Source organism: Medicago truncatula, chromosome 1 (genome assembly GCF_003473485.1).
Source record: "Medicago truncatula cultivar Jemalong A17 chromosome 1, MtrunA17r5.0-ANR, whole genome shotgun sequence".
Taxonomy (NCBI): domain Eukaryota; kingdom Viridiplantae; phylum Streptophyta; class Magnoliopsida; order Fabales; family Fabaceae; genus Medicago; species Medicago truncatula.
This window is the reverse complement of record NC_053042.1, coordinates 36,734,726-36,806,814: the sequence shown is the minus strand read 5'-3', so window position 1 is coordinate 36,806,814 and position 72,089 is coordinate 36,734,726. Positions and strand designations below refer to the sequence as shown.

The following is a 72,089-nucleotide window of genomic DNA, read 5'->3' as shown; positions in this document are numbered from 1 at the left end:
GAAAGAGAAAAAAGTAGAAAGATGGTAAGAATATCACGTGAGTATGAAAGAAAGTTGTTTAAAATTGTCATAAAATGGTTGTACAAATATTATTACTCTTCTAGAACTACTCTTACATTTTGACACCATAAATTTCTTACACTCATTCAATATCATATTTTATATTTATCTCTTTTTCTATCACATCAATAACATATCGCATTATTCTCTGTCTCTATTTTTTTTAACAGCAAATTTTATTAAACAATCACATCCCTGCTCAAGACGAACAGACTGGAATCAGAAAATACAAACTAAAGGCGCCGTATATAGGCAGAACACCCGAAAATAAACACCCTAAAAGACACCCCCGAGGACAACACCCACCAAAATATACATCACCGCCTAAAACTGACTCCTTCACGAAAACGAGCACTGTAAACACGATATCCAACACCACCCATCGTCACTACTCACCCCCCAACGAACACCCCTCAAAACCCCAGTCCTCAACACCAAAGCTGAGCCACATTCGAAAAGCTCCTGACCGAAAGATCATTAAGCTTTCACCACCTGTCGATCTCCGATTCACCGAAAGAAAACCAAAAAAATAATGATTTGAAAAAGGAGAAAGAGAATATATTTTTTCATGAAATTTAGTTGAAGCCAAACTAAATCATACATCTATCGAAAATCAGTACACTATAGCGAGCTATAAACTTTTTTTGAACAATAGCGAGCTATAAACTGCGTTGCCATGCTACCTCATCTTCGGAATGTATTGCTCTACGGTACATTGGTTTGTTCCTTCGTTAGGAACGAGATCTTCATCCAAATTTGAATACCTAATAGTTGTGTTTCAAGTAATTACAAAGACATTGTACCTTTTATATGAGATGAATTATTCATTATACTAACCCAATATATTATGGACCACAAGTCAATGTTGAGTCCTATAATCCATGCTGAAGGGTTATTTTGTTCTACTATTACTGTGAAAATTGCTGATTGTGCTGCTCCCATAAAGCACATCCATGAAGTGAGTGATAATTGAGCTGGATATCTTTTTATGAGTGGATGCCTGAATTTCCAATTACAAAGATATTTGAGTTATAATAGTTTATTGAAACTATTAAGAGGAACTTTAATCACCACACATTCATAAAAAATCACACATAATTTTGAAAATATATAACTAGATAAGAAAAAAAAATTGTGTTTTAGTTTGACAAAACACATTGAAACAGCGAAAAGAGATTGTGTTATTATCGGATGTGTATATAAAATGTTCATATAAAACATATAAGAATGTATGCTGACAATTATTAATAGGACACGGTTAAAAGAACGGAAAAAAATGGAAAAATGCATCATTCAATATATATAATCAGGGTTTTCAAAATCGGGATTTTGCTTCAGATTGAAAGAGAAAAGCAAAATCGACAATCGTAAAATCGCAACTGAAATCGAAGGATTTTACTCAACTACGTTTGTAGAATCGATATAAGAAATTGTAAAATCGCAATCAAAATCAATGGCTTTTACAAAAAATACTAAATATATGTTATAAATGGTATATAGTCATGAATGACTTAATTTATAAGAAATCGTAAAATCGCAATCAAAATCGATGAATTTTGCCTATTTTAAGACCTAAAATATAAAACTTCTATCTCAACCCATTTAATGATCCCCTTACTACGAGAAATTGATATTTGAATTGTTATTTTAAATATTGGAAATATTTCTATATCTAAAATGTTTTTGCATCCTTGCTACGAGAAATAGGTGTTTTGGGTGACATGACTTATTGTTTCGTTATATGTGAATAAAATTTTACAGGCCTTTCATATAAACTTTGAATAACACGATGAGAATGAAGGTTGCACTGTACCTTTGGTTTTATCTGGATCGTGCTAACAGTCTTTAATTTTTTATTAGAAAACGACACAGACATAAACAAACAAAAACAAAAACAAGCTAGGTTTGTTGTTTTTGGCTTTACTATTGATAGATTTTGATTTTCTTGGAAAGCATCTATAACTATGGAATCCATAATGTATATATAACTATTGGCTATAGTTATAAGATGCGAAGTGTTGATTTCTCCATCCAATGAAGGCTAATCTTATCGTCGATACTGTATATTTGACATATTAAGAACATTTTATAGTTCAATTGGAGGGTTTGAATTGCTTCAAAAAAAAAATTGGAGGGTTTGAATCTTCTTTCCAGTTCTACATGAGTAGAAATTGACTTCATCCTTTAAGAGATTAATAAAGCCAACATTGGTACGTATAATATATAATGGTTGCATTGTTATCTTTTTATTTTGTATCAAATGAGCATGCAAATATCTAGAAGTCCTAACTCAACTGGCAAAATGCCGAAATTGTTAGGCCGGATGCCATGACTGGGGTTCGAACCCCGCTACCTCCACTTGTGTGTGTGAGTTTATAATGGCTTTGTCATTCCGTCTATCTACCAAAAAAAAAATGAGCATGCAAATTTTTTAGAGCAAATTATAATAAAAAATATATACTTATAAAATGACCAGTTCCACACTTACCCTTTTAAAGAACCTTAAAATTTTTTTAGGACCTGTCCAACTTTAATATGTAGTTCCTTCAAAAAAAAAAAAAAACTTTAATATGTAGTGGCATTGATTGCTTATCCAAAAAAAAATTATAATGAATTTTACAAAAAAAAAATATATATATATATATATAATGAAATTCTTCGTCACATTTGTTTATTCTTTTTTGGAAAACTTTTGTTTCCCAAAAGCATTTATTGCCAAATTCAACCCATCCATGGTAACATGGTGTGTTCTTTTCCTTTGAAAAATTTTATGGTTTATATCAAGCGAATCATTGGAGTTTTTGCTTTTCCAATAGCCCATGTTTTAAAAATTGAATCAAATTGGATTGTACGAGATTTCCATAATAGCCAATATGAATGGGATGCCTAACATATAAGAAAATTATATATATAAATACTAAAATTAAAAAAGGTAATACATAAAGAAACAAATAAAAATAGATTGATCAAGAACACTTGGATGAGATGATAAGATTTTTTTTCAGTTTAACATAAAAATGCAGCACTGCTAAATTCTCTTGTGAGAGTTTTATCATCTATTACGGTCATACTCGATTTGAAGAATTAATTTATGCGGTTACATGCAAAAAAATACTCAGTTCATTGAAAAAAAGGGATTGAACCAATTGCAATTCGGTTTTCGACTCAATTCAATTTATTTCAATCAAAATATCTACAAAGTAATGGACTTCTTTGAAAGCTCTCATTCGCTGTACAAATTGTTGATTAAGAAATATGGAATTGTCTATGAGGAATTTCGACCCTTGATTCCATTCTTTGTTCTTTTTTTATTTGCACTTCATGGCTTTTATATCTATAATCAATTATCAATACTTATGCAGTTTTTGTAGAATCATTAGTTTGGTAATTCAAATAATGATTTGAAAAAGGAGAAAGAGAATATATTTTTTCATGAAATTTAGTTGAAGCCAAACTAAATCATACATCTATCGAAAATCAGTACATTATAGAGAGCTCTACTGCCTTGCTCTACGGATACATTGGTTTTTCCCTCATTAGGAACAAGATCTTCATCCAAATTTGAATACCTAATAGTAGTTGTGTGTTTTAAGAAAAAAGATATTTTATGTTAGGTTATGTTAACAAGTGCTCTTAAGAATAATTTATATTTTGCAATCCTTAAAAAGTGCCTCAAGAGCACACGTTGACAAGAATCTTTTAAATTCTTCTTTATTTGTTTTGCCAATCAAGTTGACGTTGACATGTTTTGCTCCATGATTGACAATTGAATTTAAGTCATGTAAAATAATTTGAGTTTGTCTTTCTTTTTCTTTTTTTTACAAAAATAAACGATAATCATTCATTCAAATTGATTTAGTACATCGATACAATACAAATCCAAAGTCGCTAAAAATAAAAAGGATAAATCTGCGAACATACTCACATCACCCATGTTAATAGCATAAAACGACAAAGTACTTATGCCTACAAATATGACTATATTCAAGTTTTCGGAATACTCATGTCTCCGGATCTACAACGTTGACGACACCAAAGTCATTGATCGGATCTGCACTTGCTCAAAGCTAATCTTTCAACCTGAATCAAATAAACACCGTACTAAGACGGAAAATCAAAAACACACCGTACAAGAACGGGAAATCAAAACAAATAAAGTCGTGCAATGACGACGAAATCAAAAAAAAAACAAACGAAAGAAAATTGAAATATGTGAAACACTTATTTAATTAGGATAGAGGGAAAAACAACTCGGAAGGATGATTTTGGGTCAAAATTAACCCTAAATCACCCATCTTTGATAGATAAGAAGAAGAAAGGGGTGACGGTTAGAGTTTGAGAAGGAGAGAGGAGAGAGAAAAATAATAATATGACAATGTCTATTTTAATTTTGAGTTTGTCTTTATTTCTTCTTTATTTGAGTTTGGTGGTTTTGATGATTTTGTCTTTATTTTTCTTTTAGCTATTCATTTTCTATCATCAATATATATATGTCATATGTGTGTATGTATGTATGTATTCAATTGGTATATTTGTTTCAACCTTATTTGAATTGGATGCCTAACATTATAAGAAAATATTATATATAAAAATTATAAAAATTAAAAAAGGTAATACATAAAGAAACAAATAAAAATGGATTGATCAAGAACACTTAGATGAGATGGTAGAGATATTTTTTTAGTTTAACATGAAAATGCAGCAATATTTAATTATTTGATAGAGTTTTACCATATATTGAGATTCTACTCGACTCTAGAGATTAACCTCTACAATTACACACATATAGTTCACATACCAAAAGAAATGGATTGACCCAACACAATTTGATTTTCAACTCAGTTCAATTTAGTTCAATCAAAATATTTACATTAATAAAAAAAATAACAATGAAATTCTAACTCTTAAATTAGAGCAAATGAAAGGTATGTGCTTTACAATTAATTGCCTTCTTACAAAAAAATAGACTGAAGGTTCATTTTGATCCTTCATAATTTTTCTACGGATCAATTTAGTTATGACAAAAATAAAACACAAAATAATCCTTGATATTTTCATACCGAAGACTAATTAGTCATGAATCAGTTAACAAGGGGGCTAATTTATCCCTGATATAAAAATTTCATCGACTACTTTGAGTTTTATTTTTGTCCGTAATTAAAATAATTGTCATCTTGGCTCTTACCCTCTATATACTCTTCAAAACCTTCAACTCTCACTAACCTAGACAACAAATTATCAGTAAAAATCCCAATCGATGAAATGAAACGAGCCTTAATCGAGTTCTTTCAACCCCCTCATTTGCCATACAAATTGTTGATTAAGAAAAATGGAATGTCGATGGGGAATGTTGACCCCTAATTAATTTCTTTGTTCTTTTTTTTTATTTGCTTTTAATTCCTTTTATATCTATTATCAATACTTATTCTTTTTTTTAAAAATAAATAATCTAGTAGTTACAAATTCACCTTTTTAAAGCAAATAAATGGATATCCGTGATTCGAACCACAACTCTTATATATATTACAGTATACAATGTCTCTATCAACTCTACAAAATTCGCGTGTAGATTATCTATTCTGCTTTTGTATAATCATTGGTTTTTGTAATTCAAGTGATTTGAAAAAGAAAGAGAAAGTCATTTTTCATGAGTTGAAGCCAAACTAATCACACATCTATCGAAAATAAGTGCACTAGGAGTGATCTATATAGAATATAGACCATACAAAAAAATGAAAATCAGACATCCATCACTGAATGCCTTGCCGGCTCATGTCTTGCTCTACAAATACATCGGTCTAAAAAAAAAAAATCCATTAAAGAGTCCGTAAAACGAGATCGGGAGTTAATCTCTAATTTTTTTCATGTTTGTAAAAACAAATTAATTACGATAGATGAGTTGTTCAGTAAAATGTTTTAGGTGAAATTTCAAGATCACTCTAAATAAGACTTAAATGAAAAATACCTTGTTTAAGATCCAAAATCCCCCTTTTATAATCCTCAATGTGTTGAATTAATGGGCCTTTCTTTGATCATTCAAAACCTATTAAGTTATGATCCAGAACATCCTATTGGTTGTCTGGTTTGAGTACGGCTGCGTGTAGACTAGGGTTGCGTGAGAACGAGCTGAGCTGGCCTGACTTGAACAATCAAACCAGTGTTGAGTGAGATCTTGCTAGTCGGTCAAGTAAGGTATTACAAGTCACATGGTATGGTCGACCTATACTAGTCCAAGTTCCAAGTAGTAGTCCGGGATTGAGGGGTGCCTTAGTGATTTGTTTATGGAGTATGGTGGGTCGACGACTTTTGATTCGAGATCGGGAGTCACTTTCTTGACCTAAATTTTTGGGCTTGTAAGGGTGTCTTCTTTGGCGGATCAGAGAACGAGCGGTGGTGGAATCTGAAAGCGTGTTGGAATAAGTCATTGGTCTAGTGTTTAATTGGGCTTAGTTGTGGTGATGCGAAGTTAAGCTTCTGTTTTCAAGGGTTTTATTTTATTGGAGGGGTTATGGTAGCATTCGATAGGTGATTGAATTTTGTTTCTATAGCCACTCATGAGGAAGTGTGGGAGTTTGGGTTTGTTTTTAGGTATTGCCTTTGATTTTGGTAGTTAGGTTTCTTATTGGTATTGGTGGTAATTCTCAATTTAAGTGATGTTTGTATTAGTGTTGTTATGATTTCATTTTGGATGTTCCACCTATATAATACGATTCCTTTAACTTGTGGTTTTTGTTTGTCGGTCCATGTTCGTCTTGTACATGGACTTGATTGTTAATATCTTTTTCTTTATAAGAAAAGGCTCTATAAAACCTAGCTCAACTGAAATAGTTAGGTTGGATGTCTTCATCCAAATTTGAATACATGACAATCCTGTGTGCGCACGATTAAACGGTGTTTATCACTTTGTTTAAGCATAATATTAAAGAAAAAAATATATTTTATCTTAAACGGAGTATTTCCCTTCACAAGTTGTGCATATAAATTCATTTTTCATTTGATGCATGACCGACGACCATGAAATAATTAATTGTGCACAGCTCATGTGTTTGCGTTTTAAAATTCTTCTTTGTTTGAATTGCCAATCACGTTCACGTTTACATGTTTTGCTCTATGATTGGCAATTGAAGTCATGTAAATAATCACAAATTCAACTCATGCTCTTGATATGATTGAAATTCCAATTATGGTTTGACATTTAGTTGGTGGAGCCAGTTATTTGTCTTAATGTCTCATAATTCATCCAAACGCATTTTGGCTTCTAATTTATATCGAGTTTTTATTTGTGAATTTTTACTTCTTTTTTTGCGTTAACCCTTGTGTTTTGAGAGGAGATCCTAATATTTCGAGCTCAATCACATGAGTGAATGTTCCAACACGGTAGCGGTGGAGTCTTCATGGCGGAGTGAATGGTACATGCTAGCACGTTAGCACTTCAACGTTCAAGTCAGTATGAGAAATGAAGTTGTTTATGTTTGAATAGGTGTGAAAATGAATTGTACCTTGAGGGTGACGTTGAGTCACCCTTATATAGGCGGAGATGGCTTTAACGGCTTCTACAAAATGTATGAGATGGAGGTGTATTTCGGCGTGTTGACCCACACCATAATTAATGTGTCCCCTCAAGTGATATGCCCTGTTTCGTGGGCTCTATCCATGTGGTTTGGTGTGATTCGACGTCTAGCTGGTTCAGAACAGTGGTAAATTTATTTGAAGTTTGACTACGCTATGAGTATCTACTACTCTTATTAATTTATGTTGATCAATTTTTTTTTCTTTTTTTGACTTTCGTGAGCCTAATTCACACATCAAGAAAATAGGTTGTTTTGATTTTGGTTAGAAACATTTCAACCGTAGAATATCTCTGATGAAAAACACTTTCTTGAATTATGTAGACTGTAGTTCGATTTACGCACGGTGTGCATGGTGTTGGTATTATTAAGACAAGACCAAAAAAAAATATAGAACAATAATTTCCATTAATTAATTTTAAAACTTGTTACTTTAGGGTTAATTACTTTTTCACACTTTATGTTTCTTTACACTATGCCTCTTATATTAAATTAGAATTGGTAAATGGACAAAAACATGTGATGGGAGAGTTTTTTATCTTGAGCCACCTGAGTCAGTACAAAATATTCAGAAAAATGAATGATCTAAACAAAACCAAAATAGTGTAAGGATATATAAGAATATTGGGTGTGAAAATCTAAGAATTGTTGCTCAATAATTTTGATAATGGATATGTTAATTTCAAAGAAGCATCAAGATAATGTTTGAACTCATTATATTTCAACCTACTCCAAATTTTAAGAAATTGTGTACAAATTGCTAAAAAGAAAAAAGAAATTTTGTACAAAATAAACTTCATACATAAAATTAATTGAAATGAGTAAAACGTGATTGTGGTTATTTATATAATGTATTATTTGTCCTCGTGAGCTTAACTCACCCTTTTATGACATGTCATAAAACTATATGAAACTTGTTTTGTTTTTAATTTTTGGTTTTAAAGACCAACACTCTATGTTCCCGTAAGTTTAGCTCAGTTGGTAAGGGCAATGCATAATATATGTAAAGTTCGGGGTTCGAATTCCGACCACCATAAAAAAATAAAAATAAAACACCATGTTCTGAGTGCTTTTTTGTTTTCAAAATTTTAAAAGATCAAAACCAATTTATGATTTGAGTTTTAAAGATATTAAAAATCATGGTATAAAAGCATTTTGAGTTATTAAAAATCATGGTATTAAAAATCAAAATTAAACAGTTTTGAGTTATGAAATTTTTAAAATCTAAAAGCATTTTCAAAACCAAGTTTAGGTTTTTTAAAGAAAGAAACTTCGTCTTTCCTATGTTTTTTCCCTCCTTTATTCACGGGAAAAGAGTGATTTTGGATCATTTTTTTTACCTATAATCAACAATCTACATATGTTTTTCCTTCTTTTAATCTAAGTTAGTGGTTTCCATATATATCAAGTTTTTTTTATTGTGTTTTTTCGTCGTCAAAATGTGATGTTGTGTTATTTATCGTCTAGTGAACGTTGTTTGATTTTTCATCTTGTAGTGTTCGTTTAGTTCCTATTGAATGACCGACTTCAGTCAATTACACATTTAATCAATGATTTAAGCGTCAATGTTGCAGATCCAGAAACATGGGTATTTCGATCACTTTGATTTTATCATATTATTTGTAGACATATTGTCATTGTATGCTATTAATTTTGGCATTGTGAATTTGTTCGCAGATTCACTTTTGTGTTTTTAGTGATGTTCAATATGTCGTTGTACTTGATATACTTTGTCAATTTAAAAGAATTAATATTGTTTTGTTGTGGTTAAAAAAAACGTATACATAGATATTCAAGCATATCTTAATCCATAAAATTCATACCATTAGGTTTGAAAATAATTAAAATATTACAAATATATAATATATTTAGTTGTACTTATAATAATGAGTAATGATATTTGAACAATCTTTTAGTGACAATTTTTTGGGACAACTTACCTTTTCTCTCTTCTTATTGGTAAAAAACAATAGAGAGAGACAAAGGAAGAGAGAGAATAAGAAGATAATGTGAGTATGAGATAAAAGATTGTACAAAAGTTATCATAAAATGGATGTACAAATATCATTTCTCTATAATAATAATAGTGGTTGAAAATAGTGGTTTATTGGTAGATAATTGTCTTAGTGGTGAAAGTTAGTAGTTGTAGTGGTAGTAGGAATAGTGGTCAACAATGGTCATAATGGTAGTCAATGGTGGTCAGCGGTAAGCTAAGTGGTGGTCGGAATGGGGGTTGGCGATGGTCAAAGTTTAGGTCGTCAGTGGTCGACATGGTTAAAGTAGTGGTCAACGGTGGTCATAATCGGCGTCGGCGTTGGTCAAAGTAGTGGTCGGAACGGTGGTTGAGGGTAGTGGGCGACAACGTTAAAATAAAAATTAAAAAAAAAATAAGATCTATGTTTTTGGTTTTGAGTTTGAAGAGTGCTAGAAATATGCTATCTAACACACACTTCCTGACACACTTTATTAAATTAATTAAAATTCACATGGATCACCCTAATTCTTTTGAATCCCATATAAATTTCGTGGAACCTATAAAATTGAATGTTAAAAGTGTTTTGCTAGCATTATTTTTTGAGCTATAGTGAACAACTATTTGCTCGAACATGTTTTGGTTTTAAAAATGAATTTCAAAACCAAAAACTCTAAGAGAGGAAATTTCAATTTATGTTTTTTTATTGTTCTTTCCGATTTCAATGGATCATTATTATAGACTCATAGTTAGAGACAGCTTCCAAATTCAACGAACGCTAACAAAGATATAATGAGTAAACTATTAAATTGATCTCTGTCTACTAAGAGGATAATGAATATCACAAAAGGATTCTAGAAACATACGAACACAAGCTATTGAAGTGCTTTCAAATGAAATGAAAGGAAATAAAATGTGCTTAATAATGTTTCTTTTGTGTTCGAACAAATGTGCTGAATATAATCAATTATGCTATTGAAGTGCTCATCATTCGTCTATATCAACAGTTCGGCCACTTTCATTGTTCCACTATGTGGGAACCGTATCCACTGGTGTGACCCTATCATGCAGTTATACGTCTTAACTCGGAAAAAAAAATAAAACATTGTACTTACTCCATCCGTTTCTAATTACAAGTAAAATTTACTTTTTAGATTCATTCAATTAATTGACCATATATATCATTAATTGAATAAATATAAAAAGTCAATTTTGTTTGTAATTAGAAACGGAATAAGTAACTTGATATTGAATGATTATATATTCTTCAAATTAACTTTAAATAATCTCGATCGTTGATTTAAGGCAGATGATCAACATAGGTAACAAAAGAAAATTGGATCTCTACTCCGTGAGGCCATTCTATCACTATGCCTTAACTATTTAAGTGGAATTTAAGGTGAATATTGTGCATGTCGCTATGTGTGCAGGTATACAATCGTTCATGGCCGTCTCAATTAACATTGAGGCATGAAAAGAACTTTAAGAATGAGATATTTTTTAAATTGACAAGATTTTTTTTGTAAATTTTATTTTTCGGACTTTTTATATGCAAAATTATTTATTAAATTATTGATTTTAATTTTAAAAAATTATGTTACGCACGAGTAACGAATGAATTATCAACATTGTTCTATAAATTCTATAAACAATGTATGCATTTGAAGAAAAAAAATCTAATTCATTTTACACAATTAAGTATGTCAACTGAGATATCATTTTCTACCTTTATATAAGGTGAATCACGAAATTAATGCATTTTCAAGGAAACATGAAATGTTAAAAAAAATGTTGATATCCATAACTAGTAATAATATATACATTTTTTTCGAAGGTAGTAATAATACATGAATATTAGGGCCTAAAAAATAAGGGTTTCATTGGGTTAATACTTCATCCGACTTAAATTGTATGTTATTTTTTAAAAAAAATATAGTTGTCCTAAATTGTATATTATTATGCAATACCAATTAAACATTAATGTTATTTTTCCTATTATATCCTTAACTATTTATTACTCTTTCTTCTTTTAATTCTTTCATTTATCTTTCCTGTATCATTTATTAAGGACAATTTTGTAAAACAACTCATAAAATCTCTCACACACAATATTAATTACATTTCTTAATATGTATGAAATGTTCAAAACGTCGTACAATTTGGGACGGAGGGAGTAGTTAAGGCGACCAGACCAAAATTTTAAATAAAAGATCTTGTTAAGGAGTATCTCTATGATACTCTTTAATTATTCTAAAATAAGCAATTAAATGCACATATTTTATAAATAGTTACTATTTATGATGTCTAAATTAAATAAGTAATTTAAAGGTGAATAACGTGTGATTTGGCAATTTAGATTCCCACTAGCTAAAATCTTCACAACCAATGGATGGCTTAAATGATTCTTGCGGAGCCCTAAACCGGACTCCACCTAGCCTTGATAATTTCAATGGATGGTTTGAACTCCACCTAGCTTTTATAATTTTGATTTGATGAATATTGTTTACAATATTTCTATATTTTCGTTTATTTTGTACCGACTTCCACCTAAAAAGATAATGGTCCAGATTTTATATACTAAATAAATTATGATCAATTTTATATTTTTGTGTTAATTCTTCGTATTTAGATAAAGAGGGTATGATAATGTAAAGTTTGATTTTGAGCTAAATACAACTTGATTAATTCGTCTTTTCGTAAAGTTGGTTAATAATTAAGCTCAATTGTTTGATTAATGAGGATATATGTCTGATATAACAGTGTTTCTTTAAGCATTGACCAAAATTAAAGATGTCACCAAGTATATCGTGATTTCGAGAGCCACAAGTTTTGGTAAAATGAGATAAAATTGACAAACTTCTTGATCTTAAATCAAAACAGTTATTTAGGGAGTTTATTGATCTGTCATGAACAAAACACGTATAATTTCCCTCCATGTGTGTGAAATCCGGATGTTTGTTTTGACGAAACATTACTCTTTTTTTGTTCTTTTTTTTTTGTAAAAGGAGATCAATGCAAAAGCCTGGAATGGACAAATGACTCCATACTGTAAATCACAAGCATGGTAAATTAATGCTATCTATCAGCAATTTGGAGTCCATATCAAAAGGAACATTGGTGAAGCTTTTTTTTGTGAGGGTTTGAACCACGGACCTTACATATATTATATATCATTTCTACCAACCGAATTAAGCTCACAAGGACGGTGAAACTCTTTTTACCCGTATAGGAAAAACTGTGTTGTTGTCCAAAAATACAAATTAAGATATGGGATTTTTTTATGTGTACTTTTGACGTGTTTGCATGTGTTGGGAAGTTTAGGGGAGTATCAGGAGAAGCAACAGGTCAATATTAAAGTTCATGTCATTGATGGTGCAGAATATATTATCAAAATCGAGATGAGAAATATTACGATCGAGATGAGTTGATTAATTGAGTCCATTGTGAAGCAACAAAGGTAAGCTTTATTATAGAAATAAACAAATACGATAGTGGTTTTGGTCGTAGAAAGCAATTTTTGTTATTAGGTTGTGGAAGAGATGGTGAGTACAAAGGAACGAAGAAGTTGAAACCAGAAGACATCGGTTCAAGGAAAAATTTGGATGTCCATTTAGGTTGTGTGGTTATTTGAAGGCATCAAATGAATAGTCTTAGTGTTTTTCTATAATTGTGCACACAACAATTAGATGGAGTCAAATTTAGAATGTCATATTTTAGTCGGTCGTATAAATGCGGAAGAGAAGAAGCTTGTTAGTGAAATGACAAAAAAAATATGGTGCAACCGATAAATATTTTGTCGACTTTGAAAGATAGAAGGAAAATCAATGTAACAATAATCAAGCAAGTTTAGAATACATGTGAAAGATACAAAAAATTATAATCATGCAGGTCTCCTAAAACATAATTGTTCGGACGACCACAACTATGTTTACAAATATAGAACGATTGGTAAGTTAAAAATTGTTCAATGCGTTTTCCACGCACTATCTATGGATGAAACTATGCAAGGTTTTCCGTCCATTTCTCGTCTTACCAACATCGAACTGCAAACAAAAAAACACAAACTTATCTTCGAACAATTATAGCACAAAAACTTCATTCACATTCCTAAAAAATATTTGAATACCACATTTCATTAATTGCAAACAATCACTCCCATTAAACATAAACGATACTTAAATCATTCCTATTACAAATATTTTGTTAATCAGACCCTACACAATTTTTATTTCATCAACAACATAAAAACCCTAAACTACAACAAAAACAAACAGAGATGTTCACACTTACTTGCTGGGTTTTAGAAGAAATGTGCCAACATATACGATTTCTTTGATGTTGGTTTGTTGAAAGTTAAGGATTGAATGAAGAAATTAGTTTTTGTGCCCAAAGTTTAAGTTTCTCAACTTTCAAATCATAAACAACGAATATGAAGCTCTACCATTTCTTAACTTTCAAATGACAAGCAAGACTTTTTGAAAAGAAAATTCCAATATCAAATCAATAACCTCTTTGATATTACATCTTAATTAATAACTATTGTAATTTGTAACAACTTTTGGTGTAGACTAGTTTCTTTGCATGGCAAAATCAAATACATTTTTCTCTGTCTCTTTACTATCTGATGCTATCACAATTCCAGTTGAAATGAAGGAATCAATTTGAATGAGTGTAAACCTAATCTATTTCCTTTCCTATTGACACTTTCAAAGAAATTTATGAACAAGATGAACACATTTTCGATGAGACAATACTTGTGGAATCAATATATTGTCTTTACTACCCTGCAGCTAATAGCCAAAGCATAATTAAGGACGATATTGAAATCGGTATCCAGCTCAAGAAGGCACACACAACTGAAAGCTGGTAGTTTCGGCATTCCTCTCCAAAATAGCAATGTCTTAGATCATTAAAGAACAAAACTGTGATGCCGGCTGAGGAACACGCTGCAGCTAGAGATAGTGTGGATGTTGCCTGTGGACAGTGTCAAGAAAATTGTAAATGAAAATTCATGATTTTAGAACTCTTAATATATGTCAATGTTGTCAATTGTGGATCGTGGAAAGTTGCTATTTGTTCAAATTCCGCTATGCTAGAGTGTTAGAGCGCCGCCATTTGACAACAATTTGCACTAAATAGTATATTGCAGAACAATAGCGATTTGTTCAAAATCCGCGACACAATAGCACTATAGCGCTGCTATAGCCACACTTTGACAACACAGCTGTATGTAACAAATTAATCGTAGTAAAAGATTTGGCTCAGACTAACCCAATCTCCAACCAGATAGAGGCAAACCAGTACAGGGTTGTGAAGAACTTTCCTTCTCACCACAGCGTATGCATCCATTAAAGCAAGCACAAAACTCCAAATGGCTTGTAAACCCATTGCAGCTATCAAGTAACTGCAATACAAATGGAACAGTCAGCATTAAGTAATTCCGTATGAATCCAAGCATATATTGAAAAAACTGTTCATCGTATACACGCTATAAGAGTAAATCTCCCGACCACGATATTGATAGTAAAACAGCCCGTCGTATACATGGGAAAAACAACAACATATGCATGAAACAAAACACAAAAATGATGTTGTGCAGTTATCTCGCATTTCAGGGATGTTTGGCCAACACATTTCTCTTTCTTGTCTCCATCTCCAAGCTGTCTACAGCTACATTCTCAGTTAATTCAGAATTCCACAGCCAGCTAAGTCCCCATTTGCATGGAGAGCGAAAACATACCATTTTCAGTGTAAGACAAAGCATATATTTAAGCATAGTAGGAAGATCACAAACGGTGAAAGCCCAAAAAATCATAAACAGAACAAATTCTAGCTCAATTGGTGAGGATAAGTCATAACTTAAATCGATATGTGATCTCAACGACCCCCTCACCCCCAGCACGAGACATCTAGTGTAGACAAACGTGAGTGGCCGAATAACATAAAATATATCTAGAATAATTCGGACTACGGCTAACATAACAAACCAAAAGCTAGCGCAAGCGGTAATGATCATTGTCCTAGTCCTTGTAATAAGGTCTATCCTCAAACTTTGAATGGGTTATGGAACAATTGAGAGTACAATTGAAATGGAAATAATTCAATGTTAGACAACTAGGTTCATTTTAATCATCCTTCAATATCTTTTCACAAACATCCTTCTCTTACAGACAACTAGGTTCATAAATTGATTTTGCTAATCTAACAAATAAGACATTCTTCATTCAATTTCTATTCTTATGGAAACCTGTGTCATAAGATAAACAATTCACTAGTGGATTTTTAATTCATATACACTTGATTTGATTCAGTCATGTGTCAATATATATTATGATTATTCAATATATTTTAGCATCCAAAAATAAGCTTCATATACAACTAAAACAATTTATCATAAATATGTATTTACAGAATTTAACAGCATGCAACAAAATCACATCAAAATAAATAAATAATCTTGAATTACCAAAAGGCAGTAAAATTAAAGAAACTTGATGATGAAACCATGAAAGCAATTGAGCCTGCTGCAAAAATGAACTGTGACAACCTCAGAATCAAACCAAGGACAGTACCTGGTGTCCCAGGAAAATCCTTCATCTTTCTCTCCCAAATGGTACAAACTTTAACATCCACTTTCCACTCTAACAAAAACAAATTTTGGTGATGATATGGGAAAATTGGAATCTGGGGTGAGCATAATTTACATAAATGATAAAATCAACCAAAAGAGAATGAAAAAGGTTAGGTGTCAAATGATGTTATATTAAGGTTAAAGTCAAAAGTGTGACCAAACCAAAATGTACTACTTTGGTTGGTTGCTTGCAATTGCACATCATACGATCCTTGTATTGTTCTTGACAAAATGAAAATGACTCACCAACATGGGTCCCTCACAATGGCATGGAAATTATTATTATTAATGAAAAAATTTCACTATTGTTTTGTTTTAACACAAAGTACACGCAATTATAAGGTTATGAATTCGATTTTGGATTATAATGTACAATTAGCAATATCGATATTCTCAGTTGAATTGAATTTTATGTCACTATTGTTTGACAAACTGAAAGTGACTCATCAAACATGGGTTCCTCACAATGGCAAGGAAATTATTATTAATGAAAGTTTTTCACTATTTTTTTAACACAAAGTATACATAATTGTAAGGTTATAAATTCGATCTCAGATAAAAGTGTACAACTAACAATATCGATATTCTTGTTTGAATTGAGTTTTATGTCACTATTGTTTTAGAAATTCTAGAAACTGATTATGCACAATAGAAGTATTGTCAGCTTCAATCCATCTACGGCAACCGGAGTCTATTTTTCTTAATTTTGACTTTTGCAATTTTATGTTATATTTTCCAAATAAAAGTTAAGTACATTTTTTTTCTAAGGAGAAAGTTAGGTACATGATGCATGTTTCTCTTGTCGACTTTTGATTCAACGAAAAAAAAAATTGAGGGATTAACCTGAGTTTTTTTTTGGTTACAAAGGCTAAAAGACTTGTAAGAATTGGTGTTAAATTAAAAACACGAAACTATTAAAATATTATCAATTTATTTTTTGGAATTCCAATTCAAGAAATAGTTTTTGCTAGATATTTTGACTTTTTTTAATTTTAAATGTCATGATTTACCCATTTTTAATGCATAAAACTTGACTACAATTTTTTTTTTTTTGTTAACCAATGTCCTCCACGCGCAACTAGTGGAGACTACTCTCTCGAGCCTTATGGAACACAAATAGACGGGGCAAGTTCTCCTACAAGTTTTAACGCTGTTCCCAAAGTTCGATTCGAACATGACCTTGATTAAATCAGAAGAGACATGTATCATCTTATCTAAACTCTCTTGGATACTTGAATACAAAATTACTTAATGTAGTTTTTATTTTATTTTTCAATCACAATTTTCCACGAAAACTGTATATCTTTTTGGTTAATCTGAGTTTAGCGAATTTATTTAAACCGAGCGAATTTCAAGTTTATCCATCCAAATTTATCATATCCGAAAAAGAAAAAAAACTAACAAAGATAGATGAAATCATAAAAACTAAGAACCAACTTCATCTACGTGGAGTATTTACAACAACTAGCATTTTGGGGTAAAATCACACTAAAGTTCAAAAGGTATAAATACATAAGGGCCATATTAACACTCATAATTTCAAGTAAAATTGACACTTATTATACAATTGAAAAATGATTATTAGTGCAAATGTTACTAATATTAATTTCCCCATTCCCCAAATTTTTGGAAAAATTGCATATAAACAAATTTATTTATAAAAGTTTTGATCTCACTTATAGTTGTATAAAAATATGGAGTATTTGAAATCATTCATACTAAGGATGTTGAATAAACATAGGAATTGATACCTTAGTTTATAACGGAATCTAGCACTATCATCCCACTCCATTCCATTCCACCACTTTCGATCAATTTAAACATAGTTTTAAGATTTTGTTTGGATTAATGGAAGGTAGTGAAATAAATTAAAATGGAGTGACAAGCAATTAAAGTTCATTTTTTAGATTTATAAAAAAATGAATGGAATGAGATAAAATGAAATGAAACATCATGAAGGGAGCGGTTCCCATTGAGTTAAACCTTATCCTTTTGATTGTTGTTTGCACCTCTGCTTATCATGTCTTTTGTCATACGTTTTGTGTGCTAGTTTTCCGGTGGGCCGGTTACTTTTGCTTCGAAATCAGGAGTCGGTGTCTAGCTACAATCTTGTTTTGGCTTTATTTGGTGTTTATCTGATCTACTGAGGGTGAGGGGTGCCCTTCCGATTTGGTCCTAAAGGCTGGTGGGCCAATCACTTTTAATTCGAGATCGGAAGTCGGTTCTTTGACTCAAGTTTGGTTTTGGGCTTTTTATGGTTTCTTTTTGTGGATCAGAGGTCGGGAGGTGGTGGATGATGTTTGATCTTTTCGGATGTGGCTTAACTATGTGTTGAGGTCTGGGAGTTTATTTTTTAGGGGTGTTTCGTTGGGGATGAGCAGTGGCGTTGCCAGGACCCTGGACCAGGGGGTTCAAGCGACGAATCTAAATTATTTTTTTTTTGTATTGTGGTGGTCGGAGCTCGAACCCCGGACTTTGCATATATTATGCATTGTCTCTACCAACTGATTTAAAATTGTAATCCTTCTCAAAAAAAAATTGTAATCAAAATTAAAAACATATTATACAATTTCTCATTATGTGGTTTATCGATTTTTTTTTTGGTCCCAAATGCGGTTTATCAACCTATTATTCATGTTATCAAACACATCTCTCAATATAAGTTATAAGATAATAATCGGTCATCCATTGCCTCCATATTTTTTTTGGTGGTATAATACATCCCATTGCCTCCATTTGATTACGCAACATAGTCTTCACAATCTTCATAACATAAAAATGATCATGGCTAACTTCAAAAGTTGTTATATTAACATATAAATTTTGTAAATTTCTTACACTACCCGTAAATTCTAATATTTACCATTTGACATTAGAAAAGTAATATCATCAATCACCAATCATATAGAGAAGTAATATCATCAATAATTTAGAAAAGAAAAAGTTTTTTAACAAGGTAATAAAAATAAGATTGGTATAAGATTTTTTTTTTTATGAAATATGAGTTATAAATAACACTTGCGCGCATCAACCAATATGATTCGTATGGGCTTAGTGGTATATCTTGTTAAATTCGATAGCAGGAGATTCATTCTTGGTATTTTAGTAAATAATTATTATAATATAATAATAAGAAGAAGGTATATATAGTTAACAAGAAAAGTTGAATTGCATCGGTAATAACTAATGATGGGCTCCGGCAGGCCAGCACATAAATAAATCCAATAGAAAAAAGATGTGTGCCTAAATCTACGAACATATTTCAAAGTCAGATGCAAAGGAGGTGCAAAATAGAAAACTGAGGGGATTCAACATAAAAATATAATAGCATAGAAGTGCAAAATTATAAATGTGAGGAGGTGCATGTGCATCCCCTGAGGTGAACGTGGCTCCACCACTGGGGATGAGTTGTGACGATGAGTGGTGCGAGATATCGTGTTTACAATGGTCGTTTTCGTGGAGGATTCTGTTTTAGGCGGTGACGTGTATGTTGGTGGGTGTTGTCCTCTTGGGTGTTTTTCTTGGTGTTTATTTTCAGGTGTTCCGCCTATATACGACACATTTAGTTTGTATTCTCATTTTCACCAATTCCTATTCGTCTTGAGCAGGAACCTGGTGATTAATAAAATTTGTTGTTTCAAAAAAAAAATCATGAAGCCATTTCACTTTCATCGCATACCATTCAATATTCCAATTTTCTTTTCCCTTTAATTTGAGGTGTGTGCATTGAAATGAGGCTTTATAATTTAAATATTATTACCATTTTACGCCTATGGTCATAGATTCCTTCCTTGCCATGTATCTTTCTTATTTTGGACGATCAACAATAATTTACAATGTTTTCTCCTATTTGGTTTTTCAATTCAAAATGTTTAAAGAAGGTAAAATTACACATTTAACCATTTAACTTAATTTCAAGTAAGAGAAGACACTATAACCTAGCCAAGACACATGCCTCATTGATGCTAATAGGAAGAAGTGAACCATTAAAGATACAGTAGGGGTAGTTGAACCCACTAAGAAAAACGAATTCAAAAGAATTAAAAGAAAGAGTATGACAGAAAAAGGTGAAAAGTGAAGATAAGTTTGTTGTAGAAACTAGCAAGTTGGTTTAACAATCTTCTCTTACATAATAAGTCCGTAAGAGAAAAAGAAATGAAAATGACATATAACTGGAAAGTATTGTTTTGAAATCTTATTTATAAGTTACTCTGCACCAATCAGCTTAGAATACTTATATCTTGAGCTAGAAAACTCGTTTTTTAGTAGAACTAGTTTAGACTGAAAGAAGAAATGTAGTAGTTTCCTTCGTATTATATCTCATAATTTTATCATATACCTACATGTAGTAGTTCCTTCACATATCTTCTATCACAAAAATTTAAGGTAAAGTTGCTAACTGTAGAAAACTATAACTTGACTCAGTTTGGAGTGAAATTAATTTGGTTGGAGAGCTAAATTATAATATTGTTTATTATAATATTAAGTTCTAGTATATGATATATAATATTTATAGTTATACTTATAAATATGAATAGGTATAAATGTATATTGGTAAGTGATAATATTAGGGCATTGTTTACATGAGTTAGTTAGTTAATCTTCAAATATTACCAAAAGAGGTTAACCTTATGAAATGCATCTTAAACAATGAGGATAAGTTTAAGAATATATAAATATCTATGATTTTTTGAGATATAATAAGAATAAAAGATGGTTCTTGGTGAAAGTCAAACTTGATTGAGAGGAATTTTCCACTCTTAGCACCGACATGGCTGAAAACATTAAAACAATTTTATATAAATTCTATATTATTGAGTTTTATATTCACTATCTTTGGGGAGATGTTTTCAGGTATTAGTACACATTGAAAGATTGATGAGTAAAAAAGTAACTTGTCAATTGTTCAATGCTTTAAGACTGTTGAGTCGAGACCGGATCAATAAGTTTAAATTTTAAGAAATTATGGTTTAACGTCTGTAAATTTAAAGTTCTCTTTAATTGTAGTTATTTGTTAAAGTTGATTTCAAAATTGTAAAACAACATTCTTTTTAAGTTTTTAGTTAAGATTTTTAAGTTGTATTCATTTGTTCTGCACTCTTTAAAGTTTTTTTTTTAATTTTTTTTTAATAGCATAAGTTTGAACATTGCAATTTGATTATACTCACTTCTCATAGGTTTGCATTGATTCTTACGACTTTTCACATCAATTTCTTTTGCAATTTGATATTGTGCCTGTGTTGGGTTCACTGTGTTGTATGATGTGTATTAGTTCATTAAAATTTAATGAACCAATCTAGTTGTAAGCAAACACTTTTTGGAGAAATTGTAAAAGAAAACTTAAAAAATCGAATTGAAATAAATATAAAATTTAATGAACTAAAAGATAATTTTTTTAAAAATCTCTTAAAAATATTTTTTGAGAGGATTTAAAAATTATATATTCCAAACATAAAACTATAACATAATTTTTTTTAGGGAGACTATAACATAATATTTATTCAATTGCCTTAAAATTTAAAATATTCAATTAAGTGATTGGACTCGAATGACCTCCTGAGATAGATCGTTCAAAAAAATCGAGTTTAATTTATGATAGAGTTTATTCTTGATCGTAATTTACATACATTTGATTTAAACTTTCAATCATTAGAGTCTTTTCCCATTAGGAATCGGAAGGTTAATAAAATAATTAAAAGATTTAATAAAAAATTAAAAAAAATCAAATAAAATTACAAATTCCCTTAAAAAAATTATATATATTCCAAACGTAAAACTATAGCATAAATTTTATTCAATTCCCTTAAAAATTAAAAAATTCCAATAAAATTAAAAAATCTCCTTAATAAGGATTGAAAAAATTGGTCTAAAGTTGACCCCCCAATATCAAATAAAATACCACATCTATTTTTTTCTTTTTTTGAAAAAACTCTTTACAATTTTACTAAAATAGTTGGATACCAGTTTAGAAAAAAAAAATCATATCCATATATTACCCTAAAATATAAAAATTACTATTACTATCTCATCTAATTCTTTTAATAAAAAAACACATAATTTGATTCTCAAGAAAAAAACAAACATAATTTGGTTCCTTCCCATTGGTCAGATTAAGGAGAGTGTCGTGCAACACAACACTGCGACTCTTCATATTTTCTTCTCTCTCTCTCTCTCTGACTCTCACACTCTCTCTCTCTCCAGCAACACAGTGACCGAGAGCTTGAGAGAGAAAACAAAAATGGGGTTCTTCTCCTTCATGGGTCGTGTTCTCTTTGCTTCCCTCTTCATCCTCTCCGCATGGCAGATGTCAGTTCTCTCTCTCTCTCTAGATCCAATCTTTTCAAAATTGCTCCTTTTATCTTTTTTCCGTTATATTTTAGTTTTTCTGCATCTGGGTTTTCACCAGATTTGGGTTTTGGATCCCACAAATCTTACTTGTTTATTAGTGATGATTTAGGAAAAGGAGAGTTCTTGTTTATGCTTTGTGGTTTTTATGTGAATTATTGATTCATTATGTTTTAAATTATGCTTTACTTGTTGGGATTGCAATGTTGTGTTATCATTAGCATAGATATTGGTATGCAATAGCAATTTAAAATTATTAACCAATGAAATCTTGAAATTTTAAGTTGCTTGTTAGTTCATAATGGGTTTCATTGTTGTTCCTTTTAAGTTGTTTTCTTCAATTCATTGAGGATTTTCAAGTTTGCATTTAATAGAAGTTTAGCTGTGTTTTGAAATCTGGCGGAATAGAAGACCGTCGAGTTTGTTTTCCAATGGTAGTTGTTACATAGATTTGTTAGGGTTAAAGTAATACCCTGGAGAGCTTATGGAAACAAGCTGAAAACAATTTATGAACATGTTATAAATTGTTTCCATGAACTCTCCCTAAAGTCTCACAAGTACTTATGCTAGTAGATAAGCTCAAGTAAGTCAATTCAAATAGATCCGTATGCATTTGTGCAGAGATTGTGTGTCTAGTACTAAATTTTATTGCTATGATATAATGTCTTGGAGACTTGTTACTTGGAATGTATTTTTGTTGTAAGCTGCAGCTTTTTCTGCAGTTAAGGTTATTACTTTACTTCATATCTTGCTTAGAAGTGAATTGCAGGGTTGATGTTTATGAATGTGCTTTGCCTGTATATCGTATACATTTTTTATTTTCTAATAATATTATTGAAGACACATTTGGTACTTTCTTATTTATATGTAATTTACGGTATTGCTAGGTTTAATGAATTTGATGCCACTGGTGGACCCTTTTCAAAGGAGTTGATTCCCAAGCTCACGGTTGTAAGGAAAAATTTATCCTCCAAATTGGGGGTAGCGATACCAGATTTTAACGCAACTTATGTAAGATTATTGTTTCTTCTCCTATATGTTATGGTTTTTTCAGAATGAACTCAATTTTTTCTTGATTGTCTTTCTGATTGAAATGTTTCATACAGGTTCGTCAATTCGTTGCCACTATCATATTTCTCAAGGGAGTTGGAGGAATTCTGTTTGTGTTTGGCAGCACATTTGGATCCTTTCTCTTGGTAAATGCTTCCTCTGTTAGCTTAAGAATGAATAGACATAGATATTGGCATTTTTCAAATACACTTTTCATATTTTGATATTCTTCTAGTCCTAAAATGTTGTATTATAAACTGAGTTTTTCCTCTTTATTTTTGTAGCTTTCACATTTGGCGCTTACTACCCCTATTCTGTATGATTTCTACAACTATAGACCTACTAAGCCCGAATACGGTTTGTTGCTAAATGAGTTCATTCAGGTATGCAAACTCTTGCTATTTCCTGTGTTTCTGGCTGATGGTTTATCTCTAATACAATTTAATAATGCGTTAACTTTTGGTTGCAGAACGCAGCACTTTTTGGTGCACTGCTATTTTTCATAGGGATGAAGAACTCAATTCCCAGAAAACAGTTGAGGAAGAAAACCCCAAAAGCAAAAGCAGTCTAGAAATTAGAAAGATGTGTCTGTTTACTAAGAACAGGTTGTCAAATTGTTGTGTTGCTATGTTTTGGAATAGTTGTTTTTGTTAATTGGCACAATTTGATTATGGATTGGTTGTGCTTGAGCTTTCGTTTACAATTCTGTTGTACTTGCGGCTAAGAATAGTTATCAACAAAAGATTTGATTAGATTTGTTTGCTAACCGTGCAATGTTAAATCCAGTTCGATTTGTTTTATATTAGCTATTCCAGTTAAATCAAATATTATATGATGTCCGGGGTATTATATAATAAATCGGTAGAAATATATGCTTCTGATGTCCTACCGAGATCAAAACTTTTGGCGAGTTTGGAGACCTTACTTTCTCAAATATCATCACGTCGTGCAGGCTTAAGTAAGGTCAACATATACATGAGCATTCGGTCATGAACCTGATGCTACTGCAGCTTCAATTATGGAAGGTTTAGTGTGTTTGGGAAAAATGGATATTCATGGTACATATTTGTATCTAGCTATTAGTACGATTTGTCTTTATTTTTCGAAAGAATTCAAGGATTTTGGTGTCTAAACGTCTATATTCTAGTAATGGTGAAGTATTGTGTATAATTAGACTTTTATACACTCAACATTAGTAATAGAGTTTTTATTTCTTTGAGAAATTGAGGTTCTCTATCTGTCAATTTCCTCTTCAACACATTACTTCAATTTATAACATCGCGAATTTAAAGCAGAATTTGCATTGTGGAGTGAGATTAGTAAAAGGCTGATGTGAAATGAGAGTCACTTTTTTATTTGAACGACAAATGTTAGTAATTAGTAGTTATATTAATTTTTTTCTCCTTCGTTCGAGTTTGAACTTAAGACCCTGACTCGTAGCTCAAATCAATTCCATCGGAGTTGGTTCAACCAATTTTTCTTATGTTTTCCAAGCTAAAATAAAAATAAAAAGTCATTTCTTCTCTATGAATGAAAGGGGGGACTTGGTAATGGAAATTGTTGATCTGGAATAATGTAAATGATTAATTGAAGACTCGAAGTCACATGTAACATCAATTTGCATCTTACTCTTCGACTTTATGGTTAATTTACATTTGATCATGAAATTAAACCCCTTTTTTAGAGGACTAATATAAACTATTTTGGTACACTCACTAGCCTCCTGTGGATTGCTTTTGAAACATTGTCATTGAGCCTCTTCAACTACTTAACACAAGCTTATGCATCAGTATGTAATCTCTACCAATTTTTATATTATATCTCAAAAAAGATTAGTTGAAGTTATCGACATTAGCTACTATTTGTAATTGCCTGTGGCCAATTAACAACTTAGAGACTCTGTCCAAAGCCATACTGATAACATAAATATTTTATAAATGGCTTCCATGTAGGTTAACCGGTAGAAGAATGAAAACAAATTTCACTAAAAACAATGATGGAAAACTATGGGGAGAAAATTACAAATGAAAAGAGACTGTCAATAAAAATATTTGTAGTTCAGGAAGAACAAATTGCTCAACTGAGTTACCATTATTGACCTGATCAACCACTTGAGCAGTAAATTATTCCAATATTGAAAACAAGAAGAAAAAAAATTGCTTCCTCTAAGTAGATTCTTCCTTCTTCCTATTTAAATTTCACACTTCAAATAACTTGTTCAAATAGCAACTAAACCGCCTTAATCGGTGCTTATGGACTCGGCACCAGAAAACATTTCATTGCCAATCCCATCTGTTTCCAATTCCTTATCTTCAGTTTCAGTGAGTCCCACATCATAGTTTGGTTTTTTGATGTCATCTACTTCAATATTAACTAGAGTACCTGATACCCTATTGCTACCACAGTCGTTGTCATCGGAGAGATCTTCATCTGACAGACATCTACAAGAGTCAAACTCATCTACCTCATTAACTTGGTTCATTAACCCTTCCCTCCAAGATATCCTCATTTGAGATTGTGATCCATCCTCTATTGTAGAACTAGATAACCAAGGAGGATCCCGAGCATCCAATTTTTTTGGAAGTTTGCTGAGATCAATTGATTCATAAGGCATAGTTAAACAATCAAATTGGAAACTTGAATTAACTGAATCCTCCAGTGGCAAAGAACTATTGAGAAGGATGTTTTCTGATTGAAGAACATCACTGAATGAATTAAAGTCAGGGTTAAAATTATCTTTCCTTTGATTATCTATGTGCGCCAGTGATAGTCCAACATGTAAATCTGAACTGCAATCTGACTGTGGAGTTTGAATCACATTTCCACTGCTAATTGAATTCAGCGAGAATGGAGAGTTCTCATCAATAAAATTTTCTGATCTGTCTGCCTTACAATTGGGTGAGGATTTCGGAGAAAACAATATGGAATCAAAAGGTACTTGAAATTCAGAAAGACTACCTGGAGAAATTGAAGAACTCATTTTTCTCCTCATACCATTAGCAGTACCAGACATATCACTGCTATCACTTGCATTCCAAACAGTTTTAGAACTATCACATAAATTCCAGAATTTTTTTGAACTGGATGATGGTGAAGTACTGGAACCAAGAGTTATGGACTCTACGAGTCCAATTTCAGACTTCCGATTCAGAATTTTCTCTCCCTTTCTAGTTGGAGAACTAAGCCAATGCACTAAAGCTTCAGTTGGCAAAGGCAACAATGAAGGGCTATCTTCCTTAATGACATCCATTGTTTTCTTCTCATCGTCATCATCGTCTTCTCCATCATCAATACTATCGGCAACCGATTTAGCAGAGCATGAATAGTTCTCTTCTACAGTGAGAATCCCTCTAGGCCTACATTTCCTTTTGTCAGTGACACCAGAAACAATATAACCTGCAGCATAACAACCAGGTGTTGTTGTTGAGTCCAAAGAAGAACCACCTTGTATCTCTGGGGAAAGAGAGCTATGAATTGGGGGTGTTTTACTAATACTTCTGTTAAGGTTGTCCTCCGCCTCCTCGTAATTCGACTCAGAAACTTTTTTACTTGAGGGAGTCGAATTTCCATCTCTGTTAGATGATTTGAGATGGGTAGACTCAACATCGTTATCACTTATCCCTCCAACGATATCCTCCTTTTGCTTTAACTCCTTGGATGTAGATGGAAATGCAGGTGAAATTTGTCCATGTTCATTCAAAGTAGAAGTAAGCTTCGACTTTTGGCCAGTCCTTGAACTAGATTTCTTACCGGACTGCCATTGGTAGAGGCATGGAGGGTTCTTCTTAGCTTTATTAGATACAAGAGTTTTAGTTTGCAGTCCAACATTATTACCCTTTGGAAGATTCTCCTTTGAGGAATTAGAATTGGACTTAGATTGTTTTAATGCAAGTCCACGGGGTGCTGAATTTGGTGTTTTGGAGATACTTTTGGGTCTATTGACAGGGGTTTTGAAATGAGAGGAGGCCAAGAACCTGAGGCAACCCTTTGGGACTTCCGTGGAGACAGATGAAGAAGCATCACTACCATTGCTACTACTGGAAATTCGGTTGAGATCCTGTAAAGGGCTTCGAGGACTTTGCTTCTTGTTTGAATTGGCCTTTACAATTGCGGTTGTTGGTGTTGGTGGCGGAGGCAAATATGAAGTTTTCTTTGATGAAAATGCTCTACTCATAGTGAGGCCCTACATATACCTATAATGCAGAATCTACATCGGTTAGAACAACACAGCATTGAGTAATCAAAAGAATCAAGATTAAAAAAAAAAAAAGACTAGAATTTTTTATTCAACAGCAAAATGGGAAGAAAAAGAAGTACAAAGGAGCACTCTCCTTTCACATTGGATTAATCGGTCGTAAAACTCAATTACTCAGATCTATCTCCCCTCTCCCCGTTGAGGGCTATTTAAAGACTTGCTAACAATAACCAAATTTCAAACAGAAATAGCACACAGCTATTAATAAGCTGAACATCCACTCTGCAGTAGCAATTCCACACAGTTTCCGGTAGTAAACGATCTTGACCGTTAATCTGAGATCTGACAGCTTATATTTCACAATATCAAAATTAGCTTCAAACGATCTCAGCTGTTAATTTGATATCGGATGGTTGAGATCGAATTAATACAGCATGACATAACTACTACACAAAATCCAAATCAGGTAAACAACCATTTTGGTACCGGAATGTGTAAGACACTGTCATTATAGTCCTTGAATGTATCAAAGTTGCAAATGTATCCTTAATTGGCTCTTTTGTTTGTAATTCTATGAACTAAATTGACTAGCAAAAAACACATTTGAGGACCAAAATGACTAACTCTCTTGAGATGTATCTGCAATTTCGTAACATTGAGGGGTCTCACATGACAACGTCTCACATGTTTAGAGACCAAAATGATTGTCTACCCAATCTAAATCACATGACAAACTAGCCAGTTAAGTAACTAACTAACTAATTAACTGTTCTAAGTTCTAACAGCTCATAACTACTCAAATTCTTCCTCTTTATTCTATATCCTAACAAAAAGCCATCACATTGAATTGATCTAAAAAAAACACATTGTGCATAATCAGCACACAACACAAGGTATGATAATAAAAACAAACACCCAGCATGCAACTTGTATGTTTCTGCTAAAAAAAGTAACCTTTGTAGTTCAATTGAAGAAAATATGTATCATAATGTGTGAAATTTCTAACAATAACTCATTAAAAACAAATTCCCAATTTCAGAAAACCGAATTAAAATAGAAACGAGCATAGAAGAATGTTACCAGTGAAATGAGATTGAGTAGGTGAGGTGGGTGTTATCTTTGATTCCAGCAATGTTTGAGCAAGAATGGATCTGAAAGCAGAGAAGAGAACAACGTTGTTGAACAGGAACATTTGAACCTTTGTGTGCGTTTTTCTTTTTGGTTACTTTCGTTACATTACATTTGAACTTTTTTTAATTAATTAAAGTCAGAATGTTACCGTATACTCCCCACTATTAATTATCTTACATGACCCGACCCGACCCGACTGCACCTATTTGAAATGAATTATCTTTGACAATGGTGAGAGATTATTGTCCACTAAAGATCATTGTCAAAGTACCGGATGGAAATAGGATCTATCGAGTTAAATTTTGTAAGATTTAACTTTGACATTTCATAAAATTTAGGTCAAATAGTTTTTATGGTCATTTAAGTTAGATGAATGTGAAAATATGATTGGTCCGACTTTAATACAACAAAATTGTTTGGAGTAATCATATAATATATTATTGGTGTAGTTACATTCAAAACTATACAAATTATGCAAGATTTATTTTTCATTTGGGGTAGTCATTGCTACCCCGTTTATGTGAAGGGATTCGCCCCTGATTGGAACATATGACTAAAGGAATGGATTATAATGCGAAAGAAAGTTCAATCTCCTCAATTTGGTTTAGAGAAAATGTGAGAAGGGAGAAAAAAATGTGGGGTCTATTGTTTTATCTCTCTTAATGAAAAGAAGAAAGAAGAAAAAAATAAGAGGGGAGAGATAAAGCTTCCTTAAAAAAAAAGAGTGGAGAGATAAAGATAAAAGAAAATGATATTATCCCTTATTTAGTGTAGAGAAAAAAATGAAAAGATAGAAAAAAAATTGCGGGCTCTATGATTTTTCTTTCTCTCTAATAAAAATAAATGATAGGATAAATTAGCGTTAAAATATATAATTAAAATTGTAGGTTTTGTTTAATTTTTGTGCCCTAATTTACACGAGGTTATTATCTTTCCTCCTCGTTCATCCTTTGTTGATTTTTTCTCCATCGATTATGTCCTAATCTCCTTTCTTCTTCTCTATCGAAAAATTTCTCCTCGAAAATCAATTTTCTCATGTCATGACTTCTTTTTTTTTTTTCGTCAAGTGTCATGACTTCTTTTAAGTGGGTAGTGAAAATCTAAACCACCAAAAGTCTCCCCCCTTTTATATTTTAAACTATGACCTCTCGTTTTTGATAATTAATGTTTGAACTTTCGATTTGAAGAATCTCGATTTAAGGGATAAATCTCCTTCCTCTTCGTATCTCTTTTGTCATATGTTTCTGGTAAGTACTTTTAATACGATCAATCAATGTACTATTTTTTATATGCACACAATCAATTTGCTAATCTAATTGTTATCCCCCATTTGTCTCTTATGCCAGCTGTTCACAGTAAGTTCTTTCACTATGATCAACTATTGCCCTATTTTTTTTTATTTTTTTTATGTATTTGTTCCATTTGCTAATGTAATGGTTATTCCTTGTGTTTTTTTAAACATGATAACTGCTTGTAATTAGTTGATAGAAATGATAGTAGATAAATGAAATGTGCAATCTCTCATCTCTTCAATCCTATAATGTTTGTTGTGAAAATAACCTTATGACTTATTCTTTACCGATTAAAATGAGGAAGAATTTTCATATATTACATTTATCATTGAATTAATGTTGTGTTTTGCTCGTTGATATTCATTATTAGTCATTGGTTGACACACACTTGTTGGTGTACACTAGAATGTATCATATATTGTTAATTGAATTAAAAATATGATGCTCCTTGGTGGTAATTTGATGAACGAAGGGATAATACTCTTCAACACACACGATTGTTGTATTTGTTGTATTAAGGTAAATACTCTTCAACACACATTTTGGACCATATCACTCTATCGGTTGGAATTTAATTAAGACAGACTAAATTTTGTCTGTTCCACATAAGTTTATGAAATATAAATGTTGTACGTGTTCCATATTTTTAATTTTTAATCTGATTGATATTTTATTTTTGGTTTTACAGGGAGAATGACTTCTGAAAATTCGAAATTCAGGGTAATTATTTGATGGTTAACTTTAAACTTTGGTGTTATTAGACCATCTCCAATAGAAGGGTCTTGAACATTTACGATCCTGTACCTATTAGATACTCCTATTGGGGAGAATCTTTTTCAGGGTCTTATAAGACCCGGGGTCTTATTTAATACCCCAAATAAGACCCCAACTTTAAACGAGAATCACACTCTTTTAATATTAAAAAATTGAAATGTAGTGATATAAAATTATTGATAGTTGATTAGTGTGTCCCATTTAAGAACTTCGTGGGAGATCTGGGATGGAGGAATTGATTGCTTATTAGATACTACTATTAAAAAATTGTAAATGAGTGATGTGTACGCGTGAGACTCGTAACCAAAAAATGGATGTCTCCATTGTGGATACTCTTGCATCCTAATTGATTTGCTTTTAATTGAAGTTCATTAATGACCGAATACACGGATGGAGTTGAAATCAGATGCTAAATTAACCTATAAAATACTAATAAATAAATTTTATATATCATTGCATAAAAAAACTTTAGAGTTAATCTTTGTAAAAAAAAACCATCAGTTAACTAACTATTTTGTCGAACTTTTCTATGGACAAAATTACCTTTTACAACCCAGTTTTATTTTCCCCTAAAAAACTTAGTTTTATTTTAAATTTAACTTTAAATCTACATCCATAGCAAAACTATAGAAAATTTGCAAACCAAATATTTAGTATTAAATTAGTTGAATGTTTTATTTTACAAATTTTCTCATAACAATTTTTTTAAATGTAAATTTAAAAACAAATAAAATATGAAGAGGAACGTTAACAACATTTATTTGTCAACACCCACCCACATTTATATTTTATGAAATTAATATATGTCTCATTATTTTGTGTGAGTATTAAAGATTAAGTTTAAAACTGAATGTTGTTAGCGTTACTCAAATATAAATACAACGAAACAGAACATAAAAATATGGAACAAGATTTTCTGCTGTTAGAGTAGAGTGCTGTAATGAATGATAGACATCCGATCATAACTGTATGATCGAGATTGTTTTAACAAAAATGACACAGTTTTCAATCTCAACCGTTTAATATTAAATAGACGATTAAGATCAAAAACTGTGTGAAACTGCATGCATTTGCTACAGCATCAAAACCTGGTCCTAAAAATATAGAGAAAGAGTAGAATGAGTAGAAGAAATTAGTGTATTTTGGAGTTCAAAAACGAACATGAGAAAGTGCTCTCTTTTCTCAGTTCAAAACTTCCACTAAGAACAAGAACAAGAGGAAAAATCATCAAATTCTGCAAACTCTAATTTCCAATGGTACTTTCTCTCTCATTCTGTTTAACTAACCCTTTGAATTTAACAATTCTGTTCTCATGTGTTCTATGTCACAGGATTACCTTAAATCCGCGCTTCCTTCACAGATTATGTCAGACCGTGGTTCCAATCTCGTTGTTATCAACCCAGGTATGCAAAAAAATCCAATTTTGCGCATTACCCATTTTTTATCTTATGCTCTTTTAATCATTTTAGCTCTAAGTTTAAATAAAATCAACATTATGTACTTAAAAATGGTGACTTTATGTTATTTTCTCAGGTTCTGCAAACATCAGAATTGGATTGGCTTCACAAGATACCCCTTATAATATCCCTCATTGCATTGCTCATTATACCAAACAAGTTCCTAAGAAGAACGTTCAAGATCAGGTTTTTGAATTATTTTATTTCGTTAGTTTATGGTTTTGATATGATTTTAGTTCCTGCAATTATAGCATTTTTGGTTTTAGTCCCTGAGATCAGGTTTTGAATTATTTTATTTCGTTAATTTATGGTTTTGATATGATTTTAGTTCCTGCAATTATAGTGTTTTTGGTTTTAGTCCCTGAGATCAGGTTTTTGAATTATTTGATTTCGTTAATTTATGGTTTTGATATGATTTTAGTTCCTGCAATTATAGTGTTTTTGGTTTTAGTCCCTGAGATCAGGTTTTTGAATTATTTTATTTCGTTAATTTATGGTTTTAATATGATTTTAGTTCCTGCAATTACAGTGTTTTTGGTTTTAGTCCCTGAGAGCAGGTTTTTGAATTATTTTATTTCGGCTTAAATAAGTAAAAGGTCCCTGTAAATTGGCGCGTTTTTTGTTTTAGTCCCTGCAATTTTTTTTCTTGCGAAACAACCCTTGTAATTACCACACGTTTTGGAACTCATCCCTGCCGTCAGGTTCCGTGAAAAAAATGGTTTGCTAGCTAACAGACGCCTACGTGGCACATGCTGATATGACAACTGATGCCAACTGGGTTAAGTAGAGGGACTAAAACCAAAAACGTATTTTTACACAGGGATGTAATTAAAAAAACGTAAACATCAATTTTTGAATTTTAAAAACCACTTTTTCCTTCTTCTTCCTCTCTCTGATCTTTCATTCTTCTTTTTCTTCAATCCATCCATGTCCAAATTTCAATTGCATGCGCCCTAAAACCCATTTTCTTCAACAATGTGTTCTCATTCCATAGGCAACTCATTTGATAACTATTCTACACCTTCTCCACCACCTTCACCTTATAATTACTACACAAATTACTCTGATAACTATTCTAGTGGCAGTTACTTTCCCGGTTATTATCCCAGTGGTGCTTACCCACCACCACCGTCGCCACACCATTTCTTTGAATGTATTGAAAGTTATGCTGCTGTTGGGCCTAGTGGACCGTCTGCGCCACTTGAATATTCATCCTCGTTTGATCCGGGGCCAAAAGGCAGTAAAATGGGCTTAGGAGCTGGACTAGCTGTTGGTGTTGCTGTTGGGGCACTGGGTCGACTTGCTCTGGAAGAAGGGGTGAGGTATGAAGAGCGTGGTCTTGCGGATATGGTTGAGAGTGATCTTACTTCTGCCAGAGATGATTATGGAGATATGCATTACCAAGATTATTGAGTTCTTTGTAGTTGGTGTTTGATAAGGTTTTGAGTTTCAAGGAGTGTTGTTTTGGCACATACAAAAAGATGTGTGTGTGTGTGTGTGTGTGATTGAATGCATATGTGTTGCTTTATTTGATGCTAGATGATAAAGAATGAAGTAAGAAAGCAAATGATTATCATGTGATGTGATGATTTGGAATTGTTCAACCGGTTATATTATGAAAATTAAATAACGTTGGTTTTCTATTTTAGTGTGGTTAGTGTATTATGTGTTTTGTTCATGATTTCTCATAGATCTTTGTATAATGGCAAATTAGTTTGCAGCATAAGTCTGTTCATGATCTTCCTCATTGTTGTGTGATGTTTCCCTTTTAGTGTTATATTTATGCCTAATGTATCTGATGAGGAATGCTAACAACACTCTCTTTTGAACACTCTCTCTAGCACTCACTCTTTTATTGGGTGAAATCATTGTATGTCCCACCACTTTATGTGGATTCCATTTTCAAAGTGTAGGTCCTACATTGAATTCAACCAATAAAAGAGTAAGTGCTAGAGAAAGTGCTCAAAAGAGAGTGTTGCTAGCAGTCCTCTTTATCTGATATAAGTACAAGGCTATGTTACCTTTTCATAAATTAACCTAGTGAAAGTGAACCCATATGGCATTGTTTTCCTTTCAAAGGTGTGGCATGTTGAAGAATTTAAGGTTCTTCCGATGATTGTTTGTTAATCATTTCAGCTGTCCACAAGTTTATTGAGAACTTAGTTGTGGTGCTTATACCGTTGCTTTATTTATCAAATATTTGATCAACTGGGGTGTGTAGTGACTTTTCAACATTGATAATTTGAATTTGGCTTAAATAAGGAAAAGGGCCCTGTAAGTTGGTGCATTTTAGGGTTTTAGGGAATTGATGAGTTGCCTAATATGATGATTGAGAAATGGAATGAGAAGACATGGTTGAAGGAAAAAGGGTTTTAGGGCGCATGCAATTGAAAGTTGGATATGGAAGGATTGAAGAAGAAGAAGAAGAATGAAAGATCAAAGAGATGAAGAAGAAGGAAAGAGTTTTTTAAAATTCAAAAATTGATGTTTACGGTTTTTTTAATTACATCCCTGTGTAAAAATTCTTTTTTGGTTTTAGTCCTTCTACTTAACCCAGTTGGCACCAGTTGCCATACCATCATGTGCCACGTAGGCGTCCGTTAGCCAGCAAACCATTTTTTTCACGGAACTTGACGGCAGGGACGAGTTCCAAAACGTTTGGTAATTACAAGGGCTGTTTCGCAAGAAAAAAACTTACAGGGACTAAAACCAAAAACGCGCCAACTTACAGGGACCTTTTACTTATTTAAGCCTTTTATTTCGTTAATTTATGGTTTTAATATGATTTTAGTTCCTGCAATTACAGTGTTTTTGGTTTTAGTCCCTGAGATCAGGTTTTTGAATTAGTTTATTTCGTTAATTTATGGTTTTAATATGATTTTAGTTCCTGCAATTACAGTGTTTTTGGTTTTAGTCCCTGAGATCAGGTTTTTGAATTATTTTATTTCGTGAATTTATGGTTTTAATATGATTTTAGTTACTGCAATTATAGTGTGTTTGGTTTTAGTCCCTGCAAGTTTTTTTGTTCGGGTTCAGTCCCTGCAAATTCAAAAACTATTGATTTTAGTCTCGGACGTCAGCTTATTGGGCCATGTGGCAGTGATTTTATTGGACCATGTATGGCATGAGGGACTAAAAGAACAATTTTTTGAATTTGCTGAGACTAAAATCATATTTAAATCTTCATTATTTTATCGTACTATATTTTTATTCAGTTGTTTTCAGTTCCTTTAGAGGTATATATGTTTTACTTCAATTGTTGTTTGTTTGTGTTTAGATGCTCAATAGTCAAGTTACAACTGCACAGCATATGGAAAGGGAAAAGGCTTATGATGTTGTAAGTTATGATACATTGCAGAACTGTTACTTCTATGCTACATTTTGCTGATATTGGCTTTTTCCCTTTTTTCTTGTGTAAAAAAGATTGCATCGCTGTTGAAGATACCATTTCTGGATGAAGAACCTTCCAGTAACTCTTTCCCTCGTAAGGTATATGATTTCTTTTCTGTTACACTTTAAGTGAACTCCTCAGTTTTGGTTGATTTCATGTTTGTTATGATACTTTATAATGTTTGGACCTTCTGGGGTTTTCTTTGGAACTGTTTAAGCTTGGGACTGCATTTCAAATAATGTGACATTTGTTGTACTTGCCATGTTGAAGATTTTGATCTTAACGAAATTAATTAACTACATAACACAAACGTGCTGACAGACATATCATTCGTGGAGGATATGCCGTCGTAATTTGATTGACCCTTTTTTGGAATTCTAAGCTATGTTGTTTATCTCGGATAGTAAGATAGAGTGCCCAAACCTGAAACCGCTAAAGTGGTATAGCAGATAGCAGGATGACCAGTAAACATTAATCCCAACAGTATATAAAAATACATAAGCTGATCATTCAATGGTAGTAAATCTAATAGCAGTTTAACAAGTATGAATACTAAGATTTCTGAAAAATCACTTTTACTCTCAAGAGCAACGCCCTTCAATGAATACTACGAGTTTTGTATATTTGGAGAATTCTGTCAAATACTTAGGTTGTGTTTTTGGTACGATTAGTATAATATCATAAAACTGATCATTAGTCAATTCCATTGTACTAAATGCACAGATGGGGCGCGTTGATGGACACATGCCACATAGGAAAGATTCGCCCTTCACTTGGACTAATGTTTACGAGGAGGTCACTAGTTCATCTTCAGTTTCAGCATTAGGTAAGAGTAAATGGTATTTTTTTTTGCATATTACCTAGTACTTTTCTGTGTTCTTCAGTTCCATCTGTGGCTTTGGGTATGTTTGTGTCAACTAGCTTAGCATTTGGTATATCTCAAGTCTGTTTTACCAAGTACCTAATATTAGACGGTAATTAAGAATTAAAAAAAAAAAAAGTTCTCACATGGAAGTTTGCATGTAGGTATCTCAGATTTTAACATTCTATGATGATTTTATTTTTAGTATACCTGTCTTGAAGTTAGAACATGGTCTGACAAGTTGCTGAAGGCTTGCATGAGCTCAGTAGTCATTACACTTTAAGTTGTTAGTCGGATTAATTTTTTTAAAATTTGATGTTAACTGTCTCGAATATTTGAAATTACTTCGTGTTTCGATTTGAAATGCCGTTACTTTTATATGAATTAGGACATCTTACATATATAAATTGACATTTGTAGATACTGCGAGTAAAGCTGAGACTAGTGAGTCTTTGAACCCAAAAGAAGAAGGTACAGATTTGAAGGAAATTGGTGCGAGCAATCAAAAGTTCAGAAAGTTCATTTGTGGCGAGGAAGCATTAAGAATATCCCCCACTGAACCGTATTGTTTATGTCGTCCAATCCGCAGAGGACATTTGAATATTTCACAACACTATCCCATGCAGCAGGTACATGTCACTTCCTAACCCAAATGTAATCAATTCAAGTTAGTTGATGAGCAGAAAATATAGATAAGTGTATCTTGAGAATTCTGTATTGTGCCTTATAAGTTAGCTGTTGCATTGCATCATAATTTAATGTCAATTGTCAAAGCATAGTCATCCTATAACTAATTATTATTACTACTTATGTATGCTGCATAACAATAATTCATTTTAAATATAAAAGATATGCTAGGGTTGAAGTCGAGAATAGGGAAAGTTTGAGAGAAAAGGGAAATTCTGATTTCACCAAAAACTAATAATCTGTACTATTGAATTACTGACTTAATGAGACTCATCCTCATATAGTACACAAAGTCATGTACTGCTGTAGCTGATTTTAACTATCTAACTGTTAACTAACTAAAGCATGTGTATGCAGATGCTACATACCGAGTAGTATGCATGGATATAGAGATGTACATATAGGAATACAACATAGCAACTAACATAGATACTCAACTCACATGATATGTAAGCTTCATATAGAGATGTACATATGTAAGTTATTTGTATTGTATTATGTAAAGACTTATTGTGTCTTAATATACTAATGAGACTCTAATTTTAGAAGCTTAATTCTCAATTTAGTGTCTGTGTATGTGTGTGAGGTGTCCCAGTGTCCTATATTTTTGACATTAGTTGTCAAATGCCGTGCTTCATTTATTCATCATTTCATCTATTATTTCACTATTTCAAAAGTTGACAATAAGTTTCCTCCGTTATGGAGAACAACTATGAGTTAGGGTTTGCTTTGGTGCAGCAATGGATGAGGGTATTTATAAACTAGACCAATTTATGATGTAATTGTGAATTAGGAGTTAGGGTTTGTTTTGGTGATTTAGGGATTTGTTGTCATTAATTTGGGAGTTTATGGTTTAGTTGCTCGAGTCAATGGATATTGGTTCCCAAATTGAATTGTAACTTTAGTTTTATTATCTAGAATTGGGCTTTCTCTAGTGAAAAGTTTGCGTCACATTTCCCAGAAATCTAGAGTCTGTTGTGTTGTTTAATAAGCTACGTCTCAGACATGAAAATTGAGTGCCTCTGATTATTTCTTGCTTTCATTCTACATCACTATTGCTTGGCTATTTTGCAGGTGTTTGAGGATCTACGTGCTATTTGGGACTGGATTTTAATAGAGAAACTGCATATTCCTCGCAATGAAAGAAACATGTACTCAGCTATTCTTGTGTTGCCAGAAACATTTGATAATCGTGGTATTTTGAACATTATTCCTTCAAAGCCAATGTTACACATTTAGTTTTTCCTGTTGGAGTTCCCTTTGAATTTGTATTTCACACTTCTGGTATAGTTAATTTATGTCCATGCCACAAACAGAAATAAAGGAAATTCTATCTTTAGTACTGGAAGAACTATGCTTTGGCTCAGCGGTGGTGCACCAGGTATGGCCTTCTATTTGCTGCTAAATGTTTATATAATGAATGTAGGATTTCTTTTTTGGTAGGCATGAACACCACTGTATGCTTGACAGTCCAAATTGAATTGTTTGATCAGGAAGGACTTGCTGCGGTTTTTGGAAATGGATTATCAACAGCATGTGTAGTGAATATTGGTGCTCAGGTGACATCAATTATATGCATAGAGGTAAATGAAACTTCTGTGTCTTTGATTATCATCATCATCATCTTTTGTGAAACATCTTGTATTGTTCATTTCTGTTAGAGATGCAAAGCCATGCATGTGCTTTCACCTAATGGCTCAAACCTTTGAAATCGTTGCTACTGACATGGTAGGTAGGAGAGACTTTAGCCAAGTTGTTATGAGTCTCGATTCTTGATAGTGATTGGGTTTACTTCGTCACTTCAGGGAAAACAACTTTTATGGTGAAACAGTTTCTATTTACTATGGCTTTGACACTAGTGTTATTATTCTGAATATAGTTTTTCCATCTTAGTTTCTATGGAAATTTACATTTACTGGCTACATACATTCACCATCTTCGAGTATATTAGGCTGTGCCTCGAATTATCTATCAATTTGATTCTCTCAATGCTTGATGATAGTTCAGATAGATTGAAAAATAAAAGCTGGCTAAGTATTTGGTAGTTAACTGCTTCTTTTGCTGTTTAGGAGGGAGCTACTATGCCTTCAACTGCAAAAACTCTAACTTTTGGTGGTGAGGTACTCTAAATATTGGACAAGTTACTGGTGTTTTGAGATAGTCATGAATTTTTAAGATGTATATGATCGATTGCTAACATGTTTGATACATTATTTGTTATTTTATTTGACCAATCTTTTCTTTATATTATTTAGAAACTTCATTATTTTGCTTTCACATATGCGACGTATGTAAACCAATGAAATTGTCTCTTCTCTTCATAAACCAAGTTTATTGAGATGAAGTGAAAAAAAATTCAATCAAACAATCAAATTTCACTTAAAAAAATCCAAAATTTCTCCTCTTAAAACTCGTATCTCCCATCCTACATAATCTTTTAAAGTTTATCAAACTTCAAGTAATTTTCTGACATCCAAACCTCTAAAATTATTGCATATCTCAAATCAATTATAAATCCCAAATATTTGGATTGAAAATGAAAATTTAAGCATTCTAGGTAAAAAGTAATTGGCCGCAGGTTCCCTCAAAAAAAAAAAAAAAATTGACAGCAGGACTAACTTTACTTAACTATTATAAAAAAGAGAGGGATTTGATTGGCCCAAAAACGAAAAAACATGACTGACAAAGATCACACTTAATTAAAACTATAGGGATTAAAAGTGTTATTAAGTTGAAAAATCATTTCATTATGGCAAAGAGAAGAAAACCTAACTGAATTCGGAGGATGAGGAGTTCTCCTTGACAAAGGAAAACACAAACATCAAAAGAAAAAGGAAAACAAATATGAAATAAAGCTTACCAAGACCCCGGGATATCTGTTAGGTATTAGGAATATCCTCTGTATTCATTTGTCTTTACTGTGTGTTTGGGCCCTGAGCCATCTATTCAGCCCTTCTAAGGGGCGCAGACTAGCCGCCTCTCTAATAATAGAATTCTGTTACTGATAACTGTAATTTCTCAGTTAACATTTTCACACTTCGGATTCTTTCAATTTCTCTTGGTTTCTCTCTATTATGAGTTATAAACCTGAAGAATCTGAACTTAGGGAGATCCCCTTATTGAGATTTTGTGTTTTACAACAAAGAGAACCAAATGCCTAATTTTATACTGTATCAGCTGCTGAGCTAAAGAAATCTCCTTAAATGACCTTTATGTTCTAACTAAATGCATCAAATCAAATAATAACCTAGATTGCACTTTGTCATAAAAGTTTAGCCTCTTTACTTTTACTAAATCCATCATGGGTAGTCAGCAAAAGTTGATCCAAGGACCAATCTTACACCCAACATTCACCAAAAAGGATGAACACTGTATTTCATAAGGAAATAACATTATAAGTTTAAAAAACAAACTATTCTGACCAACCACCACACGTAGCACACATAAAGCTTTTTGATGTCTATGAGTCTATAACAAATCATTTGTATTAATTTTATGAATGAAAACAAATTGAACACAAAACCCTTGTAGCCCTAGCGTTCCAAGAAAACCTAAATACTGAAAACAAATTGAACAATTGGATTAAGAGTGAAAAATTGGATGTATGGAGACATATTTGTTGACACCAAACCTTGATACTTTGTCGATGAGCCACTTACAACTTACAAAACTCCATCAGTTAAAAATATTTAGAACACTCCTTCTCAATCCCGTGCTTATTTAATTAAAAAGTGTGTTTATCAAGTATGAAATATGTTGCCATTTTGTATCTAATGTGCTGATTTTTTAAGTGTTGCACGTGTGGTCTTATATTTTGTATTCCAAATTTTGTGTTTGTGGTAATATTTTATGTAATTTCCAAATAATAACTTCATATTTTCAGGATATATCAAGGAGCCTTCTCTATACACAAAGACATCACCAGACCTGGCCACAAATTCGAACAGATATGCTGACAAAGCCAATCGATCTGTTAATGTTAAATCAACTCAAAGAGTCATATTGTGAAATCAGAGTGAGTTCTACAACTTTATCTCATTTCCCAAATTACCACTTTATTAACTCGCAAGAGAAGCCATTTTAATAATTCTTAGTTGAGAGAAAACAGAGAGTTGGGAGAAATGAGAGAATACTGCTAATATCGAATCAGAGTTGAAAAAACACCAGAGAAGCTATTTATAGCATGAGTTTACATCACAAGGGTTGTTTGACTGCCTAAAGCTATTATCTCTTTTTTTTTCGCACTCATTTCTCTCTCGGCTTCGTTATCTATTAGTTGGAGTCGTGCATGGCTGCATGCATTTGCAGTAATGTCAATGGCGGAAGGCCGAAAATTCTCTATATAAAGTATAAACATGCTATAGTGGCCAATGGATCTTCACAAATTGGCCATAGCAGTTGTCGAAAAATCTGTCACGCCACTTTGCCATTGTGTATTTGCCACATTGTAGTCTTTAGAAAATAAATTATATTTTGATTAAAAATAACCCATAACATTGAAATTGAACATGTGTCTGATGAATTTTTACAAAAAAAAAAAGGCATCAAATCATGTACGACTAGTGATACTCTAAATTTAACTTGATTCCAAACTTGAGTTCAATTTAAATTATCTAGTATCTTATCTATAGGAGGGGCAACTTGATGCTGTTGCAGTAGTTCATTCCTATGAGGACAAAGTGCTGCCAGGATCTCACAAGACAAGACTTACTGCTCTTAATGTATGTGCTCTCTGTAGTATTCTTTCTTCATTTGCCCTCACATTTTGCCAGTAGATAATGCTGTTTAAATAATGACAAATACTATTGCATAGGTTCCTCCTATGGGATTGTTCTATCCAATGTTTTTTGTTCCTGATGTGTATCCTCCTCCACCACGGACTTGGTTAGTGCATTCATAAATTTTTCTCTCTGTGCTATCAGCCTGTGACCATGTTTGTGAACAATTTTGCGTTTACACAACCCTGGTCGTTTCCCTTGCTAGGTTTAATGACCATGAGGATATGCTAGAAGATACATGGCAAATTGATTTTTCCCGAAGGTCTGACATGTCCGACACTTTCTATCCCAACGTTAATGGAGGAATGCCCATGTGGGAAAGTTATCCACCTTTTTCAACTAAGCCGAAAAAAGAAGAAAATCTTGGCCTTGCAGAGGCTATTACCAACTGCATTCTCTCAACTGGTAACTTATTTTATATTATATTCCTCCATTTTATACAGAGTTCAAGCCTTGTTTAGCTCTTTGGTGCTTATTTTCACAGGTCGCATAGACATGCAAAGAAAATTATTTTGTAGCATACAATTGGTGAGTTTTACACTTTGAGCTCAGCATTTTGAAGTTCATTATATTGCATGTTGATCGAAAGAAAGTGACACATTTTATCTGGAATAGACTGGCGGCGTGGCTTTGACAAATGGTTTAGTTCCTGCAGTTGAAGAAAGGTTTGTTTCAATTTCCTTCGACTTTGGTAGATTTACCTAGCATTATCAATGATTTCGTTGATTACTTTTTCAAGTTTAACTGGTGGATGAATCTTTTTTATCTTTTTACAACAGAGTTTTACATGCTATTCCTTCAAATGAAGCAATTGATACAGTGGAGGTTAGTCCAAATGAAGCAACTGCTCTAGTATTTTAATTTTTTACTGTTCTTATTTTTTGTACTGTGCTTTGTTTATTATGTCTTGTCTCTTATTTTGATGTAATATGTTCTTTTCTTTGCTCTTAGGTGATACAATCAAGGGCAAATCCGACATTTGTGTCATGGAAAGGCGGGGCGGTATGTTGAGTACATATGATCATCATGCTTCACTTCTTCATTAACTTCTTCTTCTCCTTGGTTATTAAATAGTTTTATGAATAACTTTTAAATTCTCAACATCTTAAAGTACCTGTAATGTGTTTGCAGATTCTTGGAGTAATTGATGTAGGCAGGGATGCATGGATAAATCGGGAAGACTGGATTCAAAGTGGGATTCACGTTGGAAGTAACAGAAAATACAAGGATTCTTATTATCTTCAAGCTCAAGCTATGTGTTACATGAATTCTTGAAGGTTTGTCATACATCTTAAAGTTTCAAATTTATTACTACTACTACTAATTTCATGGATTGAAGTTTTGGTGTGTCTCATGATAAAGTAAATTCAAACGAGTTTACAGTTTTTTTTTTATGTAGTTGATTATATTTTATGTACATCAAAATCACCTGGGAACCGGAAAGATTGATTGTGGAAATATTTGAAAATTCACATGTTGGCTCATGTATTTTAAAATATAAATTAATACCCCCACTCCGGTCCTTATTATAAGAAATTTTAGACTTTTTAGGCTCATCTGGTCTATACTATTTTCTTATAATTGGAATCAGAGTAACTTTCTCAAGTTACATTAATTCATTTGTGTTCCATAAACTTTATTACTATTCTACTAAAAATATTTGATATTTAGGGAGTTGTTGGAACTTGGATCGTTTCTGTGTAGGTAGATGATTCATACGCCTATCTAGATGCTCTAAACACTAGCTCTATGTGTTTTTTGCAATTCGGTTTCGCATCCACGCGTGGGTGCGCCGAACTGTCCGTGGTAGTTGGTATTTGGAGTTTTGCTTTATACCCTTTAGGGTTGTTTCTGTGATTTACGGTCAGGTCCATGCCCCACCAATCCTGTACTTCCTCTCTATTTTAATCTTATTTTTATTTTTCCTTATTTTTTTTTATTTTTATATTTTAACTTTTGTGAGAATAATCAGCCATATGTCTAGATAGCCATATAGCACTCACCAACGAGGATGAGCGTGGCATAATTAGCCAACTCACCCTATCTAATTATTCAAAATTCTTACCTATTATATTTATAAGAAATACTTGGCGTTCTTTTTACTTTACCTATTCGATGTGGGACTTTCTTAATTCATAACCTCTTTTTTTTTTTACGGATAATTCATAACCTCTTGAAGACATTGTGTTTGCAGATTCTTGGAGTACTTGATTTAGGTAGGGATGCATTAATAAATCGGTAGGACTCAATTCAAACTGGGGTTCACATTGGAAATAAATTAAAATACAAGGATTTTTATCATCTTCAAGCTCAAGCTATGTATTACATGAATTCTGGAAGGTCTGTGATACATTATCAAGTTTGAAACACCTATAAATTAATGGATTAAAGTTACATAATCCTTTGTTACTTGTCTTTGTTTGGTGTGTCACATGATAAAGTCAATTCAAATGAGTTTAGACAGTTTTTTTTTTTTTTTAAAGTTATAGTTATAGTTTCTGTACTCTAAAAGCACCTTGAAACTAGAAAGATTAATTGTGGAAATATTCAATTTGTGAAAATTCACATGTTGACTCATTAGTTTTATTATTATTATTTTTTTTCCATAAATTTTAAGCCAAATACATCAAGCGGCGGTTATTTAAATTAGATGTTTGTAACTAATTAATCCTTTAAATATTTTTGTAACAAATTGATCTTCTAAATTATAAAATGTTTGCATTGTTATCCTTTTCAATCCAACTCGGTTAAAAAGTGCTTACTTGACAAGTTCAAATCAACAAATTACCTTTTTTTAATTAATTTTTACTGAAAATAAAATTCCAAAAAAAAAAAAAATTCCCAAAGGGACCAATCCCATTGGATGATGATAAAAAAATATTGAAGTTTTTATTTTTGGAATTTCTTTTCCGGACTTCCTTCAATTTGGGATTTTTGTTGATGATGAAGCTCATAAAAACTACTTAAAATTTAATCACTTTTTACCCCAAAATCAATTAACGGATTTCAACAAAGAGATTTAATTGCTTTTTCATCACAAAATTGATTTTTTTTTTCGTAAAGCAAAAAAGACTTGACTCTATTTCTGATGAGTTTAGATGGTAAAAAAGAATTTCACTTGTGATAGGTTTTTAAACTGTTTATGCTTTCTTGCTTGCCCACGTGAATCAAACACTCCTGGTGTGGTGAGCATACAAGCTACTCCCTCCGGTCCTTATTATCTAGTCTATATTAACAATAAAATACATTAATTATTCTATGAACCTAAAAAGTCAACTTTTTCTTGTAGAGTATTATTAAAAAAGTAGAGAGATTTAAATTGTTGCTCTTATTAAATCACATAATCTGAAATATTTAAAAATAGTCGCAGACCCAAAAACTTATTTAAAAATTATGATAAACAAAATTTTAAAACTAAGATGGAGGGTCGGCTAAACGAACCAACCCTATTGATTTACAAAAATTATGTCAGCCATATGTCTTGATAGCCATACAGCACTCATCATCATGATGAGCGTGGCATATTTAGCCAACTGACCCTTTTTAATTTGCTCTACCAGCTCTCTAGTGTATTTATATGAAGCAATTGTACTCCCTCCACTCCACCTTATCGATGTGGGACTTATAATATGTGATAGAGTACACTTTTCAGTAGTATTTTACCTTCACTTCAAAGAAGCCTATATAAATTCACTCCGACCATTCCTTCATATGCTGCTTAATTGATTGATTTATAGCAACTTCCTTTATCATGCACAATAAAGCATTGCACCTGGCTAAGTTAGACAATGTTGTACTAGACTATTTTAATTTACTTCCATCTAATGCACTGTCTAGAACTTTCATCTAATGCAATTTTCAAAAATCAGACTAAAGAAACAACTGTTATGGAGCAGACATCATAGTATTCTAGACTGACTTAGATTGGTCAAATATCCTCCATGTGGTTTTCTCATCTTTGTCGGACAGTGAAGCATAATTTGAAGGAATACATCCATTATTTCCTTTTTGTTTATAGTCGAGTGAAAACTCAATTTAGTTTTTCATGATTTTTCTCGCGATCCAATTTAGTTTCTGATAAAAAATAATTTTTAAATTGGGAGACAAACTAGCTCATCTGTTGTAATAAGTGGATGATTAATTTGTTTTTCGCATATAAATGTTAGAGATTAATTTGAATATTATTTTTTGTAAAAAACTAAATTGAACTGCGAAAAAATGTTAAAGTCTTACTCTTTATAGTTTTTGTCTAAAAGAGTATGGGTGGGTTCCCAGCTTCCACTATTCATTCTACTTTGCTTTCATATTGGTCATCCTACAGTTGTACTAACTTAAGCTGTCAAATGTTATGCATTTTGGTTATCATACTACTTTATAGGTTTGATTGTTTTTTAGTTAAAAAGTATTCAAAGGCTACCTTATTTTTACTGTAACTTTCAAAATTAAAGGGAGGAAATTAGACTAAGGTTCTTGTAAAAAAATAAAAATAAAAGAGTAGACTATGGTTCATGTGTTATGTTCAATGTCTGATTTTGTTGGGCTACTCCCACCGTCTAATTTTTTTTTTAATCTTTCTCTGGTTTTCATTTGTAATTTTTTAGCAATTATAGTTGCATCAAATTCTTCCATATAGTTAATGACAAAGCCTATTGTAAAATCATATAAATCATCATTTAAAAATAAAAATAGATCTTGTCAATCTTGTAGGTATGAAAATGTATAGTAAGCCTTATTTTAATTGCAAACGATCTGGATCACACGTTGGTATTGTGAGTGCTGGTTTTATACTTGACCACGTAACCACACCTGAGTCGTGGGATTCAAAGAGATTTGTGAGTGGTGGATTAGTAAAAAAAATTGTGACCATAAATTCACGTAAACATTAGTATAAAAAAAACTTGAGTCACATATTAATTATGGGTGGTAGAATTTAAATAATATAATGCAATCAAACATAAGAATTTGTTATGGTGAATGTGACAGAAAACCGACTAGGCATGGATGGAGAAGGAGGACCCAGTAAGTTTGATTATTACGTGAAAATAATAGAAAAACGTCAAAACAAGACAAAGAAAGACGCATCATGATCCACTTTGTGCTATCTATAGGGTCCCTCATATCTTAATCACACAATATTAGAGAAATGATACTACTATTATAATCATTCAACCTTTGACCACTTTTTGCTACAATTTGCAATATAACGATCACTTGCAAAACCAATCAGGCATGACAATGGGTACCTAATAAGTGTATTACAATGTCCATCCCCATATTTATATTTGTAAAAATTATCCGTGTCCGTATCCTTTTGGGCAATAATTTTAGTGCCCTTCCTCATACTTTATGGGTACCTAAGTGCTCATACCCGCACTCATTACCCGCACTTTAACTATGAAAAGACAATAAAAATATCACAATTGAAATAAAACTATGGTTTACATCTTTTAAAATTAACTCATAAAATAATATGAATCGTGGTATTTAGTCAAATTAAAAACATCCAAAATATCTCTTAAAAATTGTACCCCGGCAAGATGGAGTTGTTATTGTATTAAGCAATTTTCTGGTTTAGGTTTTAGTTTAGGCTTAAATAGCTAAATAAATTATTTAATTATACACTAAGAAAAATAAATTACTTATGATATTAAATAAATATGTATATGCGGGGTTGCGGGGCTGGGCAGTATAGTACCCTTACCCGTGCCTATATCCATTTAAATTCGTGGGTATTACCTGGACCCGTCCCCAGACCCATGATAGCGGAGTTTTACCCTACCCATTGTGGGTATTTTATGCAGGTATTCATTGGGCCTAGGTTCAATTGTCATCCCTACTAATCATATTTGACTTTGGCTCACCAAACAAAGTACATATCATCTTTTCCTAAAATAAATGATGCTCTAACGGTCACATATTACGTGACCTAGTTGACTCTGACATGTATGTTAATACACAATTTTGAACTTAAATATCTTTAAAAATCTAATAGAAAAATTTGATATTTTGAAAATATTCATCGAGAAGAATCCAACATCATCTTATATGTTATATTTTGTCTTTATATATTAGTAGAAAAATAGGATCAAAACAAATTATATGTCATTACATATTTTTAAATTAGGTCATTTAAAATGGGATGGAGGGAGTAGTGTTTATTTCTAAAATTTTGAAGATGTATTTTTAAAATTGATGACATTAATTAAAATTTGTATATTAAGATTATTGTAATGGAGATGTCTATTACTTTTAAGAATGGAAGAGGGTCTCTACTCCGTTAAACATGTTCTATCTTTAATTCTAAACCAAAATAACAAAAAGAAAAATATATTGTATGTAAGATATATTGCATTCGTTATTTATTACTTGTTACTCCATAGAGAAAATAATTATTTATTTATTTATTATTTACAATGTTCAATGCAATATTAATTATTGTTTGTTAATAATATTCTTAAATATTTATTATAAATCTATAGAGAGGATGATTGAAATTTATTATAGATCTATAGAGTCGATGATGTGAAATGAGATAATAAACAGTTGGAATATTGTAGAAAAAAATAAGTAATTCTAAAAAAAATAACAATTGTCTTGAAATTAATTATGTTTCTTACATATAAATTACATTTTAAAAATAAAACAATCACTTTTAGAAGTTATTATAACTTGTTTGGAATAGATTTACTGTAAAAGATTTGAAGAATAGGCAGGCAAGTCGAGGTGTAAGACAGAGAGAAACAGATAGGTGGAGCCATCCATGTTTGTTTGAATAATAAGTGGATGACCTGACTTGATCCTTTCTTTCTGTTTCCGAATCCAAACGTGTGCATCTCACACCCCCACCCCACTTTTTTATATATATAATAAAACCAATCAACCACTCTTCATTCATCTTCTTTATTTCTTTCAACTTTAACCTAATCATCTCTCTCTTTTATATATGGCAGATCCAAACAGAAACACCACCACCACCACCCTTCAAAAACCAAGCCGTTTACAAAAACGTGCTCCATCTTCCTTACAAATCAACCGCTCCATCCAATGGAACGTCGCCATCCCTCTCTTATCTCCCTTATCATCTTCTCCACCACCTCAACTGCCGGATACAAGACCGTCTCAAGGAGTCACCGCCGAGCCGGAGAAAGTCATCGTCACGTTCAAAAACTGGCAGCATCCCGCTGCTCCTTTCTGCCATGAACATGCTCCTTTGGTGCCACTTAGGTTATGATATGATGTTGAAAATGATTTGATATAGTTTCTAACGTTGTATCTTTGCCTTGTGGGAAAAGTTTTTTACCTATTTTTCACGCTAGGGTTTATGTTATGTTACCCTGTGTGTGTTTCAGTTTCTATTTATTTTCTGGATTTAAAGCTTTTCCCCCTTTTTTCCCTTGATTATTATTTTTAATAATTTTGGGGTTTCAATTAGATTGCCACTACTTTTTTTTATTTGCATTCTGTTGCTTTCTCTGTTAAGTTGTATATATAAAATTTCAAGTTTCAAGCATATAATATAATAATATTAATAATAATTAGTTGTTGTTAATTATTCAATTCAAAGAATCTCAGTGTGTGGGTGACAGGCTCAACGTTCGAAAATTGGGAACATCGTTCATGTGCTACTCTGCTGTTCTGTTTTTCAACACGACAAATTCATACATGTAACAATTTGTGTATATATTGGTAAAGGAAAAATGAAAATTGTTAACATATTAATATTTGTCATTAAAAAAATTATGGTAGTTGTTATATTTCAAGCTTGAGAGTAGAAATTTTCATTCCATTGACATACAAAGCATAAAAAAATCAATATTGGCAAACATGGTGCCTGTGTTTGATTGGAAGACCTGAACTTATCAATTTTGTTAAGAAATTAAGGGTTATATATGTAAGTTTCTGGATTTGAACTTAGGACCTGATGCTATAAACTCTTTCAATGTTCCTTAACTCGTTAACTTTCTTGAATTGAAAATGTTTGATTTGAAGGTTAGCTTTGAATCTTTAGAACATTTTTGTTTTTGAGTCAAAGTAAAAGTAAAAACATGTATAGAGCAATCAATCTATATTGAAAACAAAGAGACTCAATTTAAGTAAGATTTGTAAGGATGCGTAGGATTCCATTCAAATCATATAGTAGTATTAGTTATATTAAATTCAAGTCAAATTTGAAGGTTGCAAAGATATTTGAAAATGTGTTTCATTAACTGTAGTGGTTGTTTATGCACGAGGAGAGAAGTAAATTAGATTTGCCAGTTTTCTCATTAATGGATAATAATATGCCAAGGGAGGACCACTTTTGGTGCAAAACAGCTCATCTTCTATGTCCAAAAAGCACATGCAGTGTTCAGAGCAAGATTAATTGATACAAGAAATAGGGTATAACTCACATGTAGAGGAGGGGACACAAAAAAGTAAATAGTCAATTTCCTCCTTGAAATTGTAAGTTTCATCAATTACCCTCCTGAGATTAACAAAATTTCAATTATCCCCCTGAAATTTCACAACGTTAGTCAATTTACTCCCTCCGTCAAACTTTTCTGTTAGTGAACATGACGTTTTGCAAATACCCCCTGAAGTTTTGCACTTATGTGCAAAATGCCCCTCAAACTTAAAAATTTATATTATTTTTTCTTAAAAACAAACAATTAATAGTTAAATATTAAAGCTAACTATTAATTTTGGAGTTTGGAAAAACTACATACATATATACATCAAAATAGGGAAAAATGTGTATTTCTAAAGTGACAATAATGGTTATTTCTAATAGACAAATTATTATTTTTAGAGGTTTATAAACAAATTAATAATCAGATTTAAATTTATATTTTCTCTTTCACCATCTTAGTCTTTTAACTCCTCCAACTCCTTCAACAATTTGCTAAAACCATTTAAACTACACAACCCCCAATATTAATCCACAAATCATCCCATTATTGTCACTTTAAAAAATACATATTTTTCCCCATTTTGGAGTCTATTTTGATGTATATATGCATGTAGTTTTCCCAAATTCTAAAATTAATAGTTAGTTTTAATATTTAACTATTAATTGTTTGTTTTTAAGAAAGAAAAAAATAATATAAATTCTAAGTTTGGGGGGCATTTTGCACATAAGTGCAAAACTTCAAGGGGGTATTTGCAAAACGTCATGTTCACTAACAGAAAAATTTGACGGAGGGGGTAAATTGACTAACGTTGTAAAATTTCAGGGGAGTAATTGAAGTTTTATTAATTTCAGGGGGGTAATTGATGAAACTTACAATATCAGGAGGGAAATTGACTATTTACTCGACACAAAAATGGGTAATGTGCTTTCCAAATAGTGCTTCTATCACCATTCATCACAACAAATCAAATGACAAATGTTACATAATTTGACTTCATGTCATTGTCAAGTATCGACTGTACAATTTAAAAGTTAGGACTTGTAAATGTGAATCGTACCTGGCTAATTAATACAAGTTCAGACAGGAATGTAGGGTTATTCAATTTAATTGGCTGTTTTTACTAGATATATTTAACTTTTTCTAAATATCCTTCTAACAGTGATTTTCAATTGATACTTGACTTGCATTGTTATGTTTAAATTTAAAGCAATTTTCTACGACAAATGCTAATAAAGTCATTTGTAAGACGTGAGGGTAAAGAAAAAAGTAGTTGTAGTTTTGCTGCATATAGCTTCAAAAGACTGAAATAGGAAAGAAAAATGATATTTATACAACCATTTTCTATAATTTTTGTGAAACTTTCTCTTTCATATTTACATTATATTTTTATTTTCTTTTTATATTACTTTGATTTTCATGTCAATCCATACTTTTCTTTGTAAAAACATGGTTGTCTATTTGGTTGTCAGGCAAATAGATGTTCAAACAACATTATTCAATAGAAAATATCACTTGCTTCTAATTAAAAGGAGTATGAAATATGTGGTTTTTAATAAGATTTCTAAAATATGACTTGATGTTTAAGTTTCACATCTACATGATGACAAAGTAATTTCTTGCTAGGCTAACTAAGAAAGTCATAAACTAGGAGATGGGAGGGCAATATACTAGGAGTAACAAGGTAGCATTGGTCTATATCTATTGTATTTAAGAACTCAAAAAGACAAGATAGTGTTGCGGTTGGAAACTCTTGGACCTATAAACATGTTGGATTGGTCATATGTTGCTCCGCTCTCCCAATGACTAAAAAAAAAAGTAACTACTACATGAACAATTTTAAAGAAATGCTAACTTGTTAAAGCTTTTTATTTTCAGGAAAATTTCAAGCATTTGTTATTGCTAGCTAGTGTTATGTCAAGTTTGTTATTCATTAATGAATAATGAAGAATTTTCTTTTTTTAATGAACCACCTTGTGGTGGTGGAGACAATCATGTTCTAACATATACATTGGTAATTGGTGGTTACTCAATATGGTGTCTACCTGGTAGTTCCAACCGTAATTTGCCACTTTAACAATTCTCATTCTTCAAACAATTGCAAAGGATGACATGGAATTGTTCTGTTGACATGAATTTGTACTTTAATATCATTTTAGTGCCAAAAACTCAAAGATGAAAAAGGATTTTTATTTTTTTTTTATAGGCCAAGAGTAAAATGACATAAAAAAGAATAGTGTCCAACTAAGTTGAAACCCTACTCTAATCTGTTGTCAATTGCTCATATATATTATTAAAAAAAGGAAAAAATTACAGGAAAAATTTGGGGACATAAAACCTGACCCAGTAAACAACCCTAACGGGCAAAACCAAAAAATAAAAAATAAAAAATCCACAAAGTGGATCCAACCTTAAAGATTTCTAACAATTGAGCTCGGGTCTAAAGTTTGACGAATGAACCGATCGTCAACACGAAATCGGATCACGTACCATCAACTCCCTGCAACAAAGACAGCAAGCATTAGGGGTATTCATGGGTTGGGTCAACCCAGAAAATCCGGTCAAACCCACCCAAAAAACCCAAAAAAATGGGTTGGGTTGGGTAATTAGGTGGGTGTGGTTTCAAAAAATGGAAAACCCATAAAAATAAATGGGTTTCGGATAAAACCAGACCCAATCCCATAAAACCCACATACCCAATAATGTTAATATTTTTTATCTTTATTTTCATAGGATATAAGAAAGTTATATTTCCAAAACATACACATTGTACCCTATATATTGAAAATCAAAACATACTAAAGTTGCACATTAATATGTTGCACTTTTTAGTTATTTTGATACTAATGCAATTTTATGTCATGCAATTTAGTTTGCTGCCAGAATTTTATGATGGAGTTTATTATTTGATATTATGATGCATACAATTATAGTAAAATAAGTTAACATTTTCTTTAAAAAAATTAAAAAGTAGAGTACTATTTTAAAACAAAATTACGAGGACTTATCATTTAGTCATTTAATATTAAAAAAATAGAAAAATAAGTCGGGTAACCCATTACCCAATCTAACCCAACCCAAAAATTAGTGGATTTGTCCAAACCCACCCAATAGTATAACGAGTGGTTATTTTACCTCACCCAAACCGGAGTAGCCTATTTGGTTTGGTTTTGGGTTTGGCCAAACCCAACCCAAACCACCCACGAACACCCCTAGCAAGCATTGATGACTCTTTCGAGTCCATACAATACCACAGACAAATGCTTGAAAATGGGGGTGGATTCGACCGCCAACACGGTAATTAACGAATTCACGCGCACCAACTGATCAACTGATTAATTAGCCATTTCTGGCCCACATCAAGCGAACATACAAACACAACCGAGGCACATTAAGGATGACATATGAACTCGACCGCCAACACGGTGACAAATATCGCACATCCACAATTTACTGTGACAAAGCACACAAATTCACGACCATTTCTAGCCCCACAATCCAAAATCGATCACGAGACCGAATCAGATTTTTTTAAAAACGGCAACAACCCAAAGCAGTCCAATCCTTTGACGCAGTAGATGCAAAACTGAATCGTGAAAACCTGTAGAGAACAGAGAAACCGAACCTGCAAAGGGACAAACCCAAATCTGCAGCAACCTTCCAAACCGAATAGATGTATGACAGAACCTCAAACCTAGTCACTGTGGCACGATTCGAATGAACCCAAATCGTCGGCGCTACCGATGGACCAGAATAAACCGCGCCTAAAACCTGTACCACCGACGAACCACCGTCGAGAGAACAGGGGAGAGCTGCGATTCGGATGGCATACCCACCACCATTGTCGCATCGCCAACCACCGCCATCTACATCTGGACAAAACAAGAAAGGAGGGTAGCAGGATTGGGCTTTGGAGAGATGAGTTGAATACGGCGGCGAGAGAACAAAGATGAAAAAGGAATTTAAAGAAGGCAATAGAAAGAAAAGAAAAAGTTGTACACCTCATATATTGGAAATGGTTGTTGCTGATACGCAAAGCAATATTCCATGGCCTTTTCTCTCTTTAATTTGTCTTTTTGCATGTCTATGTCGTGCCAAAAATGAGTGGTTTTCAATTTTTCACTCATTTATTGCTATTTCATGTCATGCATTATCCTTTTCTTTAGGTCGATCATTGAAATCAAATATACTACCAAATGGATTTGAAAAAAATGCAAAAAGAATAAAAATACACAAATTAAATTACTCCTTAAAATTGTAAGATTATACTCCTTTCGTTCTTATCAAAAACAAAAACAAAAACAAAAACTCCCTTGGTCACTAATTATATGACGATAATTAAAAAAAAAGTCTTTTTACTCTGAATATGAGATCATCTCAAATTTTTAGATGCATTTCTTACTATTTTTTTCTTCTCTAAATATACCTCTTATTAATTCTACCATTTTTTTTATTAAAATATGAAAATTTAACATTAAATATGTGTATACATTTTTCTAAGAGGAAAATGTAGTTTAATAATAGTCTCACATATTTAAAATATATTGTTACTTCGACAATTTTTCTTAATACTTATAAGTTTTTATTAAAATGTCCCATAAAAAGATGGAGGAAGTATCAATTTAGTCTCTTATATTTATGATATCTCAAAGTGATTCTGAAAATAATACAACCATGTAATTTCAAGCATCAACTTCATATTTACTATAGAGAACTTCTCTTCTCCCATCGGTTTTTATTCATCTCCGCTGAAAATACACATGCATGAGTTAACCTACACTCGGCTATTTTGACAGGAATGAGCAAAAACAGATGGGAGAAGAGCAGTACTCTTTACTCTATGCAAATATGTCAAACAACCGTGGATTTTTGTGTCCTACATGTCTTGTAACATGATTGGGCCGTGCCTCGATGAGCTGAGCTGAGCTATGCTTTTCTCACTCTCTCATTTCCTCTATATGCTAAAAAAAATGTCATTTGAAAGTTATCTATTGAAGATATTAGAACTAAAAAGATATTATTTGGTAATTACGAACCGAATGGTTTTAAAAATAAAAAAAAGTCTAGGGGGAGAGGACAAAAAAGCAGAGCTCTGCTGAGAGCATCCAAAATAGAGATTCTCAACTTGAAGGTCTTAAACGAGTACCACTTATACACATCAATTTTTTATTATTTTTTAATAACAGTACATAATAGGTATACATTCACTCCAATAAAGACCTATTGGCTAAAAGTCTAAATGGGTTCCACAACTAACTCTTCCTCATTTACATTCCATCAATAACATAATATTTTAATATAAAAAAAAGTGTGTGGAGACCACTGAAAGATGGGGTCTTAAGTTAGACCATGAGTCTTAGAAGACCCTCAAAAAAAATTTCCACAATGGAAGTACATATTAGATACTAGGTCTTAAATGGTGAAGACCTCACCATGGTGGATGCTCTGAGTTGCTATTGGGCCTTTATTTGTTGGTCCATTTAATTCCTCTGAGTTGATTGATTTTTTATATTTTTTTGGTGAAAAGTTAATTGATTTCATTCTATGTTTGTTTACTTTGAATCTATTTTTCTTTTTCTTTTTTTGAATAAGTTTACTTTGAATCTATTGTTTTATAGAAGAAAAATATTTCCTCAAAAAAATAAATATAGAAGAAAAATATTCTATAAGAATTGTCTACCGGAAGTTTACGGGGTTCTGTTAATAGAGAATAAATAAACAATCTTTTTAACAAAAAAAAGAAATCAAGAATAAAACCATGTTAGCATATTAAGACTAGCATGTCATCGTTAGCTTAGTTCAGTTGGTAAAAATAATGCATAATATATGTAAGGTTCAAGGTTCGATCTCCAACTCTTTTATATATTATACAATTTCTTTACTAACTTATCTAAGTTCACGATGATTATAACATTATATTAAGTTTACTTTCATCTAAGAAAAACTATATGGGCAATCCATATCCAATGGTGATTATGCTTTGTAGAAGAAAAATTAAAGATCTTTCAAGGAAATATAAGAATTTATCCGTGTAAGCTATAAAATATAAATAAACAATAATTCCTTTTAAATGTTCTTTTTGTTGTTTGATTCCTAGCAAAGTTATTTTCACAACACAACAAATTCAATTTTATTTTTTTTGAAACAACAACAAATTCAATTATGTCAAAGGAAAATGAATGGAGTCAGAGTATCATATTAAACCAAGGAGATTAAGATTCAAATTTGGAAAAAAAAATTCTAAAGACGTTAACTAGCGAAGGGTCAAACTCCATAAAAAAAAAAATTCAAGGGTCAAGTATTAACAGTTGGAAAGTTAAACATATATACTCACTCCCTCTCACGATAATTGTCTTTTTACTCATTTTTCTTTTTCTTAAAATATAATTGTCACTTTGAAATACCAATACAACATTTATTATTTTTTCCATTATAATACCCTTATTTATTGAACTTCATCCAACTTAACTACTCCTCCACTAATTACAATTAATAAAGGTGTTTTAGTAAATGATACTAATTTTACCATCAAAATCAACACATTAATCATTTCCTTAATAACCGTGCATCAACCTTAAACGACTATTATTTACCGACGGAGGGAATACTTTTTTTTATTCATATATACTTTTTAAATTGTTATCCAATTTGGACAAATAATCAGCCAATCAATATCTTTTATAATAAAAAATATATATTAGAGAGACAAAAGTATTTAGATATTGATTGGCTGATTATTTGTCCTCCATGGAGGAGAAACTATCAATTTCATCCGTGATTTATAGTAAAATTTATAATATATTTATATTGTAGAATTTTAGACTTAAATGCAACGAAAAAATATTATTAAGATAAATTAAGAAATGTTGATAATTTTGTATTGGAAAGAAAAATTATGAATGATTTTATAAAATTATCCCTTATCAATGACATGGAAAAAAGAGATTAAAGGAATTAAAGTAAGATAGAATAGTAAACAGTAAAGGACATAATAGGAAAAAAAAACTCATTAATGATGCAATATTGTAAAGTGACTTATAATAAAACACAGATATTTTTTGCAAAGTGACTTATAAAATCTTTGTTTCGTCTCTCATTTTTTTTCATATAATCTTTTCTTAATTTATCTTCTTCTTCTTTTCTTTCCTTTTTTGCACAAATGTGTAAAATAAAAATCACTTTTGTAAAACACACAAGTACCAAAAAGTTGTTACTCCTTCTTTAAAAAATAAAAAAATAAAAGTTGTTACTCCTCTAATTATTAATGTATACTATTATAAAAAAAATAGTAAGATTCTAAATATTTATACATACTATAAATGGTTAAATATGTTTTTAATTCCTATAAATATTTCAACTTTTTATTTTAGTTCCCCTAAAACTTTTCTCTATCTTTTAATCCCTAAATTTTTTTTTTTATCCCTATAAGTATTTAATTCTACCCTCAAATGTTTTGTGAAGTTCTATCATCAAACATCATTTGTTTCGACAACTCTTCAATCTCTAGAGTTTGTTGTAGGCATTAATAAAAACATCATTGATAAGATTGCAAAAGATTAGAAGTGTGTTTGTTTCAAGTTATAATTGTTGATTTCCGGAAATAAAATAATAGGAATGTATATGCCTATGTTTGTTACAAGTTTACTAAATTTTATTTCCGGGTATAAATTGTTCCTGGGAATAGAAAAAATTTCCCAAAGGAAAAGGGTGGGAATAAAGTTCCCATGAAGATGGGAATAAATTCATAAATAGTTTACCTATTATAATCCCTATTTTTATGGTTCCTAGGAATATTATAAAGCTAACCAAACATATTTTTCATAAATTCCTTGGAATAAAATTCCCATCTTTATATTCCAAGGAATGTTATTCCTAGGAATAAATTTCGTAAATTTGAAACAAACACACCCTAGAGTTATACGTTATTATTCAAAATACTTAATCCATATTTAAAGGATTAGAACATAAGAGATTTTTAAAATATTGTTTGTCAATATATGCTTGATGATAGAATCATATATCGTGATACGAAGTTTAAATCAATGCATAATATCAAGTAAATAGAGTCGCGGGAACATTAAAAAAGAAACACATAACTACGAAAGAAGTGAGTAATATATTTGTAATTAATCATATTTTACCAGCCATCAAGAAGTTATGGCCAAGGAAAGATAAAAGGAATATAATATGGGTAATGTTATCTAGTGCTTCGGGGCCCTGGTTAAGGAACAATAAAATTAATTGATTCCACTTAATTTACTTTAATTAAAGTGAAAAGTTGGTCAACTTAATTAAAATAGGCTTAATACATACTTTGGTCCCTCAACTTATTTTTGAATTTCATTTTGGTCCCTTAACTTTAAACCGTCTCAATTTGGTCTCATAACTTTATCTCCGTTTACCTAAATGGTCCCTTCTGTTAAAAAAACTAACCGAAGGGACCACTTAGGTAAACAGAGGTAAAGTTATGGGACCAAATTGAGACGGTTTAAAGTTAAGGGATCAAAATGAAATTCAAAAATAAGTTGAGGGACCAAAGCATATATTAAACCTAATAAATATAATTTTAATATCTATACCTATAATTTTAATCTAAATCAAAATAATTTCAATTAAAAACAAAATTTAACATTAATAATAATAATAATAATAATAATAATAATAATAATAATGATAATGATACCAATAATAATAAAATTAACATATACAAAAGAAATATATTCCAAAATCTATATAACAAGAATCTCAATTAATTATTGAGTAGAATAATTATTGATCTGACTTTCCTACCTATTAATCAAACTTCAAATTACCACTACTTCTTTCTCCCAAAATCGGATAGTATATTATACTATAATATTTTTTTTTTCTAATGAGTCAAATGTAAAAAAAAATAAAAATTATTGGAAGGTATATTAACTTATTTTTGAATTTTATTTTGGTCCCCTAACTTTAAACTGTCTCAATTTGGTCCCATAACTTTACCTTCTGTTATTTAGGTAAACAGAGGTAAAGTTATGGGACCAAATTGAGACAGTTTAAAGTTAAGGGACCAAAATAAAATTCAAAAATAAGTTAAGGGACCAAAGCATATATTAAGCCATTAAAATATGAATGCTTGTATTCAATACTCATTAAACTCCATCAATATGATTTTGTATTTCATACTTTAATTGGATATGTTTTATCTTTGTAATTGTAAATTTATTTTGGACTATATAATGTTTGTCTTATTTTAATTATTTATACAGCTTTTAATTAAAAAAAAACAATAGTTTTTTTCGAGTAATGGAAAAAAATTGGTTTGAGTATAGACTTTTCAGTGAATTAGCTTGCAAGTAAAAAATGCTTAAAAAAAATCACAGAAAGAAAAACTTGATGGGGTAAAATTCACAAGAAGAGAAAAAAATTGTTAAGATATATGAAAGAAAGCAAGGGGACTAAAAAAAAAGGATTCTAAAAAGTTCACAAGAAAAAAAAAAAAGAAAGGAAGCGTATCTTTCTAAAGAGTATTAAATGTAGCGTTTTTCTATTTTAATTAAGTTGATAAACTTTTCACTTTAATTGAATGAAATTAAATGAGACACATTAATATTATTGTTCCTTAACCAGTGCCATGGGGTATCGGTTAGCAACACCCTTAAATGTTTTAGACAATTTTTAAATGTCAAACATCAAACTTGTTGACGATCATATTAAGGTAGTGGAAAAATCATTAATTTCACAGCTTAAGGGCCATTAAATACAATAAACTAGTATCATTTATTTAGCCATTCCTTAAAAATTAATTGTTTCCTCTCTCATGTTCAAGTCAAATTTCATCATCTCTGAAATTTCATCATATTTATGCCACCGAGAAAATCCACCTTCATGTTAGAAAGAAGAACAGGGGACTCAAACCGACATTGGACTATGACACCGAAGGTATTGCGATACATGACGACCTCGTGATCAGAATCTTCACCGGCGGCATAGGCTTTTATCTCACCGTTGAATTATGACCCGACCCAGATGGATTTGGATCATAAATATAAATGGAGTATCTTCTATTTCATTATTATATTGTAGAGTATTGGGTGTATGTGTTTCTTTTAAAGTCATTCTTCTCTGGTGCTCGAAACAACTTTCATCTCCCTCATGTGTTGGAAATAACAACATAATTGGTATTGATTGCTTCTGCTACAATTTTAGTGTCTGACCCAAAAGAACATATTCATATCCCACTTGTTGATTCAAATGCAAAGCCTTTAAAATGACCATATCTTCCCCTTATACCACAGTGAAATGAGAGGAAGTCCATGCTGTTCGCGCACAAATTAAGTCTCCTAAATAGTTAACAAAACAAAAAGTAAGGCTTAATGTTTATACGCCAATACGGACTATCTTGTCTAAATATATTTAATAAAATTAAACAAATATGGGATGAGTAGCTCATTTGATTGAACTAAGTGATTAAAAGAGTTAAATGTTTAGTGTTCGAATATGACAAGATAGTGATGGAAGTGTAACACATGAAAGATAAAACAAATGGGAGGAAGAGAAAGAGAAAATGCAAGGAGTGTAAAAGAGAAGATTGGAATGAGCGGGAAAAAAATGGTAAAATTTAAAATTTGAATTCAAAAAATAGAAGAAATAAAGGAAAGTTTATTGTAAAAATATATAAAAGAGTAGAAAATTGACAAGTTTTTGACTGATAAAAATAAGTTAAGATTGTGTTTTTACTAACCATTAAGTTTTGAACAATGATATTTGAACAACCATTTGATAAAACTTATTTGACAACATTCATTTTCTCTCTTTTCATTGGTAAAAAACAATGGAGAGAGAAGAAGAAAGAGAGAGAGTAAGAATATAATGTGAGTATGAGAGAGAAAATTGTTTAAAAGTTGTCACAAAGTGGTTGTACAAATATCATTTCTCAAGTTTTATAGTGTGAGAATAGATAAATTTTTTAGACCCTCCTTCTTATTGGGGCAAGATATGCTTCCACCAACACCACATTGGTTAACAACTTTGACTTATGTTTTGTCTTCATACTAATGTTCAAAAATGAAATACAACTAAAACCATGCCTAATCCATATAACTAATGCACTAATATAGTTCATCAATTTTGACTAATTTTTCTCATCATCAAAACATAGTTTTAATAAAATATTATATAATAAATAAACAATACACATTATTGCTTAAATTGTATTTCTTTTAAATATATTGATCAATCAACTAGCTTGAGTTTCAAAAATTTTGTGTATGAATAATTATAGCAATATACATTTTTAACATATTTTTAATAAAGTCTATGCATCGTGTAGCTGTTTTATGCCCTTGTTTTGGCTGGTAGGTAGAAGTTAAACTTGCATACTTCACAATGGCAACAAGTTGGCAACTATTTTAATTTCTTTACTAAAAAAAGAACCTTCAAAATTAATTGAAAGACGCAATATCAGTAACAGACACTATAAAATTCAAAATTGAATAAGCACTTATTCTTTTTTAATTGAAAAGTCCTTTTACTTTCAAAAATTCTGAATCTCCTTTTTGAAATGTAGAACAAGAGACAAAGAACACATCACAACCTTAACCTTTTCCCTCCACTTTCTTTCTGTCTCTTCTTCTCATTGCTATTGCTATGCCACTTTTTGACTTCTTCAATTTTTATTCTATTTGCACCCTTTTGTTTTTCTTACACCCCCTAAAAAAATTCATCTCAAAAACCCCCTTTTTTACCATGAAAGTTTGGATTTTTAGCAAGTTTTTGTGATCTTCTCCTTCTTCCCTTTAATGGGTTTGATCTTCTTTAGGTAAATTCTGTTTTTTTAGAAAGTTTCACTTTTGGGCTGTTGCAGAAGGAAAATTTGGTGAAAGTAGTAGCTAACTAGCTATGGTTGCTGAAGCTTGGATTTTGAAGATGGGTAACCAAGTAAGTGCAAATATTAAACAAGCCCTTTTGCTTGAAACTTCTTCTACTAGTAGAAAACATGGTCCTAAAAGGAAAGAGAATAAGAAAGTAGAAACTATAGGTATTCTTTCTTTTGAAGTAGCTAATGTAATGTCCAAAACCATTCAACTTTATAAATCATTGTCTGAATCTGAGATAACAAAGTTAAGGAATGAGATCTTGAACTCAGAGGGTGTTAGGAACTTGGTTTCTTCAGAAGAGGGTTATTTATTCGAGCTTGTTCGACGTGAGAAGCTCGAGGAATTGAACCGTGTTGCTGGTGTGGTTTCTAGGTTAGGGAAGAAGTGTTCTGTGCCTGCTTTGCAAGGGTTTGAGCATGTCTATGGTGATATTGTTAGTGGTGTTATAGATGTGAATGAATTGGGGTTTTTAGTTAAGCATATGGAAGGAATGGTGAGGAAAATGGATAGGTATGTGAGTGCTACTAGGAGTTTGTATAGTAAAATGGGGGGTTTGAATGAGTTGGAGCAAACAGTGAAGAAGTTTCAGAATAATAGTCAGAATGAGGAGAGTAGAAGGGGGTTTGAGCAGAGGCTTGTATGGCAGAAGCAAGATGTGAGGCAGCTTAAGGAGATTTCACTTTGGAATCAGACTTTTGATAAGGTTGTTGAGTTGTTGGCCAGGACAGTTTGTACCTTGTATGCAAGAATCTGCATGGTCTTTGGTGATTCTACTGTGAGGAAGGATGGCCTTGGGATTGGTAACTGTGAAGGTTCGCCACTCGTGCAAAATGAATGTGGTTCGGCGTCTAGCTTGATTAATGTTGAGGTGAATTTGTCGGAGAAGTTGAAACGCAGTCATAGCAAGAAAACTGGTTACAATTTGAGTTCAATTGGGGGAAATGGTAGTAGTAGGTCTCATATAGATATGAAGAGAGGTGAGTTAGCATATGTTCAACTTGAAGATTTTGGTTTTCCTTGTGGAACAAGTCCTGGGAGACTTTTCATGGAATGTCTGAGTTTAAGTAGCTCAGTTTCAAAATTCGACGATTTCGATGATGTTGCTATCGATCGCGAGGACCATTACAGTTGTGTATCAAGCTCTCAAAGTCCTATTGGGATTGGAAATATTGTCAAGAAAAAGGAGCACTTATGCTCAACCTTTGGTGCAAATAGTGGATTAGCTGTTGTTTATGCTCCTCCTTCAACTCTTGGAGGATGTGCACTTGCATTGCATTATGCTAATATCATTATTGTCATTGAGAAAGTACTTAGCTTTCCACATTTAATTGGTGAGGAAGCTAGAGATGATCTATATAAGATGCTGCCAACTAGCTTAAGGTTATCTTTGAAGGCCAAACTTAAGACATATGTCAAGAATTTGGCCATATATGATGCCCCTCTTGCACATGACTGGAAGGCGACTCTTGACGGGATACTTCGGTGGCTTGCTCCGCTTGCTCATAATATGATGAAATGGCAAAGTGAGAGGAATTTTGAGCAACGTGGAATAGTTAGCAGGACGAATGTGCTACTATTTCAGACATTATACTTTGCTGATAAGATAAAGACAGAGGAAGCTATATGTGAACTTCTTAAAGGATTGAACTATATATGTCGTTATGAACAACAACAAAACGCATTACTGGGTTGTGCAAGCAGTTTCAATTTGGAAGATTGCATGAAATGGAAATTGCAGTGCGGTGATTCGTTACTCGATTGAACTCATTCTAGATATTGTAATCCTCAGTGTGGTGAGCATTTCCTTAATTTATCGTACCATTCAAAAGTATCATTTTGACACCACAGTGGATTAGTTTGTACATTAATCGAGGATTAATTTTGTTGAATGTTTGAAAAGCGTAGTAGCATTTTGGTTGCAATTTGGTTTATAAAAATATATAAGCTATATTTTTTATAAAATGGGCAAAAACATTCATACTGTACTTCTAATTATGTTTATGCGCGCCTTGCATGTTGCTCTCTATGAATATTCATTCTTTTAGTTTCTGTTAGTTCATCCATGCATTTACTCTATTGAAAAGTTCTGTATTATGAATTTATAATCCTGCCATAAGATCTAAGATTCTTGCCTGCCGCCGGTTCATGATTCCATTGATTTGTTCAAGTGGTTCATCGTGCTAATTCAGAGAGTGAGTCCCTCTTAATTAGAGGGCACATTCTTGTGGTGTATGTATCAATATCTTGAATTGTGAAACTTATGTTTAGAATGAAGTGGCTTAACTTTGCAAAAGTAAGGACTTTGGAAGGTAAGCTTGTGCAAGATTCTGTCCTTCAATCAATTTTACTGCTATGCTATCAGTGAAAAGATGCCTGCAGTTGACATAAACAGAGATGCCAGTTTTAGTCAGACCAGACCGGCCAGCCCGATGGGCCCATTTTTCAGGCTGGACTAAACTTATTTAGAGGTCCATAAAAACTAGCTCATTTCGGCACAACCCGTTTCTCACGTTGAGCCAAACTGCATAGATACTGTGTTTAAAATGCATATTTCACGGGGCTCGGGTTGATGTGTTTTAGGCTAGACTAGACCACAAAATATGTGACTATATGGGCATATAGTCTGGCCTGCTTTTGCACTTTGGCCCGATGGGCTAGGCCGGACATCCTGATTTGACACATTTAGGCATAAATTTTGAACAAAAATATTGTTTTGGGAGATACTTGGGCCAATGTAAATTGTGCTACCAGGTCATTAGCCTTTAAAATCTAGATAGAGCATTACTTTTCCCACCCTATGCCTTTCCTCGCGCGCCCTATTTATTTCAAAATTACCCTCGGAGCATTCCGGATTATATAATCCGGAATGATGTTTTCTTTTGTTAAAGGGTGAAAAAATGAGTAACGGGTTTTTCCAGATTTTGTAATCCGGAAACTTCAAAAAATAGGGCGCATTACATGATGTTTCCAGATTACATAATCCGAAAACCCCCTAAACACCCTTTTTCAAGGTAAAACAGTTCGGATTATATAATCCGAACTGTATCAGCACAAATCCTAAACATGTTTGTAACATGGATAGTCATTTTAGGGACAATATTAATCTTCCTAACTCCCATCCTTCTGTTTTGGGTCATCCGAAAAAATTTGCATTAGTTTTATTTGATTTTTAGAATTTTTTGGTGCTATTTTTATATTTTTATGATTTTATTTGACAGGTTTTTAGCATTTTTTTACTTAGTTATTTTGTTGTTTTTAAAAGCAAAACTCAAAACTGCTGAAATGTGAGAGAGTCTGATGGCTGATTATACATAAGAATTGTCCGGATTATAAAATCCGAAATAGTAAACATGAATCCAGATTTTAAAATCCGGAATGCACAAGGGCATTTTTGAAAATTTTACAGGGCGCGGGAGAAGGCTATAGGGTGGGAAAAGTAATAGTCATCTAGATATCGAGTTAAAGGCCTTTTCTTTTCTGGTTTGGAAATCTGATAAATTTGAACCTCTCATGCTGCATTTGGATGTAATGTAATTATATGCTATAAGAAATCAAAGGTACGAGATTCGAAATAATGATTTTTTTGGGTAGTAAATGTAAATCTGTTGTGGCTTCACACCCAATGTTGAAATCTTGTTTCCATTAAGGTGTTAGACAGTTGTGGCTGTACTGCATCATGGGACCATGCATCAAAAGATACCACTGTCTGACTGTGAGTTACCACATTTATTTGTGATCCATGAAATGAATTCTGGAGCTTGATGCACTATTTAAACTTTGAGTTACCGTGTCAGGCAAATCAGTGGACAGTGGACAGAGTTGACTTGAAGAATCATTGCATCATACATTACACACACAGCTGATTCACCATTTTGTTATGTACTCATGGAACATTCATTTATCACAAATCTCAGTTTTCATTTACTTCCTTAGCATGGTCTTGCCTTCCCTAGCAACATTGAACTTACCTACATTTTTAAACAATGATGTGATAAATGAAATGAACATGTGATGTGGTAATCCCTGTTAGCACCTCACCCTTTTCCTTCATTCAATCACCCCACACTCTCTCTCACTTCCTTTTCCTCTGCTACCACCACTCATATTCCCTTCTTTTTATTTCAAGTTTCACTATCTATTGATTTGGTTGAAAAAAAAGTGAAAGGAAAAAATGTTAAAGGAATGAAAGTGTCTCTAACAATCTATTACTTTCCTCAAAAAAATTCTTATGAAAATTACTTTCCTCTATTGAAATACTTTATTTCAATGAGACTGGTTTATTTATGAACTATCTTAATTATTTATCAATTTTTTGACTCCTATTTATCACCTGAGAGCTATATTGTTATTGAATATAAGTAGTTTTTCTATCTAAAAGTCGCGAAACTCATGCACATTACTCGCAGAAAAGAGGAGTATTGTGATTTGTGAGCACCAGCACATCAAATATCCTAAGTATTGGTGAGAATAGGCTAGGCCGAACTAGACTTAATAAGACTCAAGTTTAACTTGGTAAAAAATAATAATTCAAGGCCTAGGTCTAGCTTATAGCCTACGCAGACTTATTTTTTAGACTGACGTTTGGGCGTTTCATAAGCCTCTATGGCTTGTGAGACTAATGACATGCGTCCAATTAAATTTAGCTCCAATTGATCTACCTTATTCACACCCTAATCTCGAGCACAATACCCCCTCCCCTAATATTAGTAGTGTTATGGTACAAACCTAAAAGGTCCAACCCAATTACCTTTTGGGTCGTCCAACATCAAAGCCCATTAGGATCATAAAGAGTACCACCCTTCTTCCATCTGTTTTTGCTCATTTCTGTCAAAATAATCTAGTGTGAGCTAACTCACGCATATGTATTCTCGACGTGAGTTAACTCACGCATGTGTATTTTCCAGTGGGAATGACCAAAAACAGATGGGAGAAGAACAATTCTCCTCAATAAAAGGGTCAAGTCAAGGTCCATCAAGAGAAGTTAGCAACCAATATAGAGCATCACACCATATACATCATTATAAATAAGGGGCCTTGCCCCACCTACGATAACCACACTCATACTTACTAATTACTCACTTCACTATTCGCCAACACCCAATTTTACTTGTGCATTAGTGTCTTTTGCCCCTCCCCCTCCTGCATTTTAGAGAAGGAGCTTACGACCAGTCACACTTTATACTCACTTGTGAAGGAAGGACACTCTCCCCTCATAAGGTAAACCCACTTGTTCATATAGGAACAAATGCCTTAGATTCTAGAAGTGAATTGTCCACCTCTATTGAATCTTATAGATTTGAATTACATAACCACTCTTCTTTTTCACAAAGCTTTGAAATTTTTAAAAGCTACTGATGTCCAAGAGCATATTTATTAGGGTCTTACTAATAAGTGCTTTAAAAACATTGTTTAAAGAACTCACAAAAAGATATTTTATCTTAAAAATACAAGTCAAACATATGTAAAAGTAATAATTACATAATTTTTAATGTAAATTTTGTTACTTTTAGATGGAGTAAATAGACAATTACCATCCTGAAATTGTAAGTTTCGTCAATTACCCCCTTGAAATTAACAAAACTTCAATTACCCCCCTGAAATTGTACAACATTAATCAATTTACCCCCTACGTCAAATTCTTCTGTTAGTCAACATGATGTTTTTCAAATACCCCCATGAAGTTTTGCACTTATGTGCAAAATGCCCCCCGAACTTGAAAATTTATATTTTTTTTTTCCTTATCCTTGATTCAAAAGATATTAAAGGCGAACAATTAACTTAGGTCATTTTCATTGTTAAACGTCAAAATGAAATATGGAACTAGAAACAACACATGGAACATCATATTAGGACATTTTCATTGAAATGAGAACACCTTTGAAATCCACACTCACCCACCAACCTCACAATTACCATCTTCTTCGTAATCACCTTCATAGTAGATTTTACAACTTACATAACATGTTTAACAAGGAACAAACTTTATATCACCACAAGCCTCACATCAACCATCACCTCCTTCAATGTCATCAATCCTTTCACAACAATCAAACAATTTCTCAAGTTTCTTGTCATCATGAAATTTCTGAATTTCCTCAACTCCACCAATGTATTTCTTTTCAATAAACACTTTTGGTAATCCTCCTTTACCGTAGTATTCTTCACCAGGTAACTCTTTAAGCTCTTCCTTGAATCCTAAATACATTTCTTAAGCTTTCTTGTTTGCCTTTAATATCCTTTGAGTAAAAGTATGAGAAAAATATATATAAATTTTTAAGTTTGGGGGGCATTTGCACATAAGTTCAAAACTTCAGAGGGGTATTTGCAAAAGATCATGTTGACTAATAGAAAAATTTGACGGATGGGGGGGGGGGGGGTAATTGAAGTTTTGTTTAATTTCAGAGGGGAAATTGACGAAACTTATAATTTTAGGGGGGTAATTGCCTATTTACTCCTTTTAGATGCTTAAACAATATCGTAAGGGTAATTGAAGTTTTGTTTAATTTCAGAGGGGTAATTGACGAAACTTATAATTTTAGGGGGGTAATTACCTATTTACTCCTTTTAGATGCTTAAACAATATCGTAAGAACAATTGTTAGCATTTTCCTAATTATTAATTATTATCATCAAAGAAAGATGGATCAATTGGGCCACACACATCTTATCGTATGAAACAAAGTTGGAGAGACTGATTCACTCTTAAATTTGCTCCTTTTGGAAATTAACTTCTTGCATACTTTCAAAAAGACATGTTTTACATGATTGATTGAGATGATATATAAAAGACATTACTTTTATAATCATTTTGTCTCTTAAAGCCTTGATTGATCCAAAATTCGTCTTTTATGCCAGCCTTCAAGCAACACCCTAGCAATCAAATTATAATTTTGATCTTGAAGCCATAAACGGCAATCTTTCATCTGAGCTTCATACCCCTTTTGGACAAGTTGTACCAAAACTCAAACTATTGCTAATTAGGTTATGAACATGGTAAAAGTACATGACTAATACTGAGAGCATCATTCTTTTATGAAATTAAAATAGTATAATACCCTTGAAACAAATTGCATTATGCAAGTCACTCGATATAACAATAATTACCCTTGTTATCAACAATACCAACCTACTATTCTCCATTAGTTCTACACTCCAAAAAAAGTAATGACCGGTTGGATTTTAAGTGAGAATGGTTAAATCTCACATCGCCTATGAATGAGTAAAATGCTGAATTGATAACATAAGTGACTCATATTTTCAATATGGAAAATGTTACATAGACACCATTTATTCCCATACACCCTTGTACACCCCATACATTAGGAAGAGAGAAGAGGAGAGAAAAGAGAAAGTGTGCTTGTGCGGGGTCCATGTGACCACGTGTCAGATTTTTGTGTGGGTGTTAAAGGGTGTATTGCCACCTAAGGATGTCTATGTATCATAACTCTTTCAATATTGTCTTACGATTTTAAGTGGAAATATGACATCTCCCTCTCTTATGATCTTGGAGCATTGGCTCCGTCGACCACTGAACTCCCCAACAAGTGGTATCATAACCTTTGTTTGGCTTCGTAGAGGAACATGATTGGATTCCGTGTTGCATCCTATTATGGCAGCGGTTAAGTTCAAATTTGCCGATATATCTAATGTTTTTTCGATAAGAGATGTGACGTCTCTCTTATAGTTTTGGAACATTAACCATATCGTTTCCCATTTAACCGTAAACTTCCCAACAAGATAACCATACATGTGACAATCAAAACATTCAACATTAATTTATCCTATATTTTTCGTGCCCCCAAGATGAGTATCACGCGGGAAGCAAGTGAACTCATTGTGTATTTTGCTATGGGACCAGCTGATAGACTCTCATTCATTCATTTCGTTTGTTTGCATATGTCCTTGACTTCACCACCAACTACAAGTATAGCTCCAATTCAAATTTTCAATTTCATTGACTTTTTACTAGATTATTTGTAATTAAATCAAGGTGAATGTAACATGGACATTTTAAAAAGAGTCTAAATATTGACTCTTTAAATAAAACGTTACATCTTTTCCCATTTTTTATTATTATAAGTTTTATTATTTTAGTACAAATGGTTAAGGTTCACATTTGAAACTTTTTAGGAGGTCCATTAGATAAACTCATTAAATCATATTAAATCTTATACATGATCCATATGCATCATTTATAAATTAGAAAACATTAAAATACCTTTATTTACTAGAAAAACCTGGAAAACATGAAACAGAAAATACGGTCACGAGATTACCCATTTCTATTTTTTAAGAGAATTAAAATCATTTCCATTTCTATGATATATTTTTTCAATAAAAATATAATTACATCTCACCTTAATCAAAAGAATATGTTAATGGCTTTGTCGAGAGGTTTTGAGATAATGTCGGGTTTGAAAGTGATTTTTTTCAAAAGTTGTTTAGTGGGGGGTGAATGTTTCACAAGAGTTTATGACGTATAATTTTTTAAATTGTAGTGAAGGAGGTCTTTTGTTCAAATATTTGAGGCCATCGATGGGGGAAATCTGAGGAATTTATCTAATTGAGAATTATGAACTTGTCACTTTTGACACAGTGGAGGGCGTGGTTGTTAATCTCCTTCGAAGCAAATGATATATATTTCCAAAATATAGGGTTGGAATATGAGTTGATTCGACGTGTCAAGAGGTATTGAAGGAGTTTTTTTTTTGGTTACATATCGAAGGAGATTGGTACAACACTATGATTTTTAAAAGAGAAATGATATTTGTACAACAATTTTCTAGCAATTCTTTGACAATTTTCTCTTTCATACTCACATATCTTCTTATTATATATCTCTTTTCCCTTTTTTCTCTCTATTATTTTTGACCAATCAAATGAGAGAAAACCAAAGTTGTCATTAAAGTTGTACTAAAGAGTTGTACAAATATCACTATTTTTTTTCAAAAATTTGAGAATTGGGTGAAATCATTTTTTGATCCGATGTATTGATTACATAACGTGTTATTGCATAAAGAATATTTGAACTTGAGGTTGGAAATTAATCTTGAAATGGGAAAACTATGAAAAAGCTATCCTTCATTAAAATTCGAGATACTCTTAATTCATTGACCTTCTGGAAAACTAATTATGGTGTGGTTGCCAACAAGAGCTAATCTTTCGCAGACAGATGTTTATGGTGGCAGTTTTAATTCATTGTGTGCATGGTGTACGAAAATTAGGGAAAAGGAAAACCATTTATTTACAACTTATGACTATGTAATAACACAATATTTTATAGTATTTTTCTAATAATAATTTGTTTTATAAAATTGTATTTTTATTTTCTTTTTACTATATTTTGAATAAATAGGTAATATGAGAGATATATGGTTCAATGGTGTAAAAATATACTAGAATGTACCAAGCCTTTTGTCAAAGCCAATACCTAATGCAATCAAGGTCATTTTCAATGAACAAATGGGAAAAACCCCAACACCCACTTCAGAAATCATACCATCAAGTTTCAAAACCGTCACCTGTAATGTTTAGTGCTTAGCCTATAACTATTCTCTTTAGTTTGACACCACTTACCATCAAATACATCTTGAGATTCACAAGTTCATGTGGGATCAATATTTTATTGCGATGATAAAACTATGCATGT

General features: G+C 32.1%; 5 protein-coding genes and 1 non-coding gene across 6 annotated transcripts; 3 read left to right on the top strand and 3 right to left on the bottom strand.

Annotated features, from left to right (window-relative positions):
• Nucleotides 1–14,072: 14,072 nt before the first annotated feature.
• On the bottom strand, nt 14,073–16,415 carry LOC25484407 (CASP-like protein 5B3). Its single transcript, XM_013613214.3, has 3 exons — nt 16,067–16,415; nt 14,872–15,004; nt 14,073–14,574 (listed from the first exon to the last, which is right to left on the bottom strand). The coding sequence occupies exons 1-3, from the start codon at nt 16,195–16,197 to the stop codon at nt 14,380–14,382; spliced, it is 459 nt and encodes a 152-aa protein (XP_013468668.1). The 5' UTR covers nt 16,198–16,415; the 3' UTR covers nt 14,073–14,379.
• Nucleotides 16,416–22,354: 5,939 nt separating this feature from the next.
• On the top strand, nt 22,355–24,426 carry LOC25484406 (uncharacterized). Its single transcript, XM_013613213.3, has 5 exons — nt 22,355–22,537; nt 23,464–23,587; nt 23,683–23,772; nt 23,911–24,009; nt 24,096–24,426. The coding sequence occupies exons 1-5, from the start codon at nt 22,470–22,472 to the stop codon at nt 24,195–24,197; spliced, it is 483 nt and encodes a 160-aa protein (XP_013468667.1). The 5' UTR covers nt 22,355–22,469; the 3' UTR covers nt 24,198–24,426.
• Nucleotides 24,427–25,590: 1,164 nt separating this feature from the next.
• On the bottom strand, nt 25,591–29,080 carry LOC25484405 (probable serine/threonine-protein kinase nek3). The gene is made up of 2 exons (XM_013613211.3): nt 28,902–29,080; nt 25,591–27,819 (listed from the first exon to the last, which is right to left on the bottom strand). The coding sequence occupies exon 2, from the start codon at nt 27,798–27,800 to the stop codon at nt 25,866–25,868; it is 1,935 nt and encodes a 644-aa protein (XP_013468665.1). The 5' UTR covers nt 27,801–27,819; nt 28,902–29,080; the 3' UTR covers nt 25,591–25,865.
• Nucleotides 29,081–32,096: 3,016 nt separating this feature from the next.
• Nucleotides 32,097–44,602, top strand: LOC25484404 (actin-related protein 9). The gene is made up of 21 exons (XM_013613210.3): nt 32,097–32,274; nt 32,349–32,421; nt 32,552–32,661; nt 35,753–35,812; nt 35,899–35,964; nt 36,590–36,692; nt 37,149–37,357; nt 38,490–38,610; nt 38,732–38,796; nt 38,909–38,998; nt 39,485–39,535; nt 41,299–41,430; nt 42,047–42,136; nt 42,229–42,299; nt 42,399–42,598; nt 42,678–42,721; nt 42,809–42,858; nt 42,973–43,018; nt 43,145–43,195; nt 43,325–43,470; nt 44,388–44,602. Exons 1-20 carry the CDS (start codon nt 32,272–32,274, stop codon nt 43,466–43,468), a joined length of 1,779 nt encoding a protein of 592 aa, XP_013468664.1. The 5' UTR covers nt 32,097–32,271; the 3' UTR covers nt 43,469–43,470; nt 44,388–44,602.
• A 1,011-nt stretch (nt 44,603–45,613) lies between these two features.
• Nucleotides 45,614–45,738, bottom strand: LOC112418804 (U11 spliceosomal RNA). Its single transcript, XR_003008884.1, has one exon. It is a non-coding gene; the product is annotated as a U11 spliceosomal RNA (small nuclear RNA).
• A 16,333-nt stretch (nt 45,739–62,071) lies between these two features.
• LOC25484402 (protein PSK SIMULATOR 1) lies at nt 62,072–64,403 on the top strand. The gene has a single exon (XM_013613208.3). It carries the CDS (start codon nt 62,464–62,466, stop codon nt 64,201–64,203), a length of 1,740 nt encoding a protein of 579 aa, XP_013468662.1. The 5' UTR covers nt 62,072–62,463; the 3' UTR covers nt 64,204–64,403.
• Nucleotides 64,404–72,089: the final 7,686 nt, after the last annotated feature.

Coding starts and splice junctions, on each gene's coding strand:
- LOC25484407 (XM_013613214.3), bottom strand. CDS start 16,197: ATGAAGGATTTTCCTGGGACACCAGGTACTGTCCTTGGTTTGATTCTG. Junction 15,005..16,066: donor TTTAATTTTACTGCCTTTTG/GTAATTCAAGAT, acceptor TTTGTATTGCAG/TTACTTGATAGCTGCAATGG. Junction 14,575..14,871: donor TCTATCTGGTTGGAGATTGG/GTTAGTCTGAGC, acceptor CACTGTCCACAG/GCAACATCCACACTATCTCT.
- LOC25484405 (XM_013613211.3), bottom strand. CDS start 27,800: ATGAGTAGAGCATTTTCATCAAAGAAAACTTCATATTTGCCTCCGCCA.
- LOC25484404 (XM_013613210.3), top strand. Junction 42,137..42,228: donor CAAGACTTACTGCTCTTAAT/GTATGTGCTCTC, acceptor ACTATTGCATAG/GTTCCTCCTATGGGATTGTT. Junction 43,019..43,144: donor AAGCAATTGATACAGTGGAG/GTTAGTCCAAAT, acceptor CTTTGCTCTTAG/GTGATACAATCAAGGGCAAA.
- LOC25484406 (XM_013613213.3), top strand. CDS start 22,470: ATGGGGTTCTTCTCCTTCATGGGTCGTGTTCTCTTTGCTTCCCTCTTC. Junction 23,588..23,682: donor CAGATTTTAACGCAACTTAT/GTAAGATTATTG, acceptor TGTTTCATACAG/GTTCGTCAATTCGTTGCCAC. Junction 23,773..23,910: donor CATTTGGATCCTTTCTCTTG/GTAAATGCTTCC, acceptor TTATTTTTGTAG/CTTTCACATTTGGCGCTTAC.
- LOC25484402 (XM_013613208.3), top strand. CDS start 62,464: ATGGTTGCTGAAGCTTGGATTTTGAAGATGGGTAACCAAGTAAGTGCA.